Source organism: Rhinolophus sinicus, chromosome 12 (genome assembly GCF_057876585.1).
Source record: "Rhinolophus sinicus isolate RSI-liver-muscle chromosome 12, RSI-T2T, whole genome shotgun sequence".
Classification (NCBI taxonomy): Eukaryota; Metazoa; Chordata; class Mammalia; order Chiroptera; family Rhinolophidae; genus Rhinolophus; species Rhinolophus sinicus.
This window is the reverse complement of record NC_142512.1, coordinates 15,958,160-16,029,336: the sequence shown is the minus strand read 5'-3', so window position 1 is coordinate 16,029,336 and position 71,177 is coordinate 15,958,160. Positions and strand designations below refer to the sequence as shown.

At 51.4% G+C, this 71,177-nt stretch overlaps 1 protein-coding gene across 2 annotated transcripts; it reads right to left on the bottom strand.

The window, feature by feature from the left end:
- Window positions 1-11,796: 11,796 nt before the first annotated feature.
- Window positions 11,797-55,675, bottom strand: WSCD1 (WSC domain sialate O sulfotransferase 1). Of its 2 annotated transcripts, none has more exons than XM_019743841.3 (9): window positions 55,566-55,675; window positions 44,447-45,149; window positions 38,002-38,116; window positions 36,161-36,345; window positions 31,883-32,004; window positions 18,666-18,825; window positions 17,501-17,665; window positions 14,328-14,528; window positions 11,797-12,903 (listed from the first exon to the last, which is right to left on the bottom strand). In XM_019743841.3, the coding sequence occupies exons 2-9, from the start codon at window positions 44,871-44,873 to the stop codon at window positions 12,551-12,553; spliced, it is 1,728 nt and encodes a 575-aa protein (XP_019599400.2). In that variant the 5' UTR covers window positions 44,874-45,149; window positions 55,566-55,675; the 3' UTR covers window positions 11,797-12,550. The 2 variants fall into 2 exon arrangements, with proteins under 2 accessions (XP_019599400.2, XP_019599399.2); XM_019743840.3 differs by lacking the exon at window positions 55,566-55,675 and adding an exon at window positions 54,198-54,472.
- Window positions 55,676-71,177: the final 15,502 nt, after the last annotated feature.

Genomic DNA, 71,177 nt, shown 5'->3' with positions numbered 1-71,177 from the left:
TTGTAGTGCCCCTAATTAGAAAGAGATTGGATGGCCATCAAAAGGCAAATGTGGGCACAAATTGCTCCCGGATTCTGTAGATTGGTGGTCTCTGAGTAATTTTGATTGCTCATTTAATGATAGCATGCACCTCCAAAACATGGATATTTATTTTCATGTATGAATATCTTAAGCATAGGATAAACAAACACAAAATAGAAAATTTAAAGAGATTACATAAAAATCAATGGAGATAAAACTTTGAATAGTTTTTCCTTGTGCCAGTGGGGTGTATGCACACTGTTTTGGAGATTCCTACTAGAGAAAATTGTGCTACCTTCCTAAAAGAATGAAAATAGTGCAGGATTTAGTGGAAAATAGAACGTCGGAAAGGTCTGTGCTTTGTCTGATTACATTTTTGCAAAAACAAATGATGGCCCTCCAAATTCTTGTATCTATATCCATAGACATGGGTGACATAGATATGAAAATAGATATAACTGTAGATACAGACAGACAGGCACGCTTTATGTATTTACAAGAGTATAGAGAATGGGGTGAATGACCAATACCAGGCTGTCTCTCCTGGTCCTAGATCAGGGAGCTGGACTGGAAAGTGGGAAAGGAGGCGGGGGAAGATACAAGACAATACCCAAATGGGAAACTATTCACGATATAACGCTAAATTAAAAAAAAATCTACATATTACATTAGTTCTCATAGGCAAAAAGTAAATGAGCATATGGACAGGAACTAGAAAACAACCCAGACAAATAAAAGTGTACAGTTGATTCAGCGCACATTTTCTGTCTTGAGAATTGAGTTGTCATCTTCACATTATTATGAACAGCTACCATCTCGGTCTCCCCCTGGAGTCTTTACTTGTAGGTTCTTCTTCTCTCAACACAATGATGGCGCTCTTTGGTCTCTGCAGAGGCCTTCTGTGTGCCCATGTCCATGCTCCATGGCCTCCACGTGTCCTCATTTCATACACCAAGCAGACAAGCTGCTGTCTCTCAGGCCCAAGTCCAAGGGACTAAAAGAGAGAAGCTGCTTGTCCCAGCTCAAGGCAAGGGGCCTCAGTGAACTCTGGCCCGGAAGGCAAGGTCATGAGGTCAAACCCACGTCCAGCTCCACTGCGATGCTTGAGTGATGGAGAAGAGGACTGTCTTCCACAGATGCACGGACAGTTAGGGGCAGAGTCGGTTCTGGAGCCTCCCAGGACCCCAGGTCTGGTGAATTCCCCACTCCTCAGAGTTGTTTCCTTCTCTGCATCCATGGACTGGTGGCCTTGGGCAAGATGGGATCAGGGGAGGCAAGAGGTATCAAAATGGGGTGTTTCTGTGGGACAATGGCAGAGTAACGCACCAAGCAGAATGTGGCTTTTTAAAGGAGTGAGAAGAGATGAGGGTGTCTCTAGATTATTTCCATCTGTTGTTCTTCTGCAATCAACAATATTCATTAAACAGTTCACTGTCCAGATCTGAAGGTTTGCTGACATCCTGCTCTTCAAACATTCTCTTTCTGGCCGCATGACTTGGTCTGACCCTGAGCAGTATAACAAATCTCAGCTCACTGAGGGGGGGGGGAGGGGAGGGATGGAAGGAGAGAGGGGGAGGGAGGGAGGGAGGGAGGGAGGGAGGGAGGGAGGGGGAGGGAGGGAGGGAGGGAGGGGGAGGGAGGGAGGGAGGGAGGGAGGGGAGAGAGAGAGAGAGAGAGAGAGAGAGAGAGAGAGAGACCTGGCAGAAGGTCCTGCTGGCACCTGTAGAGCTGTGGTTGGGGTAAGCCCTGCTCAGTGCTCTGAGAGTCAGGAGACCGAACCAGGTCCAGGATACTTCATTGATCAGAACTCGATGGTGTCAGAAACAGTTCCACTGCCCTTGGCTACTGGGCCGTTTGAGGGGAAAATTAAATTATAACCCTAACATCCTTTGAACAGCTAGAAATTTGTCATAGTAATTAAATGCTAATAAGGCGAGGGAGACTAAATGGATAGTTTCCTTAAAGATTACACTCAACCACCCAAGGTCAGGTGGAAATTATAAGTAATATAGTGGTATAGTCAGATCACTCCTGCTGAATAAATGTCACAGCGAAAGGAAGGAGTCATTCAGTTTTCTATATTTGAACATCTCATTAGAGTCTTTGTCATTCAAAGACGTATTGGGTGGCAGGAAGGTGACATTTAAGGTCTCTCACAGAAAGCCAAGCCTTTAATTATCTGATGGAGGTTAATGTGGCTGAGGAACAGGGGAAGCCTCGGCGTCACAGGGAATAATGCAGTATGCTAAAAGCACGTTTCACAGTGAGCCGTGGGGTGAGCCATCCCACCAAGATGTCTTGCCAGACTTTCCCTGCCTGCTGGTTCCATGCCAGACAGAATGTGGGCACCAGAACAGTTCTCCTCGGTATAAAGAAGTGATGGCCATAGTTATAAGGGATGAAACTGCAGGAAACGAACCCCCACCCTCAACAGTAATGCAGGCAGGAGTCCAGCCAGCCCACAGGTCCGCAGAAACATTGCTGAGGGCGCTGAAGGCTGTGACGCAGCTCCATGCAGGGGAGAGGCCAAGTGGAAGCAGCATCGGGGTGGGCTGGGAGGGGCTGGTTCAACTGTAGGAGGTCCTCAGCTGGAGGATGGGAGGCAGCTACGACACTGGCTCCCCGTGACCCCACCTTCTGGTGTGATCCCCTCCCCTGGATGTGGGCTGGACCTAGTGCCTTGCTTCTTACACATATAATACAGGAAAGTGATGGGATATGACTTCTAAGATTAGGTTATAAAAAATGGACTTCTATCTTGCTCACACTCTCTTTAGCTCATCTCACTTTCTCCCTCTGGTGTGACAAGCTGTCATGTTGTGACAAGCTGTCATGTTGTGAGATGCCTTATGGAGAGGCCCACATGGCAAAGAACTGAGGTCCTCAATCCAGCAGTCCGTGAGGAACTGAATCTTGCCAATGACACTGGGCGTGAACTTGGAAGTTGAGTCCCTCACCGTTGAACCTTCAGATGAAATTACAGCCCAGTCAACTTCTTGATTGCAGCCTCATGAGAGTCCTTGAGCCAGGATCCAGTTAAGGCTGTGCCTTTAACTTATGGCAAAGTTTTGGGATGATTTCTTACATGGTGACAGATAACTATTATATTGAGCTTTAGATTCTATGATGCTGCTGGGGTGGGAGGTTCCAGGCTGCCTAGTAGACAGACCCTCCTTACTCTGTCTCTGTATTTCTCACCCTTGCTCCATCCCATGGAAAGAAAAGGTCCAACTGCTCCTAAACCTCAGGAGTGGGGCTGGGCAAGAAACCTTTATTATTTTCTGCCTAAGTCGGAGTGAGGGAGTGGGTCCAGGGAAGACATCCTCCAACCTTCCCTCTCCTTACACTTACCCAAACATCTATCCCTCCTCTATTGTTCTTAAGGGGAAAGGGGGGGGGGGTGTTCTGTGTGAGACCTTGGGACCTAAAATAGAAAGGAGGTTTTTACTTAGAAGAAAAAACCTTTGGCTATAGTAATGATTGTCTTTAGGGAATCAGCGGCAGAACTGGAGGAGGTAGAGAAGCCCTTCTGCCCCAAGGTAAATGAGAAGGGGGCCCATCTGCAGTGGAGGCTGCTGTGTGGAGCACAGGTGGGGCTCACACCATTAGACTGTCTTCTTGAACATCCACGAAGAGGGCTTTGGATGAAAATTCTGCCAATTTGTCTCTTGTTCTTCTCCAAGAGTCAGGAACAGACGGTTGAACAAGAACTTGTAAAGTAGCTCAAAACACGTCTCCAGGGGAATTTGGTGGCTGCCATATTTGTTTTTTTGTTGTTTTTGTTTTTTTGTTTGTTTTTGTTGTTTTACCTGTAGCACTGAACTGTTACAGGTCAACTCAGTCCCCAAGTTTCTTAATAATCAGCTCATTGAAAAATTCAACAAAGTTGTCTTCAGCAATATCCCCTTAACTCACAGATAAGAAAAGCAAGGTATTATTTTTGAGGAAGATGTTATTTTTCTGGAAAACTTTAAAAGCCAGGTGATTCAGGATTTTCATGCATTCCTCTTTCCAGGCTAGTAATATTTCCTGTGCCTCCTATATATCAGGTCCTGTGGTAGGAGCTGAGGTTACAAAGATAAATACAAAACATGATGTGGTCTCTACCTCCACTGGCTTCAAATCTAGTAAAGAAAATATGTAAATATAGCTTTTTAAGTGACTAAAACATGTTAGCAAATTATTTATCAAATTTTTTAAAAAATGAAGAATGGAAGGAATAAACAAAAATTATATTAAGGGTATTTTGTTTTTCCCAGGGCACCATTCATTTTGGGGGAGCCCTGATAAAGATTGGCTTCTCAAATGAAGTTCCATCTGTCATGAATGTGTTTTGGGGTGGTCTGATTAGCAGGTCATTAGTTGAGGTGTCAAACCTTCCAGGATGGTTGACCCCTGTACAATTCTCCTCTCATTTTATGAAGGCACAATCGCCAAAATTTTGATGGAAACCAAAACCATGAAAAAGACAGCAAAATCAACAAATGCAAAACTCACATCCAAGGCAATATAATTAATAGAGCAATCAGTAGAGAACATTTGCATATGTATATTTAATATTCCAGAGAGATATGAAAAGGTTTCATCTGTGAAACAAGTTCTAATCACTTGGAGGTCTCAGTTAGAAAAAAACATAATTGTAGAAATCAACAGGTTGGTTGAACAGAAGAATGTACACATGAAGAGCAAATTATAATTTTTGACTATGAAAGTGAAGAATTCTCCCAGAACCCAGCACAATAGGATTTAGAGGTGGACAGTATGGAAAAAGAGCTGAGATGTGGAAACTGGATTCTTTTTTTTGGTTGGGGGGCGGAAGGGAACAGGACTTTATTGGGGAACAGTATGTATTTTATTGGGGAACAGTGTGTACAGGACTTTTTTCCAAGTCAAGTTGTTGTCCTTTCAATCTGTTGTGGAGGGCGCAGCTCAGCTCCAGGTCCAGTTGCCGTTGTTAGTTGCAGGGGACGCAGCCCACCATCCCTTGCGGGAGTCGAACCAGCAACCTTGTGGTTGAGAACCCGAGCTCCAACCATCTGAGCCATCTGGCACTGGCCCATGTGGGAATCGAATTGGCAGCGTTAGGAGCACGGAGCTCCAACTGCCTGAGCCACGGGGCCGGCCCAGAAACCAGATTCTTGAGTTTCAATGTCAGTGTAAAGGAATGCGAGAATGAAGGATTAGAGAAGGAAAGAGATGGCAATAGTCAACAAATGCAGGCATTGAAAGGCCCACTATGTCCTGAGCAGGATAATGAAAAATGAGTATAGACGTGGCCACTATGCATTAGGGATGTTCCTAATGATTCTGTTAATGTCAAGGCAGTGGATTGGGGACCTAAACTCATTATTATAACATGGATATAGCCTGGTCCTTCTGGATGATTCTTCAAAATATCCACTACATTCAGTGCAATCCAGTGGTCAGCAGTGCTGTATAGACCATAAGGAATGTACTGATTTCTGAATTTCTCCCATACTGGTGTTGTGAGGGACAGACCCAAAGGTGGTCCCCAGTGATCCCCATGTCGTGGCGTTCATGGTCTTATGTCATCATCTACCCTTGAGTGTGGGTGGGATCTGTGATTTGCTTCTGTCTAGACTATGGCAAAGGTGAGGGGATGGCATTCCTGTGATGATGTAATGCATGTCAGACTCTCTAGCTCTGCAGCCAGCCTTGAAGAAGCCGACAGCCTTGTTGTGAACGGCCTATGAGAGGCCCATTCATCAAGAACTCTGGGTGGGCTGGAGGGACAGAGAGCCTCAGTCCTATAACCACAAGTGACAATTGTGCCAACCATCTGAGTGAGCTGGGACATGGACACTTCCCCAGTCAAACCTCCAGATGAGAATGCAGCCTGGTTAACACCTTGATTGCAGCCCAGTAATATCCTGAAGCAGAGGACCCACCGAGGCTATGCCCAAACTCCTGACCTACAGAAGCTGCAGAATGACGAATCCAGGTGATTTTGGTGAACTGTGAGCTCAACGTTTGGTATGTCCCATGTTACAATTTGAATGGCTGAAGGCTGCGTCAAAAGGGAAGTACCTATGCCTGGTACCACTGCTCTGCTCTGCTCTCTCAGGCTTCCTCCCAGACACACTAAGTGTGTGCCCTGCCTTCCAAAGTAGGAACGGATTACTGTCATCTGGGTGTAGTAGCTCTGACTGTGGGAGGAAGAGTTAGCCAAGTGAGTTGACACCAAAGTCAGGTGATAAGGCTCTTGTCACTTGTAATGCTCAGGTAGGCTGGCATGGAACTTACGGGGGCAGTTGTCTGTCAGCAGCTGCAGCTCACACCTGCATGCACACATACTCCTAAACGCATGCACACTGATGGTCTCAGGCCCCCCAAAGATGCTTATCTATTAATATCTTGGGGCAACAGGACCTTTCTGCTGCCTGGCATGTTTGTGACTTGATGAAAACTCTGGGCTTCCATCTTATGGCAGGTTATGGTCCATCTCTAACCTCACTCCCGTGGAAAGGTCTGTATCCTCTGAGCAAGTTTTCGAGTACTGAGGGTGCCTGGTAAGTGGCCCTTAAAATTGATCCCAGGTGCCCATCAAAAAGTATTCTGGCAAAGAATTAGCAGTGAAATTAATGGGGTCGCTTCCAAATGAGCTGAAGGAGTCCACTTGCCTCGCTTCCAGCAATGTCTTAAAGCGTTATAGGGATGCAGTACAGGGGCGACCTGGTGGTTTCATGGAAGGGCTCTCATTCTCGTCCCAGCTCCACCCTCATTCTTATTCCTGCAGCAGGACCTCGTGGGAAACCCTTCCCTGTTCTGAGTCTCATTTTTCTCGTCTGTAAAGGGTTTGAACTTCGGGCAAATATTTTCAGAAAATACATTTCTCTTCCCTCTACATGAAAATCCTCATGTCTACACCGTTGAGACACAAGTGGGACGATGTCTGTGGAACCTGTCAGAACACTATTTACTGTCATGGATCCTCACTGGCCACACCATCAAAGCCATGCCCCTGTCACTGCTGATGTCTGAACCTGAAAAACAAATGTCTCAAGTACTGAAGATGCCCTGGGAAGTTAATTCATTCAGCTCACGCTTATGAGTACAGCATCAACTGGAATTGTTTTCATTTTTGTTTGATATCAAGATTCCTCATTTTATAGAAGCAATTATGCTTATTACTCAGGGTGGATCTGCTCAGATTTCCCATGTCAGAAACCCAGATGTCTGCAAAGTTTTTGCACGGAAGAGTTCTCAGGAGAGGCCCCAAATCTATCTTCAGTCACAAAATGGAGCACTAGAGACAAATATACTCACATTGATTTCCTGGGATCTGGCTTCCTCTACGTATTGCATAGACTCCATCCAGGCATGCGGTATTAGAGTCAGATATTCCAAGGAGAGTTTGAAGGTAGGGGTCACATATAACCCTCTCTTTCCTTCTAATTTCTAGCACCCAGCAGGGTTACATAGGGGAGGATAGAAGAAGGAAACTCTCAGTGGCATCACCCCACCTCTCTGCCAATGGCAGCAATTCTGCTCTGCCCCAAGCTTGCATGTCCCATTCAGCAAAACTAAAGCTGTGTGACTAACTATAGCTAGCCTTCTCAGAAGGCAGTTTAGTGCTCAACAGCTGTTATCAAACATGTCCCTCAAAGGAGGTCCCACCCCCAATTCAAATAGCTTCTCAAAGCATTCCTTCCAAGACTACGTAGTATTATTCTTCATGAAAGGAGTATGGTAAATACAACAGGGTCATACTTTTACAATCATTAAAGATTGATATCCTGGTCCTCTCACCTGTCAAGTGGACATAATAACAAAGCATTGGTTAAGGATTAAATGAGATAACTGACGGTTTGGGCTGGGCAATAAAGAGGAATGATTTTCTAAAGCTACATAGGTGACCTCATTGTGTAGTGACTTAAAAATGCTTCTTGTCCTGGCTGACTGAGTACAGCTTCCTATTGAGCACCTCACACCCAGCCCCATTGCTGTAAAAAAGCAACTTTCTAATCCTGTCGGCTCATCCGGATCTGAGTTTCAGTCTTCATGTACATCAGCCAGAGACAGAGAGTATCAGGAGCTCAGGGCCTTGTAATCCAAGCCCTTTGTGCCCTGCTGTGGGCTCTAAGTAACAAAAACCCAACTCAACCCAACTTAAACAATAAAGGGAATTTATTGGCTCATGTAACAAAACCATCCAGAGGTAGGGCCAATCGCAGGCAAAGCTTGATCCTGTACTTAAACAGTGTCACCAAGGACCTGACTTCTTTCTGTCTCTTGACTCTCCCTTTAGTAGTGTCAGCTTCAGGCTGAGAGTACTTCCCCTCCATGGTCCCCAGATGGCCACCACCAAAATCCAAGATTATCTACTTCCTCTTTTATATCCAGCGGAGTGGATAGAGTCTCTACCAAACATTTCCAGAGAAAGTTTTGAAATTTCCTCTGGCTGCATTGCCTTAGCTCACATGACCATACCTGAACCCATCACTGTAGCCAGAGAGATAGAATGTGTTGTTGGCTTAGTCCGGGTCTTGGGTTCACTCCTGGAAGTAGTGATAACTCAGTTAGATCATAAAATCCCCAAACAGTAATCAGGGGCTGCTGGGAAAGAAAATCGGGGGATGGGCTTTGGGGATGCAACCAACAATATCTACCACATTCCTCATTTTATGGGTGGAAAATTTGAGGCCAGAGAGGGAAAAGGCCTTCCCAAAATCACAGCAGAAAAACCGGGACCACAACCCAGCCCTTTATTCTGCAGACTCTGTATTATTTCCACTCTACTTTTGCTTGTTCAGGCCAACTCGCCTAGTACTGAGTGGTCATTAATGTGGGTTCGGACCAATCAATTTCTCCCTAAACCTGAATGCACTGGAGGTATCACATTTCAAACACATCCAACATGTTTCCAGTCAAAAGAAAACAAACCTATGCCCCAAGAATTCTTGCAGCCACAAAAATCAACCCCAGCACTTCCATCTCCTCTCTTAGGGCCCCCTAAGAACCACGTAGCTCCTGCTACTTTTAAGGGGGAAAATGCATTCTGGTGTGCAAACATTATTGCATATTCATGCATTCAAAATCTAATTTTAGCTGCAAGAGACTTCATCATAAGATACATAATTAAGCTTTCTTCCCAGGGTTTGGAAGCCTGTCTATTCTCTCTCATTTACACATCACTGGCATTATCAGAATGTGTTTTGGCTTCTTAAAATTTTATATTTTCGGCTTTCCAAATTGATCCACAACAGGAGATGAAATCCATGGAAATTACATGTTTTAACACACAGGTTTGTGTAACTCCATAGCCTTGCTTTTGAAGTTGGAATCTGTACAGTTTCGCTGTTCTAATGGTTTTCTGATGCATGTGTCACATTTCTTCCCTAAATGCAGATACACTTTTCCTCCTTGGCTGGTTGGGACAGTATCCTCTTTATGGAGAAGCTGTGAGCTATAGACAAGACCTAACTTGGAAAGAGAAAAAAGGACTTTCCCAAAAGGACAGATGGATCCCCCTTCCTGCATTCTGCTCTCCTGCAGGGGCAGGCCCAGGTGACGGCTGCTGACAGCCGCAGCAGGTAGGGCCTTTCCATCTCCCTGCTCATCCAACATCCGGGAGCAGCTGCCAAGTACCAGGTGCCTTCCCATGGGCACTGATTCAATGCCCACTGGATACACCCAGACCCCTTCATTCTTTTCATTTGCATGCCTGGCTAAGGTGCACAGGAAACTAAAAGGCCACTGGATCAGGCGGCACTCCACCTGGAAAAGGAGGTCTCTAGGTACCTGGCAGCAGGGGATGTACCCGCCCATCTCCCAGGAGAAACGGCCTGTGCTGTTGCTCTCCTGACTCTCAGGGTTGGTGGGGGAAGCTCAGGAGGCCATGCCCCAGCTGGGGTTCTGGTCAGTCCTCCAGCCACCTCTGCCCTGCTCCTCCTCCACGGCTTCTTAGTCTTCTACCTGAAGATTGTCTGGGTGGCTAGGGACTGAGGGCCACAGCCAGGGAGCCAATCTCTGGTGGCAGCCAGCTTCCATCATCTCCATGGGTTGGTGCTGCTGTCTCCCTTGAGACCCTAGGTTTGCTCTGGAATGCAGGTGTCCCCTGGCCCCCTTCCAAGGCAGTGTGGAAACTCCTCGTGGGTCTCAACTATTCCTACAGCTGAGGAGACACAGCCTCATTGGAGGCCTTCACAGACTTGACCTTGGAGCCACGCTGAGCCAATGCACGTTTATAAAGACCCTGGTGTTTCCAGCTCTGAGCTGAGCCAGGTGATGCTTTGAGAGGGTCTAGAACAGCCTCAGCATCAGTGTGGGTTTGGGGGAACCTCAGGAAGGACTTGGAGGCCACCAGGAGCGCAGCTGCTCAAGCCCACTTATTGGCAAAACTGAACACCGGGGAGGCTTCCCTCTGAGGAAGGGCAGTTCCACTGGGACCTCTAGCCCTGCCTTCCCTCAGTGGGGGATGGCTCTCAGCTCCCCATTGCCAGCCAGGGAACAGAGGTCAGGGCGTCCCTATAGCCGGATTTCCTAAACCCCTCACCCGTTTTCTCCTTGTGAGGGAGCTTGGATCAGACTAAGGGGAGGTCAGACAAAGGGGCCCTGCTGGGATTACCCCAGGCCTGGAGCTCAGGGGTTACCTGAGGTCAGGCCCACCCATCTTCCTCCCCCTCACAAAGCTTGGTGTGCAACTGAGGTCTCCGTAACCCTCCCTATGTCTTGGCCGCCCTGGGCCATGCTCCCTGGTCCATTCCCACTTCTAGACCTGAGCCCCCAGGTCTCCATATGACATGCAGCAAAGGGTGAACCAGGAAGGTAATTAACATCAGCGCCTCTGCCCCTCCCAGGCTGGGCACTGAGTCGATGTAAGGACAGAGTCCTTTTCTGTGTCCCCACCTTTGTCCTCACCCACCCACTCCCTTCCTCTTGCTACACAGACCGGAAGAGACACACACACATGCTCCACACTCCATTCACCTGTTTTGTCAAACACACCAGGGTTTTCCAAGCCTCTGAGCCTTTGCACATGCTGTTCCCTTTGGCTTCACTATCCTTTCCCTCTGCTTTGCTGGGCTATTCCTACAGATTCCTCAAGACCAGGTAAAAGCCGGAAGGCCCAGGCACACGGGCTCACCACTGTGGGCCGGCACAGCACACATGCTCCTGTTTCTGGGTTTCTCGCTCCTATCTGTGACCACCCACCCTCGGCTGGCTTCACTAGAGCTGGGGGTGGGGGAAGGGGGCCTTCCGTATATAGGACTTCTCCTTCTTCTGGAGGCCACACAGCAGGAGTCAGCAGCTGTGAGTGCCCTGCCCTTCTTGTTCAGGAAACGGATGAACAAGTGGGACAGATGACAGCCCCGCAGAAACAGAGACAGAGGGTATGACAGAGAGGCCCAGGGACAGGAAGTGGTGGGGTGAACAACAGAGAGGGCTCGGCCACCGCCACCTGGGGTCAGGCAGAAGCTGCAGCCATTGCCGTTGGTCCAAGGGAGGAGTTGAGGGGCCATGTAGCTCCCCTTCCTCGTGACCCGAGGGTGGGACCCCATGGAGAGCAGGAGCTTGTCAAGGTAAGTAGGACAACCAGTTGCAGTGAGCCCCAAGACCTGTCCTTCCTGGGTTTCCCAACGTCCCCCACACAGCCCTTCCTGCTGACGTATGGGACCCTCGGGTCTAGGACTCCCTGTGACCCAGCTCCCTCCCTGCCCCACTGGGCCCTTGCCCTCACACCCTGTATCTGAGGCACGGCATGAATGCCCAGCTTTCCCGGGACAGTTGGAGGAAGCAGCCAGGCAGGGAGGCTCCACTCCAAAAAGCATTCATGTTAGAAGGGGTGCCAGGGGGTGAACAGAACTTTCGGTGGGTCCTGAGGTTGGTGTGTGTTTTAGGGGCGCTCCACTCTGCCCACAGTGCGGCCCGCCCATCCTCAGAGAAGGGGAGGCAGGGCTGCAGAGCTCATGGCGCCCGGTTGTCACACCACACACATTTATGGGATGTCAGACAGGTGGTCAGGGCCGCATGGCCCACAGCGACAGGGCAGAACCCACCTCCATGCCCAGAGCAGGAAGGCCGCCCCGCCAGTATCCTGCAGTCAAGGGCCCTGGCCAGTAAGTCCATGGCTGGGGCTGGAAACAGGGAGCCCAGGCCCTTTGAGAGCCCTGGTGCATGTGTGTGTCTGTGTGTGACAGACAGACAGACAGACGGACAGCCTCTGGGAACGCATAACCTGGGATCTGTGTGTGACGGTGTTTGCAAGTCTGAGTGTCCAGCACACCCTGCGTGGTGGCTTAGGCGTGAAGTGGTGTGTCTAAGTGTCTGGCTAGGAGTGTGCGTCCATTTGTGTCTGTCCTGTGACATCATGTCTGCCTGGGTGGACTAAGTAAGGGCTTGTGTCAGGTCTCCCTGCACGTGTGGGAGGCAGCACCTGGGCAGCCCTCCCTGCTGGCAGCACCGGAAGCCTTGTGTCCCAGGGAGGCTGCCACCTCGTGTCCCAGCAGGTGCTACCCCGGGGGTGGGGGGCAGGCTCTCGGTGGTGCAGGCAGAGCAGCCGGGCCTATCATCTGGGCACGTACTCCCTGGGCAGCCCCGCCCAGTTGTGGTCACGCAGGGCCTTGTCCACCGTCCGGATGTAGCCATTGATCAAGTCCTTCATCTCCGGGGTGAAGGGCTCGGGGTCATGAGGGCGCCCGCCACGCCGCCGGAAGCTGCCTTCCTTGTTGTTCTCCACGCAGAGCAGCCGCTCCTCGCTCACCGACACGTTGAGAAAGGCCACCATCTCCCGCAGCGTGGGCACCAGGCTGTGCCGCAGCTCCTCATAGTGCACGACCAGCAGCCGCTTGCCGTACTTGAGCCAGTCCAGCACGTGCGAGGACCACCACGACGAGTAGCTGTTGACGAAGTCCGGCCACTCTGTGAGGGGAGAGAAGGGGCGCCCTGTCAGCGCCCGGCCTGGCAGGGCTGCTGGCCCTTCTGGATGTCTGGGAAACGGCCAGGATTTCCCATTGCCCACTGCCCAGGGCCAACCTGCCCAATCCCCCGCGGAGGAAGACCCTCTTGGTGACCTCGTGTGACTTCAGGCCAGGCACTGAAGAGACCTAAGCCAGCCAGAGATGTGAGCTTGAGTCTGCCTGCCCCCAGCCGTTACCTGGCAAACACACCACCTTAAGACAAATGTGGAGTGCGTGTACCAAGAACTGCTCCTCTTTCGTGTGCTGTGAATTCCTCGACCTTAGGTAGGGACAGCACCTGGCTAGGGAGAGCTGGGGCTGGGCCGCAAGGCATGATACAATGGTATTAAAGACAGGTGGGAAACCGAGGCAGGACATCTGTCAAGATGACCCTCATTCACCTTCATACGGTCTCTGGCAACTATGCACATCTGCTGTGGGTGACGAGGGCTGAACAGTGTGTGGGGGCAGCCGCTGGGTCTGCCGGTGAGAGGAAGACACTGTGCAGGCCCGACTCCTGTCCCGGCCCCTCCGGTAAAGCTAAGTGAGTGTGGTGCCTGATACATGCTCATTGTCTGATAAGTGTGATGCCAGTTTAGTTTGTGGCACAGCTGGGCAGTAGGGCATACAACGAAGGCATGGACGAGGCAGCTGAAAACGTCTGCAGATGACCTGCTTCATGAGATTTATTTTCTAGCAAATTAAGTAATCAGGGGTTTTCTTGGGGGAGGGGAAGGGAGCGTGCAAATGTCAAGAATCATTCCAACAAAAACAGTTTCCGTAACTAGGCTATTAATCTACCTCAATGCTTTGGGCAGCATCTGCTTTCTCTCATCTTCACCACGACCCTATGAGATAGGGACCGCCTTGTTTTCCAGATAAGAAAACCGAGGCTCAGAAGACAAGGCATGCCATTTGCCTGGGGTTACTGGGCTGGGAAGAGGCCGAGGAGGGGTCAGAGCTCAGCTGGCCTGCATCCTAAAGGGCAGTCAGCAAGGGGGACAGGGATGGCTGGGAGTGGGGAGGCTGGTCTAGTGGAGGGTGATGGGGGAAGGGGAGGACAGGGGCAGCCTCAGCTGATCGCAGGAGACAGGAGCACAGCCTGCCAGGCTTACAGCCTCACATCTCATCATGCCATCCACCCTTCTGGACAGTTTTATTTCTGATGGCTTCATTTTATATCATTCACCACCCTGGACTTGTATCTCTGTAATTCATTTCCCAAAGGCTAGACTATGCTTGTCTTGAGGGTGGAGACCATGACCCCTTTCCCTGGGCCCCGATGCACTGCCCAGTGCCTGGCACACAGTAGGACTTCAGGAAGGACGTGTCAGCAGACCGAGTCCATGAATCAGGTTGCCCCCTGACTGCTGACTCCCTCTGTACCTTTGCTCTTCCAGTTGCGGTCAGCGGCATAGCCCAGGTGCCCAGCACACTTCCTGTTGAATTCGGCCACCAGGGACCTGTATGGGTTCCGGATGAGCAGAATGGCTGAGTCAAACATCTCAATCTCCCGCCTGCCACTCTCATGGGTCTTCACACAGATGGTGCGCCGGCTCCGCCAGTGGTCCTTCTCGCCCTTAAACCCTGCCCGGGACAAAGGAGAGGGCCACTTTGGAGGCAGGCATAGAGGAGCCCCCACTGCCACGGCCGCGGACGGGTCTGAATGCTAACCCGCATCCCTGAGGGAAAGCTGACAACAGGGGCATAAGAGAGGCCTGTGGATGGCATAGCAGGGGGCACTGGGAGGGCCTATGGATGGTTGACAGGAGCGGCCTCCAAACGAGTGACCCTACCCAAGAGAAAGTGAGAGCAGGAGGTGTCAGAGAGTAGGGAAAGATGGCGTCTCTACAAGAGAACGGAGATAAGGCACCTCCTGCAGAACCCCAGGAGTAAGGAGGCAAAGGCCCTGATCTCACCCGGTCTCTAGACATTGAAGACGCATACACTGGGGCATTTTCTTGGCAATTTCACACGAACATCACAAATACCCCTGTGAGTCAACTATAGCTACAGGCATAGCTAGATGAAGCGACTGAGGCTCAGAGTGGGTGTGTGACTTGCCCAAGATCACATAGCACCATGGCAACAGAGTCAGGGCTCTCGCCACATGGCCGTGTGTGTCCCTATGAGGACACAGTGGAGGTAGGATCTCCATCATCAGGCTCAAGGCTGTAAGCAGCTGTTGTCCCTCCCTCTGACTTTATGCCTTGGTCCTATAACAGGGCCCCAGCCTTGCATCTATGGGGATTCTCCACCTGGGGCCCTAGAACGGGTCTGGCCAAAGTCTTATCCACAGTGTTGGAGCTAAACCCTGCGAAACCCAGGGACCAGTTTCTATGAACAGAGCCTTGCTCCCATTGGCCCACCTTTCCAGGCGGGGGCCCTGCCTTCTTCCTGGGCCTCTTGGGCCACATTGGGGACTACAGTCCAAAGGATTTCTGGCTGAGAAGGCCAGATTCTACCAATCCTTACACAGTCACATATTTATCAACAGTGATGATTGTGTGCTCATTCTGGGTTGGACTTTTTATGTCAGGGTTCCAGAACTCAGACCCTGTCTTTACGCTTATAGTCTAGTAGGGAAATAGCCCAAGTATACTACAGAGCATAGGAACTTACGGGAACAAGGAGTAGGGGGCACTGGCTAGAGGGTGTAGTAGGATATCACCGAAGGCTTCCTGGAAAGATGTCCCCTGAACCTAATCTCCTGCAGGCCCGTGCCAGCCAGCTCTGGGGACATGCTCCATTAATGTGCGTGAGCTTATCTTGGGCTCTTCAAAACATAAACGAGGCCCCTCACCCCTCTTTCATGAATGGCTGGGAAGCATTGGTATCTACAAATGCCTGGAAATGTGCAAGTCTTCTTTGAATCTGGACGTCTGGGTTCACTTGCTGAAACTCAACACGTTTCAAACTCATCTCTGCATGGCCAAACACCAAAACTCTTTGCTTTGATTCATTCTGTCCAATAGCTGGGAGTTTCCAGGAAAGGAGGAGTCACACCATGGGATGAAGAAACGTGAGATCCAATCTTTGACACCCTGAAACTCAGGGCGACTGTCATACAGCCTCAGCCTATTTCACCAGCAGCCACTTTTCTGTGTAACTTCGGCCACATTCACCCATGACAGGTTTGGCGTATTGGCATTGGAGCTGCATTGCGAATTTCACACCTGCGTGCCTCATGGCTCTGTAAGTGCACTGAGGCCAGTGGCTACATCTAACCAGCCCTGTAAGGCTCAAAGATGCACTGGGATCTCTAAAGCCATTTTGAGGCAGTGTCAATCCAACCCTCGTAGATGGCTATTTGAGCCACTGGGCCACTTAGCCATTTGTAGACCAAAACGCCCAGCTGTGTGATAAGGTAAAGGGCTTCTAGATGACCAACGGAGGTAAATGGAGTCTGAGCACAGTGGTGGTTTCTCAGGGGACTAGGCCACAGTGGGCGGGACCATGTGCTTCCTCTGGCCACTTTACCTGTAGGTGCCTACAATGCTCCAGACTCTCAAGGACAATGGGGCTGGGTTATATAGACAATCTTGGCTTTTTCCCAACCAGACCAAGATGGCTGTGGGTGATTCCAGAACTCACTGCCAACCTCTGAAATTTTCCGTTTTCTCTAGGATGTTACTGATAGTAACTTCTTTTCCTAAACCAAATGCTAGTTAAGAAACCCAGAGAAACTGCTGTAGCACTTGACAACAGAGAAATATACCGGGGGTGCCAAAAAAATACATACAAGTGGCCACTTTGGTCAGCGTTGCTCAAGCAGTGGTTCGCCGTAATCAGAAGTGTCTGGACGCTGATGGTAAAACTTATAGCACCTCTTGTAATTGCAGAAGTCAAACGTGACTTCTATTCGTCTTTTGCTATCGGTATATATTGAGTATTACAATTTTAATAGATTTTTCCTTTCTTAAAATGCGTATATATATTTTTGGCACTCTCTGTATTACACCAAATTTAGATCCCACTTGACTTGTCTGAGGTTCTTAGTTCCTAAACAGTGCACAGGCTCGAGCCATTTAAGTTCATTTACTTGGCATAACGAGGTCTCTTATTTCTACAAGGGCGAGATAAAAAAAAAAATCACAAAACTTTTGAAGATTTTTGGATCTATTTCTTTAAAAATAGCACTTTGATAAGCGACCCCTTGCTTAAAGAAAAAAAAAAGGAATGAGTAGATGAAGTCGGTCTCACCTAATTATCGAGGGTTCTGAAAATTAAGAAAAATTCAAGAACAGTTTCTAGAGAGGGAATCCAAGCTCCTAAGCTTTCCCTTTGAATCCAGCACAAACCTCACAAATTCTCACTCCAAGTGTGGCCCTAGGGCTGGCTGCTCAGCACCACCTAGGAGCTTGTTAGAAATGGCAATTCCTAATCCCCACCTCAGAGCAAATGAATCAGACTCTCAGGGGGTTTAGCCCAGGAATCTGTTGAATTTAACAAGCCCTCTGGGAGATTCAAGCGTGAGAGGCTGCTCCATTGCTCCGAGGAAAGTCTGGCCACGGGAGGTGCCTCCCCCCCCGCCCCCCCCCCTTGCAGCCTTCACTTACCTTTGTTGTACAGAGTTCCATCAAAGTAGTAGCTCCCCGTATAGAAGCCGGTGGCGTGCTCAATGAGGTGTCGCGCCCAGGTGTTCCCGGCTCCGGGGAAGCTCGACAAAGCCACAAACACTTTGGATTTGGTGGGCAGGAACCTCCTGTCTGTGCACCGAGTGTCTGAAAGTCCAGAAGTAGTCTCAGGGTCACTCACCCTCACCGTGACTCAGACTCGCCGCTGTACCCCTTAGACAGGAACTATTGATCCAAGACTCCCACTTAATAGAAGGGAAAACTGAGGCCCCAAAAGGGGAAGGGGCTTACTACCTGCACTGTGGCCGCACAGCTCTGTGGCTGGTCAGAGAAAGCCCCGATGACAACGAGGCCCCAAAGACCCGTGCCAAGAGTGGGGTGCGATTCGGCACCCTGCCAACCCGCAGCCCCCACTTTGTTTCCATGGCCACAGCCAAACCCCACTCCCAGCACAGCACAGGTAACTCCAGATTCTGCAGAGAAGGTGGCAGGGGGGTCGTGGCTGGGACAACCGATGCCACACACCCCGGTACAGCCAACACCGAACCAGGGCTGGACTAATTTCAGGCCAGTAACCTCTGCCTCCTCTTCCTTCCCCCTAGGGCGGCAAGGAGCACATGGAATCATCAGGTGAAAACCCCAAAGTTCCTGGGCTGTGTTGGGTCATGGTAGGTGCTCCGTAAAGGTGCTCACATGAGGAAGATGCCAGCGCTTGGGCACAGCCCAGGATCCTTACTGGGCCCAGGTCCTGGACTGGCTTGGGGGGGGGGGCCCTATGGCCACTGAGCTCAAATGCCACCCAATGCCACCACCTTGGAATTGCTCTCTCTCTGGGCCCTGCCTCTCTGCTCTTGCTTTCTTCCTCAAACCACCTTCATCTCCAGAGAGACGCAGATAAAGGTCAGGTGCTCTCCACAGTGAGCCCTGCATCCTGAGGTCAGTCTCCAGGGATGGCCGAGGCCTCCCCCTTCCCATTATCCCAAGAAGGGACCACCCACCACAATGCCAGGGTTTTTACCCAGATGCCCTTCCCACCTGAGCCAGCCATGGCTGGCATCTCCAAAGCCCCAGAGCAAAAGCCACAACAAGTGGCAGGCACAGGGAGGAGGGGCCTGCACGCTCTGTCCAGCTCTGGCCCGGGGCTCACCTTGCATGGGCGTCTGGTAGACCTTGCAGTACTCCGCCAGCCTCTGTGCCTCCGGGTCCTGGCCACACAGCGAGCTGTCCACAGCATCCTGCAGGCTGAACTGGGGGGTGGGGTACGCACAGTAGCACTCCCAGCCCCTGAGGACGGCCAAGGGGAACTCCTGCCAGGCAAGGAAAGGAAGAGAAGCACCTGAGGTGAGTGCAAGGGCCACGCCTCCAGCAGCTCAGGTGCTGGGATGAGCAGAGGATGTGCTGCCTCTGCAGGGGATCAACAGGGATGCCCATCCATCCTTCCCGTGTCGGGTTCTGTGCCCAACCCAAGGAGACAAAGCTCAGTGAGACGTGACTGCTGCCCTCCAGTAGCTCACAGCTGGCTGGTGACAAGTCAACAGTCACAGCACAGTGAGAGCAGTGCTATGACAGGGGTGAGCCAAGGGTGGAAGGCCGGGAGCGGGGTCTGGAACTGAACTTTCCAGACGTCTAGGAGGTTGTTAGGAGAGCTGGGGTGGGACTAATTTCCCACAGGCCCTCCAGATGGTGGCAGCTGCAGGAGCAAACGTGCGCACGGGTCAGAAAGGCACAGAGAGCCCACCCAGGGCAGCTTGGGGCTCAACGTGTCAGACTGCGAGCCTCAAGTGACGTCTGGGAGTCACACTGGCCCTCCCTGGAAAGAGACCCAACCCAAGCCATATATTCGAAGTCCACTGCAGGATGGAGTTCAGTGCCAAGGGCAGATTCCCACACAATCATCTCTACAAGACGGGAGGTAGATGAGAACAGACATCCATCTACCACGGTACCCGCCCAATGGGGGCTTCCTGAGAATGCAGGGACCTTGCGAGGGACCGCTCCTGGGCTCTCTTACACGGTTTCTTTTTCCCGCTGGGGAGGCTGCACCATATGGTGGACAGAGCTGGGGCACTGGTATCTGGAAGGCCTGGGTGTGAATTCGGGGTCACAGGCTGGGTAACCTTGGGCATCATGCAGAGCCTCTCTGAATGTCACCATTGAACACAGGTAATAAGATCCACCTTGTATGCTTGTTACAAGAATTAGATGAGAAGGATCCTAACCGCCCAGTGCTGGGCCCGGCGCATGGTGGGGGCTGTCACAGAGGAGCGGGCCATCCTCGGCCGCCTTACCCTCTGGGCATCAGCCACACTGGCTTAAGAATTCCTCCACACGCCTCGGCACACAGGAGAGATGAGCCTCTTGGAGGACGGAGAGAGGAGAGGAGTATAGGAGTGTGTGCAGGAGGGAGGCCGTGGGTGGAGAAAACTCCTCACTGCCAAGGGGAAACACTGCACAAACCTCTTTATTCTTTGCCCACAGCGAAATCTCATAAATAAATAAATAAATAAATAAATAAATAAATAAATATCAAAAAAAAAGAAAATCAATGGCATTTTCTGAGTGTGGCTTGGCAAAGAGAGAATCTCTGGAAAGACAACAGAGGTGGTGTCCCAGTCAAGGGAGGGTGATGCAGAGCCTGGGGGAGGGGGAGCCTTTAGGAGGGCGGGAAGGAGATGCTGCTGGATGCTGCCCCCGGGTAGGGCTGTTCTTGTAAGCACAGGCTGGAGTCTCTCCTACATGCCCAGCAGCCTCATGAAAGCCTCCCTGCCTCCCTCGTCCTTCTTCAAGGCTGATGGGCAGCTTTGCCTCTGCCAGGACTTTACCAGGGTTCAGGCCCACGTCACTCTCACAGAGCTGAGCTGCCACGTGGGGACAGGAGGGAGGATGCTTGCACTACTGACACAGTACACACACCTACACACACACACACACACAATGTTGCTGCACTCTGCTTCTAGAGCTCAGAGCTCCCTTTGCATTGGAAAGACTTAAATATTCTAAGGGGCATAAGCAAGTCGCTTCTCCTTTTGGAACCTTAGTTTTTCCATCTGTAAAATGGACACATTCCATGAGCCAGCCTGCCTGGAACAGTCAGAGGATCTCGCTTCTCTGCAGCCCTCTCACTAGCTTCCCCTGGTCCAGCCTGAGGGCAGTGTCACAAGGACATCCATCCCCACGCCTTTTGTGGGAGAGGTTGGAGATGGGGATGGAGGATGCAGATGGGCAGTCACTCTGGGTGTCTATGGACTTTGTCAGAGCGACCAGGGAGGAAGCACCATGTAGTAGGTAAAGCACTAGGTTTACGATCCCAAAGACCTGGACTCAAGTTGCAGTGTCATATTTCAATATCTGTGTGACCTTGGGGAAGTAACTGCCCTCTCCGAGCCTCAATTTTCTCATCTGTAACATGGCAGTAATAATATCCACCCCACAGAGTGTTGGGAGAATAAAGGGAGGCGAATGCATAAGACGGACTCAGCCAGTGCCTAGCACATAGTAGGTGCTCCCCTATTCTTAATTGTATTAGAGGTGGGCCCCGGACCACCCTCTTGAAACTCAGAGTACCCAGAGTTTGTTTCCTAAAATTCCTCACTTTGGCTCCCCCTCCAAGGCCCCAAAAGCTCAGGATCAAACAAAGATCAGAAAACCCTCCCCCAGTTAGCACTTGTCTTGATCCTACACATTAAGAAAATAATTGCTTTGAAGAGTCAGTGGCCTCAATAGGGCTCTGATCCTGGAACCAGCCCCTGCCCGCCCCCCCCCCCCCCCCCCGCATCCCCCAGCCACAGCTGCCCTCAATGTCAGCTGCAGTGATGATCCAGCACTAATAGCCAGGGCCACCATCACAGTGCAGAGCTGAGGCGACTAGACATGGGAGTGAGAAGACAAAGGCTGACAAACCCCATCAGTTTGTCTGGCTAGACTCCACCCACCTGGGGCCCCCAGGCCATTTCTCAACAGAGGGCAAAATCTGTGTTCTGACCCTCAATCAGAACACCACTGGCTTTCTGGAAGCAAGCTCTGCTGATGTGAGTTGGCGAAAAGCCATCCCAGGAATCGCAACCTCCGGCCTTTACCATCACCATCCACCCTTTCCCACAAAGCCCTCATCCCACCTCATCCCAGATCAACACCTTCTTCACAGCAAGCACTGGCAACAAACAGCCTGGGCACCCAGGGTGGCAACAGGGAGAGACCGTGGCATTCTAGCTGTTCACACAGGCTGTCATGGACTGAGCTGTATCCTCCAAATTTCATATGCTGAAATCCTTAACCCCTGTACCTCTGCATGTGACTGCATTTGGAGACAGGGTCTTTAAAGAGGTAATTAAGTTAAGAGGGGGCCATTCGGGTGGACCCCAATCTAATCTGATTGGTGTCGTTATTAGAAGAAAGGATTAGAACACAGACACGCACAGACTAATGGGCGATCACGTGAAGACTGGGGGAGAAGGTGGCCATATTCAAGCCAAAGAGACAGACCTCAGAAGAAACCAAACCTGTCAACACCTTGACCTTGAACTTCTGGCCTCCAGAACTGTAAGAAAACTAATTTGTGTTAAGCTCCCCAGCAGTCTGTAGTACTTGGTCACAGCAGCCCTCGTAAACTAATCCACTAGCTTTCTTACTGGTTCTTGGCCAGTGTAGTCACATATCCACCGCAGGGCCTTTGCACTTGCTGTTGTCTGTGCCTGGAATGTTCTTCCCCCAGACACCCACAAGGCTTTTTCCCTCCCTTTGTTCAAGTCACCTTCTCCGTGAGCCCTTCTCTGGCTACCCCATTTCAAGTTGTAGCACCCTTGCCACCGTCACTGATACACCTTATTCCCATGTCGTGCTTTCTAATTTTGTTTCACTGAGGTGTGACTTACCGTGATGAAATGCTCTGGTCCTAAGTGTACCGTTCAGTCAGTCTTGATGAATGCAAATCAAGATACACAGCATTTCCCTCACACCAGCGTTTCCTCCATCCCTCCCTAGCAGCCCTTCCTCCCTCAAAGCAACTGCTATTCTGACTTCTATCACCACAGATTCGTGTGTCTATTCTAGAATGTCCTGTAAATAGAATCATCCACTGCCTATTTCTGTGTGTCTGCTTTCTTTCATTCAGAAACAAATTTGCTAAATCCACCCATGTTTCATCTGTCACTGGACTGTTCCTTTTTATTGCTGAGTATGATTCCACGCGTGGATGGACCAATTTATTGATTCATCCACTTGATGGACACCTGGGCTGTTTCCGGTTTTCACTTATTACAAAGAAAGCTGCTATGAACATTCTTGTACAAGATTTTCAGTTGATAAATAGTTTCATTTCTCATGGGTAAATACCTAAGCTCCTGCTTTATTTTTCTCCATATAACTTGTCACCATTCAGCATACGACCTGTTTTATCTCCTGACGTGTTTATCGTCTCCCTCTATGAGAATGTAAGCGGGGATTTCTGTATGTCTAGTGAGTTTTGTTGCACTCTCTAGAAATCGGTGGATACTTAATGAATGTTTGATGGACAAACCAATGAATAAATGAATGAATGACTGACTGAATGTCCTTTGCAGATCCCAACTCCCCCCAGAGTTGGTGGTAATGGACTAGGGCATGAGTCCTCTGTTGGTCATTTTTACCCTGGGCATGAGGGAGGGGAAGAAAGCTGCTGCATCTGAGCGAAACCTCCCCAACATCAGGGACCCCAGGGGGCTCTGCTGTCCTGGGATTCCTGTTCAGAGGAGATTTCACCAACATGGTGGGTCTGCTCGAGGAAGCTGGCTCTGTCTCCCTCCCCGGCGGTAGCAGCGCCGCTGACTCAATGCCCCATAGTCAGTCCTACATTCCAGGGCTGGGGCCCGGCTGCCCCTACCAGCGACCCGAACCTTTTTGCTTCTCTGAGTGGATTAAACCATCAAGTTTCCGGGTGTTTGCAGAGCGACAGGAGAGCTGCAGACAATAATGTAGTTTTATTTACAACATAACCGCTTCAGCAACATGACTGCATTCTGAAAACACAGAACAACTTTCAGCCCCTTGGGGATTTCTAGGACATGATTTCCATAAAAATTAAATATTGATGAATCTTATCTCTCTGCCAACTTCCCTGCTCCCCCTCCCCCACCCGAAGCTTCAGTGAGAGAGAGAAAGAGGAGAAAATGATTAGAAAAAGCAAGGCAGGAAAAAGAAGCAAGAACACAGATGTGGGATTATTTCAATCAAATAAATGAGGGGTTAAAGAGGGAGCCGGCACAGCCTCTCGGAGGGCAGGGTGGACACACACCCTAATCCTGACACGTCCTCTCCAGCCTGAGTCCGGGAGGGGCTCCGGCTAGGCTGGGGCCAGGCCCACAGTGTGACTGGGGATCCCCCCTGGAGCCAGGCTGTGGTACAGCCAGGGCTGGGCTCTCCGGGTGGCGGGATCCACATGCAAAGGCTTGGTCACGGCCAACAGGTCAAGGAGTGGGCATTCCACCAGGCAAGGGGCAAGGCCCCAAGAAGGACCCCTTCAACCAACTGGCCCATCTGGGTCTCTTCTCCTCCATCTTCATTCCTCTTTGAGCACTTTTCTCAGGATCTCCAGGCTTACATAGAGTTGTAGAAATTTCAGAGATCAGAACTTCAGGTTTCAGAAGGGGAAACTGAGGCTCGGAGGCAGGCAGTGAGCAGCCCGAGACCTCAGCGCTTCAGGGGCAGTGGGAACAGAAGATAGCCTCTTAGGGCTTTGCCACACCCCACGCTCAACTCCTTGGAGGCAAACACACAAACGTGATAGAGTTTTGATGAAACCTGCAAACTAGCAAGGAGGTCGCTTTGACCAGTCTTTACCTTCTGGGCCATTCCCATCACTCCAGACAGAGGCAGGTCTGACATTCAAGACACAAAAAGGAATGGAAATGCCCACAAAGGTGAGTGCGGGGAGGCTTTCGGGGAAATGTCAGGTTGAATGAAAATCCATCTGCCCACACTGTGACTGAACGCCTGTTTCCTCCGACCTGATGGCCCTGGGGTCTGACCGCAGAGTGGGGGGCTGTGTGGTTTGGGGAGGCAGCTACGGGGAGGTGGAACCAGACCAAGGCTTGGAGGAACCAGACAGGCTTCGTAGTGTCAACAAGCTACTGAGCATCTTTGAGCCTTGGTTTTATCACCTGTAAAAGGAGCACAGCTTAATGACTATAGGCTTTGGGGTCAGCAGGTATGAGATGAAGTTAAGATGGATGGAATCTTGATTTCCGCATCTGTACAGGAGGTTTGAGGATGGAATGAAATACTCGTGAGGTGCCCGTCAGAGAGGAGACGCTCAGCAACTTGGTTGGTTCCAGTCCAGGGGAGACTAAGTGCATGTCTAGGGTGGGGTCAGAGGCTTCTCCATGGGAGAGGCTGACTTACAGCCCCCTTGCACGTGTGCAGCCTCAAAGGTGCGGCCTCAAGATTGTGTGGAACAAATGTTAGTCTCCAGGGGCCTCGATGGGATGTCCCCTTGTACGATGGCGCTCTGTAGACTTTGAGCCCCCAGACAGCAGACCCACTAACTCTGCTCCACACAACACCCTCCCTGTCAAATCAAAGCCAAACAGATATTGGAAAGAAGAGTCCAGTAAACACCGCATGGTTCAGAACCACCAAACCCTCGGGATCCGAAGGTGCCTGCATTTCCGCCAACCTGGGAAAGGACCAGCCGCTCATCTTAGGCAGTTTCTCAAACATCCCAAGCACAGCAAAGGAACCAGGGGAAGCTGAATAATAACAATCATCACCATCGTCTGGAATACTCACTACTCAAGAGTGCCCAATCAGAGAACTCTGTCACGTCCACAAACTCACCGAGTCCAGCTAACCGTCTGGCGAGGCAGCTCTGCCAACCCCTGCGAGGAGGACACTAGGCTGTGTAACTTGGCCAGGGTCACAAAACGACCAAGTGGCCGAGTAGGGCTATGCACCCAGGTCACTGTGGCTCGAAAGCCACCCACCTTCCTACCGTCTTCAGAATGATGAGGCTACACGACTCACTTCCTAAAGGGTACCAGAAGTCTTAAAAGTGCACCCAGGAGATGTACATGTCCTTTGCCCCAGCAATTCCATATCTGATACTATAACCCAAGGAAATAATCATGCACGTGCTCAAAGGTTTACCTACAAGGTTTACCTACGTGCCTGGCAGTATTGTTCAAAATAGCAAAAAACAGAACAAAAAACAGCCTAACTGTCCAACAGTGGAGGATTAAATGCCTTGTAGCCATGAAGGGCATAGCAGGGGAAGAGAAAAGTTCATGACATATTAAATGAGAAAAGGGAACAATGGAAGGAAAGATTCAATTTATTAAAAACAGATAACACACATACACACACACACACACACACCCCTAGAATAAACGACCAAATGGGTGCAAAATGTTATCACCAGTTGTTGTTTTCTGATGTGGCAAAGTTACTGTTGAGGTTTCATTTTATTTTTACATTTCCAAATGTTCAAAAATTTCTAAAATAAATCCTGTGTAAACTCCCCCTCACCCCAAAGAAAACAATCAACGTTCTTTAAAGACACCCACAGTATAACGCTGACAGGTTTACTACAGAATTTTTATAAGAGATCCAAAGTCACACCTTGTCAGTTACCTATTGGAACGACTAGAGAGCATTTTGGCAAAAGGAAAAATTCTTACTATCAAGGTAGCAATTCACAAAACCCAGACTGTCACAGACCCATCCCTGGCAGAGATGTGCAATCGCGTGCCCCAGGGAGCCCACGAGTCCACCAGGAGAGACTGGGTCCAATGGGAATCCCGGTGGGTTTAGCCAGGGCGGCTGCCCAGCAGAGAGAAAGCAGGCTCTCCATTAGCGCCTACCTTTCCATTTCACAGGCGGCTGGGTCAGTGCCACCGTCAAATGGCCAAAGAAAAAACCCTGGAAGCAATGTCAGTGGGAAAACATCCAGGAGATTAATATTCCATATGAAGAAGAAAAGAGGGCAAGAAAGATAATACCTCTCTGCCTCTTTGTCCTGTTTCTCCCATTCCTTTCTCAGTACAACCTCCAGCAGTGGCTGGCAGAACAAACCTCAGATCACAAGGCGTAATAGCTGGAGAAGCTTCGCGCGTTAGTGACCTATTTGCAGATGGTGTTAGCTCTCACTCACCAGCCCCACAGTGGGAATGAATGCACACGCCCACAGATGGTCTATCTGCTGACGAACAAATACCGGGCTTCGAAATGAGTTATCCCAGATCTGAACTGGTAGCCATGCAAATATCTAAGCTCCCCGTCCTGAGTCTCACCTCTGCCCAAATGAAGGAGGTGGTAGGATCTTGAATACTGAGAGTGAGCAGGTTTGCTTCCATCTCCAGCACAATCACAGAAAATTAGACAAGATCATTTTACTGTGTTTAAAAACACATTACACTGGTCAAGTCCCTCTCGCTGGCAGAGTCGGATCATTAAGATGCTGATAGGCCCCAAAACGTTCTTTTTCTGTCAAACTACACTCTTGGACCTCCCCGAATCCATTTCAACTAACTAGCAAAAAACAATAGAGATTTTTATCTGGGGCTACAAATAAACCCCCAGATGGTGCTCTAAATTGGGGCACTGCAAGGAGGGCTCCCCCTCTTTTCCTGTTTCCAAGCCCCACCTCTCCCATCTGCTGCTCCTGGCCCCACTGGCCAGCCCGCCCTAATTAAGCCCCGAGCCCCCTCCCCCAGAAATTTGCTCTGCCCCATTTCACATTCTGTTGTGAGCATTTTCCATCATAAAAGTCTTTGAAAACATTTTCAATGGCTGTATTATAGTCCACTGTTCGGCCGTGGCTTAGCGTAACCATCCCCACATCATAGAACATCTAAGCTTGTCTTTCAGCCAAATTAGGATGAGATGAAGCTGCCATTGGGATAGCCCTGCAGGCTTGGCGCTACTGGCTTTTCCAGCAAGGAAGTGCCTGGCACTTCAGAAAGGAGTGTATCGCCAGACATCCCTGAATTCACCCCTCTCACCCACGCTCAACATCCACGAGAGGACAGAGAAAACCACTCCTGCAAATAGGTCGCTGGTCACTGCAGGCCTGGCTCAGCTAAACTTCCACCGGATCTCACATCCAGCAGACCTCACCTCCAGAGGCAGACTTGACTTCTCCATCCTCACCAAATAGTTGGAAAAGACAATTGGTCACCAGGAGGCAGACCCACGGAGAACGGGGGCCACGCCTGGGCATTGCTGAGCCAACACATTCAAGCCGGCCCTCTAGGCCAGAGGCAACAATTTTGTCCTGAAGGGGACATATGGCCTTGTTTGGAGACAGTCTGGGTTGTCACGACTGAGGAGGGACAAGCTGTTGGCGTGTTGCGGGCAGAGGGTAGGAATGCTGCAAAATACCCTACAATGCACAGACAGGTCCTAAAACAATGTGACCTGAGCTGAAATGTCAAGTCGTAATACTGAGAAACCCTGCTCTAGAGTGAAATCAGAGTCGCCACAAAGAGTACCCCACCCCCAAAACTGCAGAGCTGAAAGCTGACGGGGACCGTCTAGAAGGTTTCAGTCCAAGTGACACCAATACCCAGAGGGAGAGATGAGGGAGAAGGGGGATGGACAGCTGGGGAGACAAAGGCTCACCCTGTTGGGTAGATGATGGTTTGCCTTGAATGGGTGGCAGCTGGGCCATCGTCCTGGGCCTACCTGGAATCTCTAACTACACAGGTCACAGGCCGATGTCTGTTGCAGCTTTGCCAAGGCACCTCTGAGGGTGGCCCTGAGGACTGCTGCTTCCCAAAGGGATCCCCAGAGAACACCTCCACCCGCCTCCACAGCATTCTACCTATAGCTGTGAAGTGCCATGCCGGGAATACCACCTCCTTCTAGCCTCTTACCCACTGAAAAACGTCTGGACTTTGAAGCAGGTGTCCAAGGCCCGTTGCAATTTGTCGCTACCCCACCTTCCACCCTACACCTGGAGCCCTCCACTCCGGACAAGCTGGGCTGCTGTGCACCACCTCCCACCCTCAGCAGTTGCCCAGGCTTGTGACACACTCCTCACACCCCTCGTCTACCTGTTGACACTGCCCCAGATCCTTCAGCTCCACCCTTTTCCAAGCTGCAGTCTTCCTGCCTAAGCCTGCCTCCAAGGCTCCCTCATTCCCACCCGGCACTGACCTTACTCTCCCTGTGTCAGCGTCCCCTGGCTTCCCGTCTTAGCCCCTCTCCAGCGGTCAATCTCATGAGTAGGGGCCAGGTCTCCCCCATCTCTAGGCTCTGTTGGCAACCCCCTGCCCCCTAAGTGTCAGCCTATGTGTGTCCTGCCAAGACACAGCTTTCAACGTGGAAGCTGGAAATAATGACTGTTCCTCACAGCTGCAAACTTTTGAGCCTCTAAACAATGGGACCTGAGGAAATACCTACCCTTCCGGCCCCCACCGACAGTACAGTACGGGGGAGGCTGGGCGCAGACGAGCCCTGAGTGCAAAGGCCACTTCAGAGAACTCTGGACGCCTTTTCCTCCCTGTTCTGACCCGAACAATTCACAGCACTAGCGAGAGCTGAACATGCAACTTGTCCTTGAAACGCACAATGACGGGAGGTTACTAAAGGTACAAGGTCACTAAAGGGCAAAATGGCACGAGACCAAGAGCCTGCAGGTATCTTTGGCACATGCTCCAATGCAAAACTGCAGCAATGTGGATTTATGCCAGTAATGAAGAAGGGCTGAAGACAGAAGTTGAAGACTTTTAAATCTTTTGAGTTGTGTCTATAACCACAAGGCAGAATTCTCTGGGCCCTTGTGGGCTGCCCAAGAGGAAGCACCCCCAGAATACCGGGCTATCTACCTAGGATGCTGCTTTGAAGTCACCGTCCCCAAAACAAGAGTCACAGGTTGCCTCGCTTCCCTCTCATGCATCGCTGGTGGGGTGTAAAATGAACATAACCGTGGCCAAGGGCAACGTGGCAAAGTTCACCAACACAAGGACAGGGACACACAGCCTGTGACCCAGCATCTCTTAGGAATTTTATCTCCCAGATCCACTGAAACAAAACGACCCACTCATAAGGAGAGTCATTGCAGCTTGTTTGTAAAAGCAAAAGACGGGAAGCAAGCTAAATGTGGAAGAGCAGGGGATTGGTTAAATAAATGATAGGACGGCCGTGCAATGGAATCAAAGACTGAGAAAGCGCTTGCCGTGCCAATATGGAGCAACGTCTAAGACAGATTGTTGAGGAAAAAGAGTCCGGTGCAGGGTAGGGTGGGTAGCTCAGGACCACCTGTGGGTTTGTACAGGAATAATGACTTGGAAAGGAACAACTGCTTGAATATTCATAGAAATTTCGCTGACAGTAGACACAGGAAGTCAGGCCCATCGGCTGCCTCCAAAGGCAGGACAGACACTAGGTGGGTGAGACGCTGGGGTGAGAGGAAGACTCTCCCCTCTGCACCTTTCGATGTCTTTTCACTGTGTTCCATGCAAGCATAGAACCTGTTAGAAAATAATTTAAACCCCTGAAGACACGCAGCGGTGATGCTGCCTGTTTCTTGTCTTGCCCTCTTGTTTCTTCACTCCCATCTCTTCCTGGCCGCATTCGCCCACCTGTCCCCTCCCCACCAATGTCACATGGAGGGAGGGAGCAGCACAAAAAGCACAAGGGTGTGGTGTCAGGAGTGGCCGGTGTGTGTACCTGCACTGACTCCTGTATTTAGCAGGGAGCAGAGGGCCTCCCGCAGGGAGCGCTGGGAGGAGTAAAGCAGATCACGGGCGGGCAGGCCCCTCGCACACATCCGGCTCACAGGAGGACACCTCCCCGGCTGCTGACCATGGAGGCCTGCCTTCACCCTGGTCTGGCCCGGCTGAGTTCCTCTGATTCCAGTGGGGACTCTCCAGGGACCTGCTCTGAACCGCAGGTGTGAAGGCAGCCCTGGAGAGTGGCTTGTCCCTTTGCATGTACCAGCAGGTGTCCCTGCTGTCGCTGGAGGTGCTCGGCTCCCACGAAGGGGAGAGGGGAAGAAGGGTCCCCAGACCAGATATCTGCAAGTCAACAAACTGTGCTTGGTTCACTGCCCTGTGCCACGTGATTGCCTGACGCCCAGCACGTCTTTGGCAGTGGCTCCGGAAATCCTGGACAGACCAGACAGCCACTTCAGAGGCCGCACATGTGCAAGAGGAAAATGCACCCAAAAGGCTGTGTCTCCATCCACCTCTGAGGGAAGCATCTCAACAGGGCTCAGAACATAGAAGCAGACGGAGGGCAGCTCCCAGGGAGGGTGGGGGCACCGCGGAGGGCAGGCTCCTTTATGTCCAACCACATCTGCCTCCTTTACTGAGGCCCACTTCCTGTGCCCCAAACCACCTGCAGGCTATGGAGCTACACTGAGTTCAAATCCTGATTCCCTCGCCCCCTTCCTGGTTGTGTGACCTCAGGCACCATGCTCAAGTTCTCTCTGCCTCAGTTTCCTCACCTGCAATATGCAGGTAATCACAGCACCTATCCCGTAGGGTTATTAGATGGATTAAATGGACTGACACATGTAAAGGGTTTGGAACAGTAGCTGGCACAAAATAAATGGTCATGTTAGCTACTGTTGACAACTACCATTGTCATCATCACGAACGCCCTCCTCTCTCCTGCCCCATTCTGTTACACTGCCAGGTATCACGGGCCCATCAAGACTACTGAACCCCAGCACATCGGAGCAACCCAAACCCCAGCCTATTGCCACCAAGGGCCATTTCTAGGGCTGCAGCATCCAGACCAACGTGGCAGCTGCTGGAGCCCAGCCCCAGACCTCAGTGCTCTGGGGACAGCCTGGTCTCACCAGCCTCGTTCCATAGCCTTCTCCCTGGTCCTGCCTTTTGCAAGGCCCATATGGCCTGGACCAAATTCTCCCGCCCCCGAGCTAATAGGGGTGCAGAGACAGTGGCCCTTGGTATCTAGCCCAGCTCTTGCACAGTCACGCTCCTTTCCTCAGCCCAAGCAGAGCCGAAGGTACATACATGGGACTATGGCCCCTGGAGTCAAGTTCACGGCCCAACACTGTCATACCAACAACAGAAAATCCATCAGCTCTCCCCAAGTCCCGAGCCAGCATCTTCTTGCTTCCAAATCAAGTCAATTTAACATCTGACACTTGCGCCAGGAGCTCACATTGGGAAAGGCATGATCCTTTCAGATTTCACAACCTTTGCTGACAATTCCCCACCCAGCCTCGGATCATCAGCCGTAGCAACGGGCTCCCTGCGGGCACCCTTGGTGATGTCGGCTGCACCGCCTGCCGCCCTCCCACCCAGGCTCTGAGAGTGGATGGACATCTGCAGCCCAGCCTGGGCACCTGCCCCCTCTCTGAGACCACCACACACATTACACTGTTAAAAGGCAAGGCTGTGGAATTATCATTGGTCTTACTTTCTGGGAACAAAATCCTGAGCATGTCTCCACTGTCACATTGGCCTGTACCAGGGAGTCGGGGAAGGCGTGTGTGATGTTCTCCGGCAGTCGGAAGCACCCTCGGTACGTGACAGTCCTCCCTGGAGGGAAAAATGGATTTCCAGTGAGAAATGGTGCCCACAGAGGTTGGGGCCTGTCACAAGGGAAAATGGTGGCTTTAGATCCTGAAACAGGTGTCACTATTCTCAGGTAGGGCACATTTCAAATCAGAGAGAGAAACCACCCTAGACAGGGTGCAGTCAAGCCAAGATCCTGAGAGAAACCAGGCACAGCACCCTGGTCACCTCGGGTCGTTGACAAGGGGCCACTTGGCTGAAACTGCTTAATTCAGGTCTCACTTCTCCCACCAGCTCTTCGGAGAGGGGTCCACTCACCTATCCAACCTACCGTCCTTCTTTCAACAAATCTGGATTGTGCATCCGTTATGTGCCAGATTCTGCACTAGGTGACCTGAAGAGGGTGATATTCTGGAAAGTTCTATGTCCTCCCGCCCATGTGCAGAAAGATTTGGAAATCTGAAATCCTGCCACATTCTCTCTCACTAGGCAGTCAAGTCACACCACTGTTCCGCTTTCTCCCTGATTTTGAACTCCCACCAAATCCCAGGAATCCTCCTCAAGCCCATGTTACAAACGCAGCCTCTTGCCACATTGTTCTCCAGACCATCTGGTGGAGAGGTCCAGCTCCCTAGATGGCTGCCTTCGTGCTTCCTTCAAACAAACCTTCTGGAATCTTGCAGTACCAACTGCTCATACTTCTTCCAGACTCAGAGTTTCTCTAAATGGCATCCTGATTCTCAGCCCATGCTCCTTTGGACACCAGATCTCCTGGGGCTCAGCATCTCTCCCTGCTCTCTGCCTGCCACAGCTCTTGGCCAGCAGCAGAAACCCTCTCACCAGCCAGCAGCAGAAACCCTCTCACCAGCCAGCACCATGGCGGGAGGGTTCTCTTCATGCAAAACTGCAAAGCAGCACCAAACCCTGGGTCTGGAAGCCCATCTGACTGACCACAGCACCAGTGGTCTGGACATTAGGGCACAAATCTATTAGGACACAGATGAAGGAAAGCAGCTGGGTGCCAGGTAAATAGTCTAGGCAGTGTTGTAACAGCCTGGGGTCAAGTCCTGGACTGCCGGTGACTTCTTCTGAAACTTGGGTGTGCCACAGACTCAGAGACTTTCTGTGTCCTCACCTATGCAATGCCCGGCAGCTAGTTGTTTTGAGGAGCAACCCATGTGCCAGCCCCTAATGGGGCTGCGTCTCCCACAACCACCTTCCCGCCCTGGCTTTTGGTGCAAGGGCCTGGGTGATGGATTGTTGGTGCTGGGCTCACAGAACTCCTTCCTATCCTGTGGCATGACTGGGCCCCAAAAGAACCAAACAGCTAAATGACCTGGGCTGTGGGCCTCAAGACAGCTGCACTGGGGTGGGACAGACACTGGAGAAACTGGCTCCAGGGCACGTGACTGGGAGGGTGAGTGGCACAGGCAGGGCACCAGGTGAGCCAGATGACCAGTGTCTCAGCAAGTCCCGTGCTGCAGGGAGGTACAAAACAGATCTCCTGGAGGAGGCTGCACCTGGTTCACCCCTGTGCTCCCCACACCCAACCCTGACCCTGACTCACAGTAGGTACCCAAGGAGTGCTGAGTGGATGAATGCAATGAGTATGACAGGGCACGTGAGGGCACAGCACACACCGCCGATTGGTCAGCAATGCATGAGCTGCTGGAGACGGCAGCACCAGCTGCCTCTAGATGTCCCTGAGCGACTTTTGGGGGAGAGGCTACCATCTAGGGCAGTCTGTCCAGACCCTTCTCCATTGCTTCCCAGGTGACAGCCCAAGGGCCACTTAGTGCAGAAGGACACCTCCACGATGAAGCCATTGACAAACTGCTCTGTTCCTGCCTCTGATCCCAACCCAGGGAGCGCGTTCACGGCTCTCATTCCTTGTGAGTGTTCTTAATTAGTGAGAAGCTGAAATTTAAGATGAGTGGTCACTTGGTCACCTCTTGACAGAGATCCTGTCGGCTCGCCCACTTGAGAAGGGAGCAGGCAGGCAAAGGTCAATAGCACGGGCTCCACAGCCTGCCCAATGGGGCAGCTATTACAGTTTTCAACAGTAACCATGACATCAGGTCCAGCCAACTCAAGATCTGAGGCTGGCTGGAGTGACTGGGCCATCGGACCCTTAACCAATGGCAATCTGAAGCAAAACAATTATCTCTAGGAGTCCGTGGCTGAGCAGGCAGGAGGGGCTGGCAGGGCAGCCCAGAACCCACACAGTATAGATCTGGTTCTGCTGGGGGCAGGGGGGCAAAGGTTGTTTGAACTCAGGGAAATCAAGATCCAAGAAGCCACGTAGAGCCGTGTGGTCCTCAGGAAGCCCGTCTGGGTGCCCAGGCGACAGTGCAGGACTCGGGTCCAGGACAGGGCATGGCACACAAGTGTCAATGCCTGCCTGTTGAGTTAATGGTCTCATTCGGGAATCCACAGAGTTATGTTATCAGGGTCACTACCTCTGTCCCCGTGGCCCCGTCGTAGCCCTTGTTCCCAAGTACATCCTATCTGAATACAAGAAGCACCTAAGCAGCCTGTTGGCCGGGTTTGAGCACTGAACCACTCTCCCCATCATGCTGACCCCACCGACAGTGGCCAGGGTTGTCTTTTAAGCTCACCATAGTTCTCACAGCTGGCCTTCTGTGCTGCTTGGGAAACTCATTCCTTGCTAGGAGAGCTAACCCAGACACAGCCTCTGCTTCTGACCTGACACGTTTTTCCCCGTTCTTGAACTAATCCATCAGCTCTCCCGGAGCCCTGCTTCTAGGAGGTCCACAGCCAGAGGCAGTCGTGTCTATGGACACTGGGCTGTGCCTCCATCATCCACTGCCCCACCCTTGCCAGTGGTGGGGGGCGGTCTTCCGTGCTCTGACTTCTTCCCCACCCCAGACCCTCCCAGTCATGGAAAGGACGGCCTAGCCATCCATATGGCCGTGCAAATCAGCACAACCGTATTTATTTTATAAAGGAAACTTTATAATTAGATTAAGTGGATCTGGGCTTATCATCTTACAATGAGGACAAATCTGAGTTTCGGGCGGCATTTAACGGGGCCCCCTCCGTTGTTAACTCTGTTTGATAGCACTTTCTGTTGAAATTCTTCAGGGTTCAATTTTGCTGTCTGAAGCCTCAGATGACCCTCCCTTATGGCTGATTACTTCCTCCTGACTTGTATATTTGAATTGTAAGCTCATCTTCAGTGAGAATTTATCTATGGGAACTCTTTACACTTGAGTGGGTGGCATAGCTCTCAAGGGGTTTTGTATTTGCTTCTGCCAGCACCTCCAGATGGCCCAGAGCCAGTTTTTATGTTTTCAGGATCACGCAGGTTGTATAAATTTGAACCTCAAAACTCATGTAAATGCAGGCTTGCAATTGTAAATTCTTAGGAAGATTTTTTTTTTTTTTTTTTTTTTAACCTGAAGTTCAGGTCAAAACACCTAAAACAAAACACTGTCTCCCTGAGCTGGTAGGTGGTATTTTTCTAATCTAAATTTTATTGATTTATACTTGGGTGAAATTGAATCTCACTTTTTGCAGAGGTTTCAATCTAATTCCCTATCCTGACTGGCTCTAGGCCTCCTTCTCTGTCTTACGTGGACACTAAAACCTCAGCCTGTGGCCACCTAGACCCAGAGCTGCGTAACCTCTTTTTGAACTTTTATTTCACCACTGTGATGTTTAGTTCCCCCTGCATTTCTGTAGCCCGGGATTTCCTTACTTTCTTGCTAGTTCAGCTATGCATTTAAAATAATGTTTGTTCCATTTCATCCTGCATTTGTAGGTGTTTTATAGCTAGGAAACTTTCAAGTTTTCTGGTATACCCCATTGCCAGACATCTACGTCTACCTCTGCACTTTACCAAATAGACTGGAACCCAGGGAGGGAAAGTGAGCTGCCTGAGGCCACACAGCATATTTGAGACATACCTAGGCCTAGGCCCCAGTCTTCCTCATCAGTTTCTCTCCTGTAGGGGACAAGGAAAGATGTGCCTCAGTTATGAACTCAAGCAACCTTTGGCAGACCCTAACCCCACTCCCCACTGCAACGAGCCTGTCATGGAAGGTAGTAAGGACGGGAGGGCACAGGTTTTGCCCTAACTAGTTTGGACCAGGAGCTGCAGGCGGGGGGCAGTTGGAGAGCAGGGGACAAACAGCTTAGGAGAGGCTGGTACACTCACGCTTCCTGGAGCCTGGCTGCAGCTCCGCCACCCGGTACACAGAGAGCCGGCCAACACCCCCGCACACGGAGCCCTTCTCGCCCTTGCACTCATGGTTACACTCCTCCAGCCCGACGCTCACCGCTGGGAGCCGGTTCCCACAGTAGCACTCTGCCCCGGCCTCCAAGCCGGCGTAGACGTAGGACCTGCAGAGAGAGTGGGGCCTGGGGTAAGTCCCACCCTTGGCCCAGAGCTAAGGCTGGGGTCCTAACAGCACTGAGGTCTGGATCAAGGAATGACAGCTGCGTGTGGGGCCAACATGAGGGCTGGGTTTGAAGCTGAGCTTAGGTCTGAGTGAAGAGCCAGGGCCACAGCCATCAGCATGCAGCTGGCCCTAGGGGTCAGTCTCAGCCAGACTTAAGGGTCAGCTGCCTAGGTTTAGGGAGGAGTCACTCCTCTGTGATACGTTAATTGAATCAGCCCGATTGGTCCCTCTTGTCAGCCCTGAGTTTTGTCCCCTTAGGTGCCGTCCATGGTAACAGGTTATAACAGGTCTCAGGCAGTGGGTGATGGGAATTGGTTCTCGGTATGGGAGGGAAGGAGCCCTAATTGGTGGCATTTGCCAATTTTTGTGGTGTAAATACACCCACTCTAGACAGTTTCAAGCTATGAATGATTTAGTAATGAAATGACAACTTTTCTAAAAATGTAACTGTTTCCCCACGTGAGCCAGCATGAGCTGGCTCCAGCACACCACTGGTGCAGACTGCCCCCCACACGTTACAAACAGGCCCTGCTGCACGCCCCTCTCCCTCAAAGACTGTTCTTTACCCACCTTTACCCAGCTGTAATGCTGCAGGTCAAGATTACAAATGGAACCCACATCTTATCACACAGGATTTGAACTATGGAAAGAGGCCAACATTTTCAAACTCCCCTCTCAGAGGACCTGGGTATAAAAACCCAGATGGAAAACCCACACACAAGCTTCTAACCCTTGTCTGGCCCCTTGCTAGCTGTGCAACCCTGAACACCACTTACCATCTCTGAGTCTCAGGTTTCTTAACTGTTAGGAGAATAAAATGAGATTGTGTCAGTCTCGGTTTTAGCTTTATATAGACTGTAAAGCGCACCTGAGTAGGCACCCTGTCCTTTCCTTCTCTGGCCTCAGTTCCTCTGTCTATAAAATGGGCATAATTTGTTGTTACCTAGCAGAACGTGACGATTTGTATGACACAAGAAATGTGAAAGAATCTAGTATGATAGAAATAAATCAGGGTACCATCTGCTGATTCTGTTTTACCCATCTGCTGTGTGTGAGGACGCGCGTGCGCGCACACACACACACACACACAGTGAGTTGTGAGTGTCTTGATGGTAGAGACCATTCCCTGGCATTTGACTAGTGTGTGCTAACTACTGGGTGAGCTGGTAGTATCAGAAAAAGCAAATCCTGTTATAAACACAAGATAGAAATAAACTTTTCCTACAGAGCTGGAAAGGTCCTCAGAGAAAGCTGGGTTAAATCCCTTTATTCTATTTTAAACATAGAACATACATAAGCCTAGAATATATGTAAACTGAGGCCCAGGGAAGGAAAAGGACTCAGAGCTACATCACAGGGTAAGTTCCTGGCACGGCTGGATTAGAACCCTGGTCTCCTGACACCAGGCCCAGGGCTCTTTCCACACTCCGCTGCCATCTCATCAATAAACTTTCCTTCTGGACATCTGGGACCTGATCACTTGAGCTCTAATTAATTTTACTCTGACAGCCAACTGGCAGCCAAAGTATCCCCTCCTTCTGGAGACTGTCTCTTGACCTTATTGCCAGTGGAGTGGACGGTCCAGGGCCCCACTTACCGCTCACCGCATGCATCCTGACAGTGGGAGATGGTCATCTTTCTCAAGTCAAAAAACACAGCCCCCTTCAGAGTTCTCTCCTGGCCATCATCACTGAAGCATCCAACATACGTGCCTAGAGGCAGGGAGCACAGCAGAGACTCAGAGGTCCCGGACAGAGGAACGGATCCCAATCAGGGGCCCACCCCTTGGCAACGCCAAGGCAATCCCCAGCCCTTCCTGGCCAAGGGTACCTCTCAGAGAAGCCCAGGGGACGAGGCTGCAGGCCAACCTTTCCAGTCCCTTCCCAGACACTTGCATCTTGTTCTCTCCCTGTCCCTTTTCTTAGTAAAGGCCCACTGTACCCCCAGACAAGCTGCCAGGAGTCTGGTGTTAGTCTGGATACCACTTTCTTCCACCGACCCCAACTCAGCAAGTCTGGCTGGTTTAATGACCTCCCCTGGACCCTCTTCCTCTCCATCTTCCTAGGTTCGGAGAGGCAAGTTCTGTCATCTCCTTGTGACCCAGAGGGAAGAAATTAATTGTGGAAACGCTGATCTTAGCTAATACAAAGATCTTGCAAACAGAAAGGGGTATTAAAAAAAAAAATCTGCCATTCCAGGAGAGAGCAAGTCCCCATCACTGGAGGTGTGCAAGCAGCGTCTATTAGCGTATAAAAGAGCTATCTGATGTGGGACTCAGTAGGACCAAGGGACTGCTGAGCCCTCACCAGTACAGGCATCTCTGGCACGTGCCTGGAAGTGGGCACTGGGGGACGTGTCTCCACGAAGCACTGGGGGTGCTGATCCAACCATGCATGTCAGTAGGAGGCAGCAACAGCCCTGCTGTCACCCTGAGAGAAGGCGGTGTCTCCCAAAGATGCACAGACAACACAAGCACAAAGCGAGTGCACTAGGCATGTACATGTCCTGGGCATCACAGCGTTTTGAAGGAACGGCACATTGGGAGTGTGCAAACACACCATCACTCGGTCCTTAGCTGCGATGCACACCTGCCATAGCTGTGCTGAGATCTGGATCGGGGACCCGTGACAAAGACATTGCACAGCTCCCCTAGCAGTCTGCACTCGGCTCCGGGATGTCTGAAATGGCACCTGTGCAGCACACTGAAGCCTTCGGAAATTAGATTGTTTCTGGGAAGTAACACACCCAAGGATTCCCCAAAGCCTGCCAGCTCCCCGATGGCTTTGTGGTAGAGTGACCGTACCTCCTCGTCCACCAGTCTGGGAGCTCCCTGCGGGGGGGTGGGGGGGGTGGGGGGTGAAAGTAGTTTCTATTCCTGACAAGGACTTGGCCAAAGCAGGAGCTCAGGTTGGGAGAAGCGGGTCTGCCAGCCTTCATTCCTGGGGCCCAAATGGGGGCGGGAGTCTGTCTGTGAATGCCACACTTAATTCCGCCTCTGACCTTGGCTAAATCACTTCAACATTATGTGCTCGGTTTCAATTGCCAAACAGATACATGCCCACCGCCCCTGCCTCGCCCAGCCCCATCGCGTTGCTCCTGTCTCATGTTTGCACGTGTCCCCGCTCCCTTCCTCATGTCCACTCTTTGCTTCCTACCTGTCCTTGATGGCTTATAATCCTGACCATCCAGCCCACTACAGCCTCTTTTCTCTGGATTCTTGTATTTTGTGTCGGAAAAACTTGTCACCCGAATCCTATCATTAACTGTTACTGTAAGAAATGTTTTATACCTGTTGGTCCTGGCTCTGCAACATGACTTACGGCTTGTTAAGGGCAGTGGCCACACCTTCACCTTAGCCGGTCAGGTGCAATGTCAACATCTACACCTACTGGTCAACAGACTCTAAAAACCATACTGATATCCTCTGAGGGTGCAAGAGTAGGATCAGAGAGCCCAGAGGCAAGATGGGGAAGGTCCTCCCGACAACACCGATGTGTGATTGCCATGGCCCAGGTTTAAGAACCGCAACACACAGGAAGGTGACCCAGATGGCAGATGACTGGACTCTCTGCCATGCCAGGAATGGCTGAAGGATCTGGAGACCTCAGACTAGAGAGCACCGGGGCTCCAGAGGAAGCAACAGTCACCTTCTTTAGTGTCTAACAAAGAGTCTTGCCCCCTTCCAGGCAATGAACCACTTGAGAGTCCATCAGGCAGGACACAGTGTCTGTCCACAGGCACACACTACACCCCTCCATTCAGGACCCCCAGGTCCCCCAGCCCTGCAAGCTTCTCTCTCTCTTTATGTAAAGTCTCAGGACTCCCAAGACCAGAATGGGCCACTACAGCAAGCTTTCAGCCAGGTCAGCGAGTATAAATTGCTCTCCTTAGCCTACCTACTTAGTAAAAGTCACATTTCAGAAATTTCTCATGTGTTGCTCAGCGAAGAAGAAATTCTATTACAGCTTTCAATTAAACAACCAAAACACAAGCTCAGGGGTTGTTAAACATTTGTCACTGTTGGTGGGAAATTAACATAAAGGTTATAAAGGTTCCTGGGCTCAAGACCCCTGAAAACTGAGACTGGCATGTACACATTTCTGGGGGAAGTGGGGGTGACCAGCCTTTGGGAATGGGTTTACTTAGATTCAAATCCACCACTATCTGGCTGTGTGACTTGGCACGTGCAGCCTTCCCCGAACCGCCGAGCCTCAGCTTTTCCATCTGTAAAATGGGGCTATGCTCCCATGGAATTCATGAGGTGGTAGTGAGAATTCCATGAGATAACACACAGAAAGTGTCTAATGTAAGGCATGGCACATAGTACATGCTCAGTCATGATTGTTTTTATTGTTAATATATCCTTATCAATAATAAACATTTTAAAATTACTTTACTTTCCTGGAACTCAAATTCTTCACCATTAAAATGGTGATAGCACCACGTACATAAAAGGCTGTTTGAAATTAAATGAGATAGCAAATGTACATTTACACAGAACAATGCTTGGCACATAACAGAATGTTCAAACGAGTAACAGCTATTGTTATTCTGATCTCACACTCTACTAACCTGGGGCCTGGTGTGAGGATGGATCAGTAAATATTAGCTGAATAATTAACCATTAATAAAGGAGAGGAAGAAATGGTTTTAAGCTGTCAGGCTTGGGTTCTTCAGAAAACGATGCGTGGCTAACCAGTTAGCAGCTGGCCATTTGTTGGAACTGACCAGCCTGGAGGGGAAGCTCACGGCTGGCTGGCCCCATCTCAGTTTGCAGCCAGGGCCAGAGACACAGATGGCCCACCTCTCTGTTTGTGAGGAGGAGGTGAGCCCTTTCTTCTGGAAAAATTAACGAATGGCTTTTCTAACTCCCTGAGAGGCGAGAATGTACAGAAAGAAAAGGACTTCCGAGGGATACGCTGGGACACATTCAGAGGCGGATTTATTACTTTCGGCTGAAATGGAGGCAATGCATTATTGTCTGTGACTCCACATCTGTTCATTTGCACATCAAAATGGACATGCTGCGAGGCTATTAATGATGGCTTTGGAGATATTGGAATGTCTTTGGAAATTACTATCAATAAAAAACAAACTGGCTATGGAGAAGTTACTATTTTTCCCCTAGTAAACTTACTGACATTTTATTCCATTATGGATGTTGTCCAAGGTATAATGAAATGCTCAGTGATTGATGGAGCCTCCCTGCAGCTTCCGCGGCTTGCAGGATCCCCTTTCAGGAGGATGGCGGGCTGCCCGCGCCGCAAAGAGACGCCCTCTTTGTCTGCAGCCCCAGCAGCTGTCCCGAGGGCTGGATTGTAGGTTACTCTCCACCAGTGAGGCCTGCCGGGCTGTGCAGGGCCCCAAGAGGGAAAGGGGGCTCCCAGAGGATTTTCAGGTCAGTGCCCCACCTCTCCTCTCTTTCTCTGAAGATCTCCAGCCATGTGACACCATAGCCTCTCCCAGAGTGCAAATTCTTCCTGAAATCTTGGGTGATATTTAAAATATTGACTAGCCTATGGGGGGGGGGGTACTGACCATTCAGAATTGCCACCATTCGTCACTAGACCTGGATTCTGATGCTCCTGCTGTACCAGGCATTAACCATTCACTTGCTGGGTCATGGAGAGGTTTGGGGGTCAGAGTGGGTCACAGTGGAGGGCAGCCAGAGTGCAGAGGGCAGCCCAAGGTCTCAGGACAGTAACTATTTCAGTATTTTAAGCACCGATAAGACCATACTGGTACGTAACATGTGGCCATCAGTCCGGTTTATCTAACCACCGTCCTTCACCTTCACTGAAGCCCCTTCCATCACTTTTTTAAGTCACCAGAGATGAGTTCAAGTAAAATGGTACCCACTGGTTCTCCTGGACATACATACTCTACACCCTAGGGCTCTCATTAGGTCACCCTGAGCCCTCTGCTTGGCTGGCCAGTCACCCTGAAGTCAGGTTATAAAGAGCGAGTCACTTCTGTCTAAAGAGCCCAAAGTCCTTTGCACCGTGCCTCAGTTGTGCTGTGCGGTAATCACTTGGGTGCACCTCGGATTCTGCCACCAGACTGAGATCCTCAATTGTACAGTGAACAGCACTCGTGGAGACTCAGACTTGGATCCTCAGTAAGTATGGATTGAGAGAAATAAAGAAAAGCATCGAGGCTCATGTGCCCAAGATCACAGAGCCAATAATTGGCAACACCAAGAGAAGAACGCAGGTCCTGTTTTCAAAACTTGTTCTCTTTCGATGGCTTCTTCTTAAGAAATCCATGTTGACCATATCAGTCATTTACACTTTAGTCTAAATGAGTTGCACAGAGGTCCAGGTTCTGGGCGTGTGGAAGAGCGTTTACAGAAATCATACCTGTATAAAAAGAGCTGCAGAATCAGTTCCTCCTATCTCCCTCATTTCTTCCATGAAAGCCTTGCTGTGGAATCCCATAGCGAGGGCTCTGACCTAGATGATTTTAGAAGAAACTTCCTTCCATGCGGACAAGAATGCACAGTCCTCTAGAGTACCTTTTACTTGGCTACTAGGGTCATCTGCCTAGAGAGAGAGAGAAGCTTGGGCTCCTTTCTCCAGAACCTTCTCATTATCCTCAGAATACAGACAAATTCCTAGGCCTGGCCCTCGTTTCCTTCCCTGACTGAGGCCCGAGACAAGACTTAAGCCAGGATCTGTCTGAACCCAAAGCCCAAGCTCTAAGATGAGCTTCTTGCCACATCTCTTTTGATATCCTGCCACTGAGTGCTCTCTCTGGGCTCCAACCACACTTTTTACAGTTAAGAGAGCAACTCGCCCTGTGATTTAGGCCACAGGACCAAAAGGGTGGTGACAGGGATGCTGAGATGCTTACTGAGCTCGGGCACTACCCAACAACTTCCCGGGTGCTCATCTCACGCAGGCTCTGCTACTGGGCCCTGCACAGAGTCTGTATAACTCAATGAAAGGAGCCCCAACCGGGAGCCAGGCTGTCTGCATGTTGGAATCTCAGCAGTGTGACTACGGTGGGTCTGGTCGGTGGCCCACCCGTGTCCCCCAGGCTTCACTGCTTCCAGGCTGCACCCTGAGAGGCACGTTCCACCCTCGCTCTGAGTTCCCCCTGCTCCATAACATACCTTTCATTGGCTGCCTTCTCTTCCCCGTCTCACTTCCTATTCCCTGCCAGTGTTACTGGGATCGTAGCCCCAATACACCACGTGCACATGAACCCCAGGTTCAGGGTTTGCTTCTAGGAACCCAAACCAAGAGAATAACTTTGGGAATTTACTTAACTTCTCTGTGCCTTAGTTTCTTCATCTGTAAAATTGGAATATAATCATAGTGCCTGTAAATAGCACAGTTATAGCTACATGGTAAACGCCATCTGAGTTAGCTATTTTTATCAAATAATAATAGCTGCCAGTTACTGAATGCCAAATAATATACTCCGGGTTCCTCATCTTAGGTGTGCATCAGAATCGCCTGGAGAGTGTGGCTGCACAGACTGCAGCCTTTTCCCCAGAGTTCAGGATTCAGTCGACTAGCCCAGGAGAACCTGGGAATGTGCGCTTGTAACAAGCTCCCCGGATGTGCGAGGCTGCTGGTCTAGGATCCTGCTTTGCAAGCCACTGCTCTGTATCATCCCATTTAATCCTCACAATAACCCTTGGGTAGGTATCCCTATTTCCATTTCAGAGAGACTCGGAGAAATTTAACGACACGTCCAAGGTCACCCAACAAGTTTGTGGCCCAGCCAAGGTTTAAGACCAGGACAGGCTGAACCCAAAGCCTAAGCTCTAGGTGACCTGCTCACGCATTCTGGCTTTGAGCCATATGGACGTCCAGCTGGTGAGTGAGCAAAACTCCAAAGGGCTTCACATCGCAGGCCCTAGCTTTGCCCTGCAGAGCAGGAGGGAAGGAACCACCTGAAGGCCATGGCCCTGCAGTGCCTACTTCTCAGGCTGCAGCAAGGGCCAGAGAAAGGGGCCACTATCCTGGGACCCCAGCAGGGCTTCTGGGAGCAGCTCCCAAATACGCCAGGAGGAACCAAGGCTGAGTACCTACCTCGGCTGCTGGCAGCTGGCCGGGGAGCCTCGGGGCCCAGGGCGGGCGGCCCCTGGGGGTCACCCATGAAGTGGTGGAACCAGCGGCGCCGCAGCTGGCGCAGCTCCGAGTTGCGGCTCCGGAGCCAGCGGGGTCCTGGCCGGGGCCGGGCCAGGGGGCTCCGCAGCACGTCCACATCGAGCAGCAGCTCCGGGCTGACACGGGGGTCCTGCAGGGCTCTGCTATCCAGCAGACCCACGCCCAGTGCCATGGCGGCCACGGGTAAGGCCTGCAGGGGGCCAGCTGCCCGGGGACCCTGCGGCAGGGCCACTCGGGCCCGCTGCAGCAGCAGCAGGCTGCCGGTCATCAAGTAGGCGGCTGTGAGGAAGAACAGCAGGAACTGCGTTCGGCGGAGAAACTTCTGGAGTCGGAAGAAAGGTTTGGCCATGCCCCTGGGCGGCAAGGCTCCTAGCTAGAGCCTGGCGACGGCTCCTAGCACCCGGGCAGGAAGGAGGCCGGGGCCTCCGGAGGCGTCATCTCCACATGCTGGCACCAGCCTGTAGTCCCTGGGGTTACTGTTCCTCCTGCCCCGTTTCCAGCAAGTGCTCAAATGGCACCATCACTTATTTCCAGCCACCGAGCTCTGCAGCTGCAGCTTCTGCCCAAGTGTCACGACCTTTGCCATCCCTGAGCTCTACTGACCCTCATCTCCAGGCTCAGAAATCTGGAAAAGCAGAGAAAGAGCACTTAGATGCAATAGGAGGGTCCACCATTCCCACTGCTCCAGGGTCAGGAGCCCCCACTGCTGGGCTCTATTTACCAAAGGGGCCGGCCGTGTTACAAGAACACTGGACAGAGCTGGGTTCAAATCTCAGCTCTGCTACTGGCCAGCTGTGTGACAGCAGGCAAGTTATTTAACTTCACTGGGCCTCACCTTCCTCAACTATACGATGGGAATAACTCTGTCCCCTGAGCAGCAGTAAAGATCCAATAACAATAGCAGCAGCTGTGTACTGAATCCTTACTATGCGTCAGGCACGCAGCTAAACGCTTTATGCATTATCTCATTTAATCTTCACACCAATCTAGTGAGGTAGATGCTGTAATATCCCATTTGACAGATGGAGAAAGTGAGGTAAAAGGAGGCAAAGAAACTTTCCCAAAGTCACACAGTTGGTAAGCAGAGGAGCCAAGGATTGAATCAGTCTGTATTCAGAGGCTATACTCTGAACTACTACATAGCCCAGCCTGCAATGAAAGACCACCACGTACAAGTGCACCCAGCCCAAGGCAGGTGCACACAGTAGGTGCTCAATACATGCGTGCAATCTGCTGACTCCCAGGGGTGCACTGGGATGACAAGCTGTGCTTTGGAAGTTGCTTCTGCAGAGGTGGGTGGGCTTTAACACAGAAGGTGTGGGGGAGGGGAAGGGCTTGCAAGGTCTCCCCAGGCTCTCTGAAGGCTACGGGTCAAAGGGACAGGACAGCGCTGAGCCTTGCTCCTGCAGCACCTGCAGAAGGAGGCTGTGGCACCTTGTGTAGAGGACAGCCCTCTACGCTGCAGGGCTCCGCTCTCATGCTGAGCTTTGGTTTCCATCGGCGGTGCCTCTGAAGTGTGCAGTTAGGGGTTGGCAGAGGGTTCTGCAGCTGCCTGGAGCTGGGCTGCTGCATGAGGAAGGCTCTCAGCACAAAGACAGGCTTGTCCCAAGAAGAAAGGCTGCGAGGAGCGTGACTAAGCCGCTGCCCGTAACTAACATGGCCCGGGACCCCCGCCAGGCCTGCGCAGCCCCTCAATGGCTGCTCTGTGCGCTGGGGACAGCCGGCTGGGTGTGAGAGGAAAGACAATGTTTGGGCTCTTGTGCCCTGGCATTCCGGAGGTGAAGATCCAGAGGGGCTCAGACCAGCACGACCCTTTCTGATTAAATGCTGAGAGCTGCCCGGTTCTGAGGCCTCTGGGGAGCGCAGGGATCTGGGAGTATGGGGTGACTGGTCTTTTAGGCCAGAGCGGAGGGGGGTGTGGCAGGCTGAGTAACCAGCAAACCAAGGTGGAATTAGACTCTGAGTCAGGAAGCCATTTCAGACAGGCCTCCAGAGCTTTTATTTTCTCTCTGAGCTGGTGGGTGCCAGGCCCTCCCCAGCCAGCCCTGTCAGATTTGTAAAGCCACAGAGACAATCCCCAGAAATCCTGACTGATCTCCCCGACTGCAGCTTTGGCCCCTCTGAGCCCTCCTCCACAGGGCTGCCAGGGTGAGCCTCCTAACACGCAAATCTGATCACAGCACTCCCCTGCTCGAAACCCCTTTCAATAGGTCCAGGTGGCTTTGGGGATAAACCCCAAGCTCCTTAGCATGACACGCAGGCCCCTTCATGAGCCAGCACACCCAGCTCCTCTCCTGCCAGGCCCTTTCCTTTGGCTTTTCCATGATGCCTGTGCGTGTGTGCTTGCACGTGTACGTACACACACACACACACACACACACACACACACACACACCACAAGCACCACAGCACATCAGCTTTGGTGCCTTTACACCACTGCATTTTATGTCTTTCCATCCCTCCTTGCCTGGGGAATGCCTGTGCTTCCTCCCAGGCTCAGCCCAGGTGTCACTTCCTCTTAGTAGCTTTCCCGGACCAGCACCCACACAGCGGTATAGATTCCTGTCTTCCCACAGCCCTCAGCCCGTGCTGACCCCTATCCCAGCATCACATCCCGGGACGATTTTCATCGTCCCTCTATTTGTCGATTGTCATCGCAGGGCTATGACCAACTCAAGGCTACAGGCCAGACCCTACTCATTTTGGTAACTGTGGCCCCAGCGTGAGGCAGGGCCGGGCAGGTGCTCAGCGGTCTTTGCTTCTGAATACCTTTTTCTAAACGAAGGAGGAGATAAATTGATAGGCGTATCCTTAAAACAGAAACCTGTTCCTGTGGGGCCTTAGGGTACTGAGATCTCAAGTCCCACTTACGCAGAGCTGTGGGAGCGTCGCCTGAAACGAGGAAGACAGGGAGCAGTGCATGAGCACGCAGAGAACGCAGCCTCACACAGCCCAGGTCTTTCAGACACAGGGAAGTTAGCAAGGTGCCTGAGCTTCTGCGTTCTCTTCTCTCTGTTGTAATTCCACAAAGAGGGGTTTCTAGATCTGCTCACAAAGGGCTTCTGGTTATAAGACTGGGATTCTATCAGCGAAAAGTCCTATCAATTAGAATATAAGGGGAGAAGGAAGGACTCCTGCTATGGAAAAAAAAGGTTCTGATGAGATAGAGCAGAAATGTGGGCAATGGATTAATAGTTCAGAATTCTGAAGGCAAGATGCGGTGTGGATCCCATATACATTGTATGTACAGCACTGGGACACGGGCTACAAATACGGGTGGGGTACAGGAGGTGGGGCCTTGTCAGGGCTATAATCAGGATTCTACTGATCACACCCAGGTGCCCGAGGCCTTCCCAAGTCCTCTGTGGAGCTCCTCCTTCCCAGAGGGACCGCCCCTGATCTGTGCGGTGGGCCCTGGGCTTGGAGGCAGAGGACAGCCACTTCCAGGCCAGAGCTCAATGACCCAGGCCTCCTATAAAGCCAGCTGCCACCCCAAACTTTTACAATCACAAAGCTGATTCCCAGCCCCAAATACGTGCTGTGAGCTGTGTGCGAGGGAAATGGGGGGGGGGGGGGGGCAGTGGGTTGCCTGGCCAAAGCATTAGGAACTTGTCCCCCTGCCCTGGACTTCCCCAGTTCCCCACTGATATTGTATTTGCCCATCATCTCCCCGCCTCTGCCTTGCCCACCTCTCCTCACGGCTGGTAGCCCCTCCAAGGCACAGATCACATACGATGTATTGCCATGTCCCCAGATCCAAGCACACAGCCAGTGAGGCAGTCACAGTAATTGTCTGTTGAGTGACAGAAACTGAAAGAGGCCTGGGGGTGGGCTGGGTGAGGGGGAGCATCTGTACATGGGCTGACAGCCAAGTCACGAGGTCAGTCACACAGGAGAACTCGCCAACACCTGGGGCGGGTATCTAGCCACTGCATGTCTGCCTGGGCCTGGGAGCCAATCAGCTGTGCCCCCTGTAACCCTCCATTAAACCAAATCCACCTCGGGCACATGATTGCACAGGGTACAGCCTCAGGCTCCTCATCTGTTAAATGGGGGTAAATCGACATTGTTGTAGGGTCGAATCAGGGAATACAACTCCTGTTACGTACAGACTGGCAAATATTGGTTACAAACACAAAGAGGCAAACAAGGAAACGCTGGAAGAGAGGCCTGCAGTGGCTGTGCCCTGGGTGAAACGAGTTACCCTCACCTCCTTTGAGCCCCCCACTCCCCCGGGGCTGGGCCTTGTGTCCCATTCTTACTTGATGCTGGTCCCATGCTAAGATGCCGTTAGCAATTGCCTTATCTTCCCATGCCCCCATTTCTTAAACGCTTGCAGTGTTAATAGGCTAGACTGGGTTGGGTACTTTACCTGCACCATCTCATTCACTCCACACATCCCACCAAGGCGGATGCCCTGATGACCCCCACTTGAGAGTCGAGGTCTCTAAAGCTCTGCATTGCTCAAGGTCACGGACACCAGGGCCAGCACTCAGACCGAGGCCACCTGCTCCAGAGCCCACCCGTGCCCACTAGCCTTCCTGCCCTCTCCCCACAGCGGCTCAGGCTTCGCACAAGGCAAGATTTATTCTTGAAAGGAGTTTCATGTGCCTCCGTCAGCATCTTTTTGAAAACATGCCAGGCCAAAGCTCCCGGAGATGGTGCTATATAGGGTGCCCCCGAGCCAAACCTCCCAGACACTGCCACGCGTGTCGGAAGTGTTCTGGCCTCCTGGGGCCCTCTCCTTCTGGAAGTCTGGATCATTTTCCCCTAAGCCGTGCCTCCCATGTGGCACCTCACTTTTGGAAACCATGCAAAGTGCTTCAGGGGAACAATGGGGGGGGGGCTCCACCCCGCCTGAGGTTCAGGCCTTGTTGAGAGGGCGTGGCCAGGGCTGAGTGGGGAGTCTCAGACTGGACAATGCTGGACACACTCTGCAGGCCTCTGGAGGCTGAAGTGTAACCCCAGAGAAGGGTGGGGCCTGAGGGAGCGAGACCCTGACGTCCCTCTTAGGAATCAGAGGACGAAGGGGCTTCTGGGGTCTCCGGGAGGGGGCTGGGAGGAGTCTAGCCCAAGGTGAGGCTCTTCTGCCACTTTGTTGTCATATGGTCCCCAGGGAGCAGCAGATGCTGAGCAAGAAGGGGCGGGGAGCTGGGCAGACGGCACCTGCCTCTCAGCTACACTGAGGGATACCAGGGACTGAGCAGGTGAGGGGTGGCAGCAGCAGGGACAGGAGAGGAGAAAAGGCAGTCCCAGGGAGGCAGGGGGCTGCAAAAGGAGCTCAGAGCCTGCAGAGGCCTGACCAGTGGCCACTGGTGTGCAGTCACATGACTCTGCCTCACCACCAGCCCCTGGCAAGAGAGGATCAACAGTGGCAGGTGAGGGGAGATGACTCCAGACACCCCCAGAAGCATCTGAGCCACTGTGGCCAGGGCAGTGAGGTCTGCGACCCTCTGGGGATTCAGAGCCATGAGCTCTCAATGGGGTGGGAGCCGTAAAGACAAAGGAACAGGCCCAGCATGCTGCTCTCTAAAACAGGCAGATGGGCACTCAGGGCCCCCGCCTCCAGGACTAGCAGCCAGGGGCGTCTCAGTCTCGGGACCTTGGCAAAGCCACACCAGGGAGACTCCAGGCGGGCTCAGCACTCTGCAGCACCCCTCCCTGCCTTTTCCCACCCACCAATGCCTGCCTCTGCCCCGCTCAGGCTCAGCGCCTGTCATCTGGGTCCTACCAGCCTCCAATAAATAGGCTGGCCCCTCCCAGCAGCCTAAGAAAGTGATTTTTCTAACACAGAGAATGAATGCTGCAGGCTGCCATGGCTCCCCAGGACTCAGTCAGCCAAGTTCAAGCTCCTCAGCCTGGCATTCAGTGACCCTTCTTGGATCAGTCTCCCAGCCCTTCCTTCTATTACTCCTTCCAGAAGGCAATCTCCCAACCACAGTATCCCCTGGCCACCATGAGGTGCTTTGTGCTCTCTCACACATGCGCTTTCCTGCCTGTGCCCCATCTCATGGCTCAGACATGCTTTGTGGCCATCACCAGTGTGACATCAGCTCTAATGCCACTTCCTCCATGATGCCTTCCTGGTCCCTGGAACATAGCCCCTTCCCCAGTGCTAGGCGGCAAGGTTGGATGCTCTACGAACTGCACCTGGGTGATGAACTGTGTCCTGGTCCTGCCTTGAGTCAGAACTCCCCACTGCTCTGCTTATTTCTCCTCCTCGCCTGCGAGCCCCTTGCAGACACAGTCAGCACCTCTGCCCACCTCTGGGTGGAGCACAGGACAGGCACCCAGAAAATCTGTGCCTGCGGGCCACCCTCCAACACTCAGCACCATGCCGCCCTCCCTCATCCTGGTGTCCCACGCCTCCGGGTCTTCGGGGCTCAGAAAGAGAGCAAGGGACCCACTAAATATAAATCTGCTGAGCCCTTGGGTGGGACAAGGTCTGGGAAATGGGAATGGGGTGGGGTGAGGGGGTCCCTGACTTTGAAGAGGGAGGGACTTCAGAACTTTTAACATCAGAACTTAAGTGAAAAGGTCCAAAGTAAGAAAGGTTGCTAAAAGTATAAAACCTAATAGTAAGGTCAAAACTCCATTCAATGCAAGAGAAAGGGGGGAATTCCTCCACCAAACCCACTGCTGAAGTTGATATAAATAAGAATAAATTGTTCTGTGCCACATTAGAGATTGCAAGGTACTTTCACACACTATCAAGTAATTTGAATGAACAGATCAAGAAACGAATATGTGATCTTCCCATAAACTTGTGAAGTCAAAATCATTACTATCCTCATTTTATAGATGCAGAATTTGAGACAGAAACGAGGGCCAACTAACTTGACCAATGACAAAAAGCTATTGCTAGACTTAAGTCAAGTTTTCTGATTCTGAGTTTGTAGTGTCATCTACCGTATTACACGGCCTTCATCTGTTCAACACCAGTGCTGTAGGTTCTTCCAAGTACCATGCCAGGGGCGGGGCCTGCAAAGAAAGACAGGCTACCATCGTGGGGGCTGGTGTTTTCCCTTTTCAGTCTGTAGATGTGGAGCCCAACCCACCTTTCAAACAGCAGATCACAGCTACCTCTGGGCTATCTCTGGGCCACCTCTTCTATAGAACCCTATTATGTTCATTTGTTCCTGTTTCTCCCAGCCAGTGACGCATTCTTGAGTGTTGCCTAGATCCCACTAAGCGATTTGGATAAAGCTGGGCAAGAGAGTGGACTACCCTGCGGAAGTCAGCCTGGCCCTCCTCTGACGCTCTGCCTGCTGTCCTGCAGTCACTGCGACGAGGGACTCATGCTGTGGGAGGGGACCCAAGGCACCTGTGGCATTCCTCATCAGAACCCTTTTGGCCCCCTGATACCAAGACAGCCACTCTCTAGGAGGGGGCTCACATCCCCAAACAGTTTCCAGCAGCAAGAGAAGAGAAGCAAAGTGGAGGGGAGAGGCCTTAACAGCCTCCAATAGATGCACTGCATTTTACAGCTCACAAAATTAATCTAGCCCATTCTCCCCTCCACTTCTCACATCCACACTGGGAGGCAGACGTCCTCCCTCACCACGTTCTCCAAAAGCGGCACACTTCAGATAATTTTGCAGACACTATGTCAACATGGATTATTAAAGCCACAGCGAGGAGGAATTAGAAGACACAGTGTGAAAACGACATTGAGACCCAAGGAGAAGGTAGTGAAAGGCCGCATGCACGCACTCCCTCCCCAGATGAGCAGGGCCTGCCTGGGGCCCAGCTCTGCCCCTGCTGGTGGGTTTGATTATCTTATACGGAAACACTCTGGAGGCCTAAACCCTGAGCGGCCCCAAAGTCTTTGGCCTGGACCTCAGTACAGCTCGAGAGGCAGGGGAGCTGGTCTCACCAAGGCTGACCGGATCTGACCCAGGTGGGAGCAGAAGCCAGGAGCGTCTACAGAGAGAAGCACCCCTTCCCTAAATGCCCTGCTCGGACATGATTCAATCTGGCCTGGAGGCTCTGTGTTGCCTCTTCTGGTGACTCTACAGGGAACCAGCTCTGCTACTCATTCTCCAGGGCTAGGCCTTAGCTCACCCAGCTGGAGGCTCAGGTGTTCAGCCAACCAACTGGTGGCCCAAAATACCCACTTCTGCCTAGTTAGGCAGACAGAAGGAAAGGGATGGTGGTCTGGCCTGTCTACTCCAGACAAGCTGGAGGTCACAGGACAGCACCCCACAGGGCTCCAACGCCCACTGAAACCACCAAATAAGTCAGTCTTCCTTCCAGAGAAGCTGTGGAAATGGCCCTGCTAAGGGTAGGAGGATGCAGCGGGCTCCTTTGGAGAAGGTGAAGCTGCCAGGCTCAGCCCACCAGCCCAGCTACCCTGCTCACTAAGCTTCTTTTAGTGAGCGTGCTTGAGAGACAAACACCCTCCCGCAGACAACGAAGCTGCTGCCCCTCCTCATAGAACCCTTGGGCTCTGGTGACCCATGGATGCACATTCTCCCCAGGACTTCTGAGGGCCAAGCTAAGTGTCTGAGAGGCATACTTGAGAGAACCTCCCTATTGTCCTCTCTCCAGCACCTGCAAGCCTCAGGTAGGGGCTGCCACAGACAGGGCAGGGTGTGCCAGCTTTCCACCTCTTCTGTGCCACTCCCCAACAGCCCTTATTTCCTGTGCCTGATAACCTAGGCAATTCGGAGAAGAAAAGAAAAACCCCCATCCACTGATCCCAACCATGGCACGGCATCCCAACCTGGGACAACTGAAGTGCTTCCATAAACTGAAGCATGCTCCTTCCAGCGACAAGAGGGACCACATGCTATCCACTGTTAGAAAAGTACAGTGGAGTTCCCAGTCTGTCCATCTTGGGAGCAGCTGGGGACCAGGTGAGTGTGGGCAGCAGCTGGATCCCAGGGCAGGGCTGTTGGGGCTGGACCCTTTACATCCAGCCTTCCCACGGCTCAGCGAGGGGACAGAGGTACCCTCTCTGTCCCCACGTCCCCAGGAGCGAGCCAGAACCCAGCAGGCATCATCCGAGGACACAGATGCTCAGGAAAAGCCAACTGCGAGGTTACCCAGAGGCAGGGGACTCCCGGAGGCGTCTCGCTATAACAGAAAAACGCAATTAGCAGCCTCCAGTCCTGAGCTTCCGTCCACACCTGGGAAGATGCAAAGCTCTACTTGGGGTAGATTTCCAGACAAAATACATAACGTTTCTCTTTTGCCTCTGCCTCTGTTCAAGTTCACTAAGAGCCGGAGAAAACCCTCCGCTGACCGGAAGCCTGGCTTGATAGCGGAACGAGAGGGAGCTGCTGCTGGGTAAACGTCTCCTGGTAGGAGAGGCAGTGCGCACCCCAAATCATATTCTCGCCCCCATCTCCAGTACTCGATCCGGGGCTCCCTCCGGGGAAACGGACGGTTTCTCAGGATTCGTGGAGGGGGATGCAGCTTTGGCAACTGCCGCGCGTACCCCGCCCCAGCCCGATCATTCCAGAGCGCTCCCCGCCACGCGCACACACTCACACTCCTTGCCCCGCGAAAGGCGCCCCCCGCCAGTGCGCCCGGAAGCCAGGGCAGGTGCAGCCCCGCCGCGCTCCCGGCCGCGTCTACACAAACTTGTTTGCCTGCAGCCCGCCGGGGAAAACCCTGCCCGCAGCCCGCGCGGAGGTCCCGGCAGAGGAACCTGGGAGGCAGGACTCACCTGCGATTACGGCCGGCCGGGGCGCCCGCCTACCCCGGGCGCCAAGCCCGCAGCCCCGCAGTGCCCGGAGCCGAGCGCCCCTGGCGCCTTCACGCCCCCGGGCGGCCCGCGGCGAGCGGTCCGAGGCGGCCCGGGCACAGGACGCCGCCGCAGGGCTCCCCGGGGCTGCGGACGTCTGGGCTGAGCCGCGGCGGCAGAGCGAGCGGGCGCGGAGCGGGTGCGGAGCGGGCAGCCGGCAGCGGGCGGGCGAGCGGGCGCCGGGCTCTGCACATGCTCACTCGCGCGGCCCGAGGACAGCGGCCGGCCGCCGCCGGGTCCTAGAGGCGCCCGCGCCGCCGCCCGCCCGCCGCCCGCCGCCCGCCGCCCGAGGGAGGGGTCGGGGCTTGCGGAGTGGGGACCCACACCCTGCCCTGGCCCTCCAGACCAGCCCACTGCGTGCAGTCACACGCCGCCGAGCAAGGACGCTGACACCCACTCTCATACACACACACGCACACGCACACGCACAGCCTCACTAGCTGTAATACACACCAGGAGAATGCACTGGTGCTCACACCCAGACACACGTAGACACAAACGTTGGGCATTGACACACAGGGGAGCACGCCACCACACTCACGCAAACACAAACACACAGGGACAGACTCACACTGTCTGATAACAAACACCCTGAATCACTGCATCACAGCCACACTGACACCCACACTCTTGCACACACTGGATTCTGTCCCAGTCACTCAGAAACAACCTGGGACACTGTGACAGGCACACATACACACACTGCCACACAGTTTGTAGCACTCTGATAGCAACACACAAAGTCAAACACACTTGGATTACTGTCCCATGCAGAGCTAGCCACTGACACCCCCATATCCTTATACACACACACTGTCTGAGATGGTCACACATGGTACCACTATCCCACAGATGAAGATGCCGACACTGTCTCCCATGCCTACACACTCAGGGCTCTGCCACCAGCTACTACATTCCCCCGCACCAACACACAGTGACAGACTCATGCCATGATATAGTCTCCCACAGAAGCAGTGTCACCCACCAGAGTCCACTAACAGACTCATAGGGAGTCCTACTGGGCATGGTGCACGGGCATGCTTGCGTGTACACTTGCACACACACACACACACACACACACACACACACACACACACACACTGAGACAGACAAGTGCTGATAAAAGACACACAGGTATACAACCACACTGCTATACACCATCCCCTTCTTTAAATTATAGCTGGATCCAACCCTAAGGATTTCCCCTCCACGCCCCACGCCTACTCAGAAATCCCCAAGCCATAGTGCCACCCCTGCCCAGCCAGGTGCTTCAGTGGACCCCATCCTCACCCCAGGCTGGCTGCGAAGATGCTCCTGGAGGCTGAGGACCAGCAGAGAGGCTGCAGGAACAGGTGGTGGTGGCGTGGCTCTAACACCGTCTTCCTGAAAGGGAGTTTCATGCCTGTGACTCCCACTAGGGGCAGAGCTGCTTGGCAAGGCTCACATGAGCCTTTCAACAGGTGCAGGGTGGCAAGGAGAGGATTAGCCTGGGGACCAGTTGGAGTCCAGCTTTCCGTAGGTCAGTCGAGTGGCACCCAGAGAAGAAAGGGACTTGCTTAAGTTCCCACAGCGATTCAGACTAAGCACCAAAATTAGATCAGCCGACTCCCTCAGGATGAAGGTTGGGAGCTCTGGAGTAAGACACATTCTGTGCTGTCCCCGCATTCCTGGCTTGCAGAAAATCCCCCATTACTCATCCTTTACAGAATGTGAATGTGTGTATTCTCTTATACCAACGACAATAATCTACTGCACATTTTTACAGTGCATTTGGATTTTCAAAGCCCTCAGGACCAGCTGCATAATTTGCAGAGCCCAGTACAGAATGAAAATGTGGACCCCCTTCTTCAAGAATTATTAAGAATTTCAAGAGACAAGAGCAGAACATTAAACCAAGTGTAGAGCCCTTCGAGCACAGGGCCCTGTGATGCCAGTGAAGCTGGTCCTGGCTCTCATGCCCACTGCCTCACTTCAAATTCACAATTGGTGGTGGGTACCTTCACGGGCCCATTTTACAGATGAAGCTCTTAAGGCCCAAAGGTGGATGAATGCCTCAGTTTCACAGCAAGTAGAGCCCAGGGGGACTCAAGACCAGCTCCTTTGGGAAGCCTGGCACTGCCCTGCAGCTGCCACTTGGTACAGAGGATTCAAGCTGAGGAGTCGAAGTGGCTGTCAGCAGGGAGGAGAGTTGTCTCAAGGAAAGAAAAGAAAAGGTTGCAGGACATCTGTGCCATTTCTGTGCCTGATGCCACACTGCGCCTGCTTTGTAAAGCCTTTCAGGGATACAGCACATGGCTTCTTAGTGGAGACAGGTAGGAGCATGTCCTGACTCTGGGGAGAGATGTTGAGAAAAAAGGCATATAAAAGAATCCAGGAAGTAGTCGAGAAGGACTTGGGACAGGAGTATTTCAGTTGGGGTGAGGCCCTGCTCTGTAGCAGTAGTGACAGATAAGAGAGTATGAGGAGGCCACCTGATCTAGGCCTGATAACAGAGTCACTCCCAACCCCAGTCCAACCCTGCCTCTCTAAACAGCTGAGACTATTTGATAGGCATTTGCATATTGTCTCTGTCTATATCCCTGAAGAAATTGTGAGAAGATATCCTAATATCACAGTGTCTTCCGTGGTGGTTCCACAGTGGTGCTGACACATGCCCAGTTACTGCTCAGTTGTGTACTCCCTCCTACCTACCTCCCTGCACGTCTGGAACTAGGGATCAGAATAGTCTGACCCCACTTCAATTCCACCTCTCTGTGTTTGGCTTTTGACTCCACTGCTCCTCTCTTTGTGGCTACCAATGACTGGATCCCAATTATTTACATTGCCCCCTAACTTCATGTCATATGCTGGCTTATCCATCCATCCATCCATCCATCCATCCATCCATCCATCCATCCATCCTTTCACTGATTCACTGAGCAAGGCACCCATAGATTTTGTGTTCAACGCTGGAGACCCTTTGAAAAGAAGAATGAGTCCCCTCAAGGAGTTTCCAATGTGGAGAACTGCACAAGGAAACAACCCAAAGTGATAAGGTACCACGAAGGAGGAGCTTAGCTATATCAGTCGGGGTGCTTGCAGCTTCAAGCACATGGCCACTTGGTCAAATTGTTCATCTATGAGCAAAGAACAAGCAGTGTGATGGCTGTTGGGAAGGCAACAGCTGTGTGTGCCATACATGTGCACGGCGCATTGGAAACCAAAAGATCCGCGACAACAGTTTGGAGGAATTCAGTGAGGGCTTCATGGAGGAGGTGGCATTTTAACTGACTCTTGAAGGAGAAGCAGGCATCGTCTGGGTCACAGGGAGCAGGGGCCATTCCAGACAAGGGAGGTATCCTGTATAAAGGCAGGGAAGCTTGAAACACATTGTATGTTAGGGGAATTGCAGTAACTTGACATAGCTGGTGCAAGGTCAGTGGTAGGTGGAGAGGAGGCTGGACTGTGGCCACCTGGACTGTCATTCAGATCATTGACACCAATGGACATGGCAGGGCTGTAGAGCAAGCCTGTGCCTCCACCACAGCGATCTCCCTCCAGAGGGTGCTCGCTTAGTCATCAGTCTTTGAAAATAGTCATTTAACAAGTTACTAATTGTCAATCCCACATTTCTGCATCGTGTTGTCAAAGGCGGCCTGAGTAGTCATAGGCATCAGGATGACGAGCCCGGGCGGGGATCCTGTCCCCACTCCACTCCTCTCTTGCACTTTGAGCAAGTCACAGTCTCTCTGAGCCTCAACATCTTCATCTGCAAACAGGAGAAAATGCACCCATTATTGGGTTCTTGCAGGAGGATCAAATAAAATGCCTCTTGAGTTTTTAGCAAGCTGTTTGCCACAGAATAAGCACATAACACGTTTTAGTATATACTATATGAACTGTGTTCTCCCAAGGCTTTGCTCTAATTTAGAAATGCCACAGTACAACGCTGTCTTGATTTACCAGGCTGTGGTGCTTTCTTGTCCTTCAAATGCCACCTCCCAAGAAGGGCCTGCCGTGACATCTCAACTAAAGCACCCACCTGGCTGCAGAAAACACATTACCCCATCATCACTTTGTGCATTCATGTTTACTGTCTGTCTTCTCCTCCGTAACCCTCACGGCCCCCACGGCTAGAATTTTAGCCCCCACAAAGCCAAGAAACTTTCTGTCTCATTCTTGGTGTGCAGCAAGAATTCTTAATTCTTGACACATAGACGTGATCCCTAAATATTTATTAAATAATAATTAACTGACTTTTACAAATGCAATGTGCCTAGCATGACATATTTTAATGAACCCAAGCAGGTTCCCAATGGTCACCATGTTTCTTTCCAAGAATTCAGAGACTGCTTCTCCCTGTTAGTGCCCAAGTATCTTATAATAATTGTCCATCAGATTCTACTGACTATCAAGGAGACTCAAGGGAGAGTGTGGATGGCTCCCTGCACTTCGTCCCCTTGCCAGGGGCCTGTGGTAGGATGAGGAAGCAGGTGCCCCAACACCCGGGCACCCTCCTCCTTTGACCAGGTAGCTCTTAGCGGCTGCTCCATCAGTACCCTGACCTGCAGGGCGAGTGGGCTTGCCCATCCTGGAAGAGCCTGCAAAGGTTGCCTTTCGCTCCTGTGGAGCAATGCATCATTGGAAAAGCAATGTTCAGAGACCAAGAACCTTTGACCACATCTCTAAAGGGGGATGAAGGGATGCAGGTCTTTCCTCCTTTGCTTTTTCAGTAGTGCTGTGAATTATTTGTGCCCTCTCCATGCACGCAGACCTGAGGCTGGGTTCAACACTTTGCTGGGCTGCCTATTTACTTGTTTCTCCTGTGAGTGCCGCAGCTACTTAAATATTCCTCTGAAAAGATGCCAGGGATACAGATGGTAATTGTACCTCCTGCTGAGCTGTGCCTGCAGACACTGGGAGGGGTCGAGAAGGGAGGGAGGACAGCAATCTGTACCTGCCTGGAAAGAGAGGAGCCCCTCTGTGGACTGGTCTGCTCTGGGAACAGCTGGACTCCCTAAGCCAGGCCGGAGGTGTTCCAAAAGTTTCAGGAATTCAGAGGCAGCAGAGAGAGCACTGGGCTTAGAGTAAGGAGGAAGCCTGAGATGCTTTCCTGGCCTGACCTGAAGAGGCTGTGTGGCCTCATGCAAAACTTACCTTCCTGGGTCCTGGTTTGCCTTCCTGTAAAATGGGCAGGTTATTTAGTTGATACGGAAGGGCCCTTTTCAAGTGAGACGGGAATAAAGTGAAAGTGCTTTAGGGTCAGTTCTGCTTCTCTAGTTGGGCAAATTAAATCATTTCTCCCAGATGTAGTTTTTTAATGCGCAAAGTGGAGAATGTGTTCAAGGGCACAGTTCTGGAACAGGGTATATATTCAATAAATGATAGCGAGGATGATTCTTCTAACTGGTGGTAGTTATGGTGATAACTAACTGGCCCTGGGGTGGGCTCTGATGCGGCAGGTGCTAGAATAAGTTTGTTGGATTGGGTTTATAATTGCGTTGACCTCGCCACCCCTCCTGCTGGCACGGAGACAGCAACTGGGCAGGGCTGAGGAACAAATAGCACTGAAGGACCCCCACCAAAGTCGGTTGGTTGGGTTTGATTCAGAGCTTATAGGACCAGTCAGCAGCTGGAAGGTGTTGGGCTGCTGGGGTGGCAAGTAGGCCACAGTGCAAAAGGGTAGCAGCGTGGACCCCGTGCTCTGTTCCTCCTGCCCGCCTATGTGCACCAGCGGGCACGCGTACGTGCTTAGCAGAGGAAGCACTTCATCTTTGTTCCATTTCTATGAACTGCCCTGGAAGTCGCTCATCAAAGGCCTTGAACTTCCAAGTAGTCTTCTAAGTGAAGCTGCTGGAACACCTCAAGCTTATAGCGCTGATAAAAGAGGAGGTGGGCGCACTTTAACAAACTTATTTTGTAATATTTTTAGATTTACAGTAAAGTTGCAAAGAGAGCAGAGAGTTCTCGTGTACCCCTCACTCAGGTTTCCCTGTTGGGAGCAGGTCGTATTACCTTCATCAAAGCTGAGAAACTCATACTGACATGTTGCTGTTAACCAAACTTCAGACATTATTTGGATTTCATCAGTTTTCCCATTACTGTCCTCTTTCTGCCCCAGGATCCAATCCAGGGTACCACATTGCATTTAGTTGTCACTGCTCTCCAGTCTCTTCTGCCCTGTGGCACTTCCTCCCTCTTTCCTTACCTTTTGTCACCATGACAGTTTTGAGAAGTACTGGCCAGGTATCTTGTAGAATGTCCAACGGGTTCATTTCAAATAACTAGATGTCTCCGACTAGAGAAGTTTCGGAAGCTGGTGGCATTATGTGACTATTGATGCCATCTTTGCGCATGAGGTCTATTGGCAAAGCTCCATTAAGAGAGACCGAGTCAACGTCCTGAGGAAAGGAGAGAAGGAGAAGCCACCATGGATGAAATTCCAACAGCATAGGGGCTGGCAGATGGCTAGTGGCTGAAATGAAATTCTGGAAAAAACACAATGTCAAGTTGCAAATGTCCTACTGGCCGATTTCCAGAAGCACACCTGGTACACAGGCCTGCTCGTTCCCGGTGCCCCTGTGCATCCCAGGTGTCCCGGACATACAGGAAGCATCACTGGAAAGGGAGAGCTGCTCCCCCCACCCCAGCCTCCGTTCCAGCCCTGCGCCTGCCCTCCACCCTGTACAGAGCCCCTGATTCATCCCCTTATAGCTGGTCACCTCACGTCCCCTGAGTCGGACAGAACACAGGACAATGATGGCAAGGGGCACAATAAATGCTCCATAAGCATCTTTGTCAAGGGCAATTAATCCTTTGCTTGGAAATATTTTTAAGAGAAACATTTTCAGTTGTATCCAATCCCTTGCCTCGCTTCCCCTTTGCAGGGGCTTCTGTTAGCGCACCTTCAGCACAGCTGTGCTGTTCTTCTTTGTGCCTAAAGTGAAGTGGCCTTTTGAGACCATGAGGAAACAAGCCAACCCTCTAAGAGGGACAGAGCACAAAGACAGAAGAAGCCTGGGTTCTCAGTGGCACCCCTGAGCTGCTGTAGCAATGGAGGACCCCTTCTCTTTGGACACAAGTTAGAAAAATAAGATCTATGTATCTAGAAAAAAAATAAATCCTGCTCGCTGATGTGCTTTTAGTTGGTTTCTTTCCTCCAAACTGTGAGCTCCAATACCCAGACAGAATCAGTGAAGTCCTAATAAATGTCTGCTAACCAACTGAGTGGAATACTTTAAAAGTCATGCTTTTATATTTGGAGTCTTCTGCCTTCTGGAAGGTTGGGTGTACAAGCAATTCGATGAGTGGGAGGTGAGTAAAAGAGCTGGGGATTGTGCAGATGAGCATAAGAAATTGTGGACGGATGGGTAGTGGGTCCTAAGTAGGAAGGTTTGGATGTGTAGATGCTAAGCTCCAAGAGAGCAGGGAGCTTGTCTGTCTTCTCACTTACTGCTGTATTCCAGCGCCTAGAAGAGAATCTGACATGCAGTGGAGTCCCAATAAATACATTTGTTGATTGAATTAACAGCTGTTTGGGTTAATAGTTAAGAAGGCAGACGTGTGGGTGGCTGAGTGGATTAGGGGGTAAATAGTCAAATGTATGGGGCATGGGTAGGTGGATTTGTGGGTGAATGGATGGGTGGTGTATTAGTTTTCGGTTGCTGCATAAGAAATGACCACAATCTTTGCAGCCTAAAACAACACCCCTCTATTACCTCACAGTCTCTGTACATCAGAATTCTGGGCACCACTCAGGATCTCATTAAGCTGCAATCAAGCAAGTATCAGCTGTGCTGTGTTCTCACCTGGATGCTCGACTGGGGAAGAGTTTGCTTCCAAGTTTCATCAGTATTGTTGGCAGAATTCATTTCCTTGCAGCTGAACGACTGAGGGCCCCAGATCCTTACAAGCTGTTGGCTGGGGGCCACCTTCAGTTCCTAGAGGTCACCCACAGTTCCCTATAACATGGTTGTTTGCTTCAAGGCCACAGGAGAATCTCCAGGCGGTTAAGACAGAGACTTATGTAACATAACACAATTGCAAGAGTGACATCCCATCACTTTTGCCATATTCCATTGGTTAGAAGTATGCCATAGGATCCACCTGCACTCGGGTTGGAGCAGGGATTACACGTGGGTGGCCTCATTGGGGGCCACCTTAGGATGTGTCTGACACAGGGTTTAAACATCCACACCAGGCTTTGGAAGAAGTGCCAGACCTGACACTGCCAGTTCCACAAAGTCCTGGAACTCACCTGCTGTGGAATCCAGCTCAAGGCAATGGTGTCACCACTTATTCACCTTGGGTACCTACCTCACAGGTGTGAGCAGAATGTATAGGGTTGTCACTATACTCAAAAGGGTGGCAGGGGAATGTCCCTACCCTTCAGCTTGCCTTGGCTTTGAGCCCTAACAGCACTGAGCATCTAGCCTGCCCAGAATGCCTGGGTTCCTCAGCTGAGCATCTGGAATCTACCCTGAGCAGAGTTTTCCTGATGCCCCTAATTGTCATCCAAACCTGATCACGCTCTATCGTGATACCTCTCAGAGTGCATTCACATATTGGTCCATCCACAGGCCAAGTGCTTTCCTGCACCCTCCCTCTAAGCTTTTCCCTGCTCTTCCCTCTCCCATGTCTAAGAGAAAGCTTCACCTGCAAGTCTCCAACTTTATGGAAAATGCCAAGGTGCCCACAGCTTCCCTCTGCCCTCATGTCAGAACGTGTCTGTGTCCTCAGCTCTCCTGTGTCCTCCTCTATCCAAGAAGAATCCCCCCTGCTCTCCAGACCCTGCTCCCTTCCCGTCACCCAACTCACCCATCATTTCCTCTGCCCAACGCTTCTGCCTCAATCACCCCGTCCTCGAATGGCCTCACGTCCTCAAACCTCCTTTACGTGAAAGCCCTCACCCACCCCACCTTGCCCAGGTAACCATCCACCACCCCCTCCAGCCTCACCTCGAACTGCTCTCATTGCCTCCATTTCCTCCACCAACCTCACTGGTCCCTTGCAGTCTGGCCCTCACTCACCTGAAAGAACTCCCCCAAACGTCAGCAACACCCTCCTGATTGCCAAGTCATGGTTACTTTTCCATTCCCACCCTCCCACCCTCTGAATGTACCCGCCCTTCTGCACAACCCTCGAGGCTGTAATATCTTTGCCTCTCTGCCTCTTTGCCTGTCTGTCTCATTCTCACTCTCCTCCACAGGCTTCTCTTCTCCTGCTCACCCCTTAAACAAAGATGCTCCCAAAAGTTCTGTCTTCAGGCCTCTTCTCTGCGCATTCTCCTCTAGACCCTGCTCTGCTGTAGTGTCCACCCTCAGCCCCAGAGCTCTGCCCGACACCTCCCCAGAGAGGACCCGCCAGCCACTGAACACCACTCGTTCCCCACCTGATACCATCTCCTGAGTTTCTTCTACCCCTGGTTTCCCTCCCTTGGGACTTGAACTAAAAATCCGCTTATCAGCTCAGGATTTCCCTCTCTGTCTCGCCCCACCCCACCCCATCTCACTGCTGACCTTCACCTAGTCCACATTCCTAAATCCTGTTTGAATGGCTCTCCTTTGTTCCATCCTGATCACCTTTGTCTGTCCAGACTCACCTGGCAGCCCTGCCTATCTGACCCATCTGACAGCATCTTTACACATTTGATGTTCCTACTGCCTTCAGAGTGAGCTCAAACTCAGGAGCCAGTGTCCAAGGCCCTTCACTGCCTGGCCCATCCTCCTGAGTTCCCTCTTCTGACTTTCCCATGTCGTTTGCTATTTCCCCCAATCAGCCCATGTCCTCCCATCTCTGGAGTTTGCCACTCTCTTCCCTCTGCCTGGCACACCTCTCTCCTCACTATCTGTTACCAAAGACTTCCATCTTTCAGAGCTAGGGACAAAGCCTACTTCCTCCCCCAAATCTTCCCAGATTCTACATCTGAATTTAATCTCCCAACCCCATCAGTGTTCCCACAGTCTTATGCTTGGGATAAAAAAAAGTCAGGATGGGAAAACACAGAGGCCAAAGTAGGAGGAAAAAGGTGTTTTTTGTTTGTGTGTTGGGTGTACGCATGTGTGTACATGTGTGTTAATAGGTGTGGGTGTGGTATAGAACCGTTCAGAGCTTAACTGCCTCCAAAATATTTACCTCACCACCCCTCTGTCCCCCTGCCCCAGCTGAGCATGGCAGGAGACAGGGGTCTTACTTAGGAAGGATCCATGGCTTGGTGGCTCCTATGCTACGAACTTTACATGTGTGGCTTTCTGTAATCCTCCTCACAATCCTATGTAATATGTACTGTTTTAGGTCCATTTCACAGATGAGCAAATTGAAGCTCACAGAAGTTAAGTGACTAAGCAAACATCATACAACTAGAAAGTGTCAAAGCTGGGCTGAAGCTCGGGTCTGTTTGACTTCAAAGGGCCCCATCCTCATGGGCTCTCACCTGGTCACCCATGTCCACCCACCTGTCCATCCCACCCATAGAACACACGGCGAAAGCTGCCACTCCTCTGTCCAAGGCAGCTTCTGGCCTCCTTCCCCTGTACAAGCATCTCACGGCCAACACACACGTGCTTGTCTCCCACCTCAGATTATGAAGGAATTTCATGGAAAGGATGCTCCTGAGTCATTACTGACAGGGGACATAGCCAGTGTCACTGCCAGAGCCCAGGCGATTGGGCTGGAGAGGAAGGCAGGGGGGTCGCAAGGAGGGAGGCAGTAAGGAGTGAGGGAGAGCTGCTACTCTCTGAGAGGTCCTTGAAATGGATCAAGGGGTCCTCTGGGGAAAGAAAAGAGCTTTGGAAGAAAGAAATTCCCACACATGACCTGCCTACACCCCAGTGCCAGATGCCGACATGTGGGCATGTAAGGGTGCCCAGGAGGAAACTACTCTATAACAGGATATACATACCGGTGGAGGAGGGCAAAGTTACTTGGATAAACAAAGTTTTCCTCCATGGTTCTTCTGGTGTCTTCTGCTTCCTTTTTTTGTGTGTGTGTCCCACGGGGAACATAGTGAAGGGAGTGCTAAGAAACAGCAGAGATGCAGTGAATCCAGAAACTCACCAGTCTCTGGCAGCTCCCAGAGGAGAGTGACTGCCACCCACTAACGATGTGACCATGTGTCCTTCACCTGTCACAGCCTCAGTTTCCTCATCAGAAAAACGGAGGTAATGAGAATGACAGGAGACGGGGCCCAAGGGGTCCCCAGGCCTGCGCCTCACATTTTACATGCACGACTTTCTTTCTTTCTTTTCCTTCAGATACGTGATCACAATTTGTACTTATATTTTCATTTGGGTACCAGGTGGGTGAATGTCTGCCTCAGACACTAGACTCTGAAACCCACAGGCAGGGGCCATGCTCAAGTTCATGAACACTGCTTCTCCACAACCATTGAGTGGGGCTCTGGAAAGATGTGTGCAATGAATGGTGTTCAAGCCCCCTCTTGCTTTGTCCCCCACCACCCAGGATTGTGTGTCAGGCAGGGGCACACACCTGGTGTCTGGGACGATGGAGAACTGGAGGACAGTGGGTGAGGGCTGGGAGCTGGTGGGGACCTGGGAATAAGGAGGGTGTCTGTGTAATTTAGATAGGTCCTTCAGACCCAGCTTTCACCAGCTTGGGCAGCTCAGAAGAGCAAGGAATACGTTTTGGAGGAAAAGGAGTAGAGACTGAGGAGGATGCTTCAAAGAAGAAATGGGTTGATGGAGTAGGTGCATGGAGGAGAACATTATTCTAGAACCAGGAGGCGACAGTGCAAGTTGGTCGAGACTGAGGCAGCAAACACGCTTGGAATGCTCAGGAAAGGTGAGAAATTCTCTGGGGTTGGCAAGCAGGTAGGGACACAAGTGCAGCACTGTGTTGGGAAAACCTGAGAAATGGGGCCTTCATCCTGGACAGCTACCAAAACTTTTTCACCAATGGGGGAAACACTGACATGGTCCTGACCACCAGTTCCAGGCCTGCCTGTTACCATGGCAACCAGTCTTGGGGCAAGTACTGAGGGATCTTTTTGTTTCTATATGTATGAGTTTGACCCTCAGAATCTTGGGCTGAGTTTAAGACAAAGAGCTGGAGCCACCTACCCCCTTGAGAGTCCCCAGGTGAGTGAGCAGTTTCAGCACCACCCCAGCAAGCAAAGGCCTGGCTTGTGGGCCCAGGGCCCCTCCTGGCCCCACCCCCTGAGGGATGACAGGGCTCAGCTGTGTGTCAGGCAGTCTGAGCAGCCTCCACCCAGTTCCCACCAAGCTCCCTGGAGCAGGAAAATGGGAAGTGACAGCAAGTTCCCGGAGTCACTAAGTCTCTGTCACCTCGATTTCCAGGCAGATGGAGCTGGCTGCTAGTGACTGTGGCTCTTCAGAGATGCTCTTGCCCCTATAGAAGCCACCTGAGACATGCTGAGGCCTCGTCCCAAGTCACACGTCCACCTCCACCTCCGGGGGCCTGTGCCACCCCTACCCTCCCTCAGCCTCTTTCCTCCCAGATCAGGCTCCGGGACCCCTGTGTCCAGCCATAGCCACAACCTGCCTCCCAGAACCATCCTTTATAAAGACAGATCTGGCTCCTCTCAGCCCCAGACACAGGCACCTCTTTACCCATCATTAGGACCATCTCCTCAAAAGAAATAATCTTCTTCTGTGCTTTTTAAAGACAACCTTGTAAAGGTTTGCTTATAACAACGCCCAACAATTCTGGTGCCAGTCTCCCCGGAATAACTTATTATTCTATTTGCATTCGATTTCTTTGTCTCCTTTTATTTTTACTGACAGATTGCGGAGTTTCAGGCCACCCTGTCATCAACCAAACAGTCCTGCTCTTCGAAACAATCTAGACAGCATCCTGTTTGTTACATGACAGGCTTTGGAAGGACTCTTTTCTGAGGAAAAAATTGGAGAAAAAGAAGCTCACCTTATATGGAGGCATTAACAGTCTCCCAAATTCAGCCCAAGTCACACCCTCTCTATGATCCTTCTAAGGAGGTTCTAACTTCTTAACCAGTCCAGGCCTGATCTAACAAAACTCGCCAAGTTTTGCTATACTTGTCCAAAACGTGACCCTCAGTCCCTGGATTAAATTGTCTGACTCCACCAGGCTGGGTTAGGCACCCCAATCCCAACACAGACGCACACGTACATGAGTGCATGCACACACATGTGAGCCCACACCCATGCACAATGTACACATATACATGCGAACACATATACACACTACAATACATGAGCACACACATACACATATGTGTGAGTACATACATTCATACACGCATGTACCTGGGCACGCTGAAAACACACACATGCTCTTTTGTTGTGTCTGTTTTAATCACGACACTGGCACTTCGTTCTTACCACAGTGTCTCTGGGTCTTCTGTACTGGTCCGTCCCTCCTCCATACTGTCGTCTCCTGGCCCTCAGGCAGAGAGCAGTCCCAGCACCCATGAGAGATTAATGAGTGCACTGAGCAGTCAGGAGGCAGGGCCCTGGTACTGGCTGTGCCACTGCCCTTTTGTGGGACAGTGGACAGGTCCCTGCCCTTCCCTGAGGCTCAGTCTCCTAGTAGGATGATGGGTATAGACTGGCTGGGGTGGGGCCCAGGTGGGAGCAGGCCCCATGCCTGGGGCAGGGATGCTGGGAACCCAGTATGTGACTCCCCACTGCAGCCTATACAGGCGCCCAACCCAGTTTATTTATGATGCTTTTAGCTCCAAGCGGACCCATTTCCGAAACTCCTCTCTGAGACATAAATTATCTCAAGGGGCTGATTTGTATCACTGTGGTTGGACAATGCCTAACCAGAAAGCACTCCCGCCTTTCAGCCAGTTCAATCCAGAAAGAGCTATGGATTTTTTTTTCACCCTAATTGAGCACTTCAGAAAGGGGGGTTGAAAACCTTCAATAGGTTTCATTTTTAGGGAAAGCAATTTTGACTTATTAGGCACGACTGGCTTCAGAAATATGCTCACTAATGACTTCTATTTAAATGTTTTCCTCTAGCTGAGACTTAAAAAAATACTGTCTTAATAGGTTCAACACCCCCTAACTGAATATTTTCCCACCTCGGCCTCTGAACTTTCTTGGCCAGACCGTCTCAAGAAGTCAAGAGGTCCCAAGCAGGCTGTATTAGGAAAACCTCTGTCGGAATTACCTGTAGAAGTGTAGCACTTCTTTGTAGCACTTATAGCAATCGTTATATGTAAAGCACAAACTTTGATGGACTCACTGGCTTCCCAAAATCTTTCACTGGTTCCCCAGTACTTACAGAATTAAAGGCAAACCCTCTAGTCTTGCACAAAAGGCTCACCCTGCCCTCATCTGGGCCCACTGTATCCTCTCTGCTCCCTCTTGAACCCCAGGCAGGAAATGGTGGTGGTTGCCCAAATTCCAGGCCATTTTCATGGGCAAGCGACCTGTGCAGGCACACAGGGCCCAGCATCCAGAAGGGCCTGCTCCTGGTTTAATGCTTGGCCGTTGCTGCCTTGAAAATCTTTATATCTTCTGAACAAAAGGCCCCCACCTTCTCATTTTCCCAAGAGGCCCTGCAAATTATGTAGCCAATCACCATACTCTCCTTCGCCTCTCTACTTTTCCTCGTACGCGATGTTTCCTCTGCACATGGCATCAGCCTTCAGACCGCCCTGGCTGTTGCTTGTCCATGTGACAAACCTTGGGGAGGGGTCAGTGGCAACAGAAGCACTACAGCCCAGGCTGAACAAGGCCAGGGGTCAGGGTGCAAATCCCAGCTCCAAGTTACATGACCTTGAGCAAGCAACTTAACCTCTCCAAGCCTTAGTTTTCCCATCTGAAAAGCGTAATCATCATCCCTACTTCCTAGGTTGCTGCCATGACTTATTTAGAGACAACCACAGAGCACGGAGAAGAGTATCTGGCATAAGTGACTTTTAATGATGTTCATCACTGTTATTATTCCTTTGTGACTGTGATTTAATATTGAACCTCTTACAAAGAATTCCCTAGTGGGTCTGACTCTCCCTAAAGTGAGATGGCCCCTCGTCTGAGCTCCTGCGGCCTCCTCTCTTGTCTGTAGGACAAGATCGTAACTGTCAGTCATAATAGTTGGTGAACACTTTTGTTTCCAAGCGTCAGGAACTCACTCAAACGAGATTAGGCAAAAAGAGGGGCTGGTTCTAAGAATATGGGAGTGTCTCACAGAACCGCAAGGGCAAGAATGTAGCTGGGTCTCAGTAAGCCCTGGAATATAAATTTGGAAAGCCTCTGGAAACACAGGGAGTACATACTGTCCCCCTTTTATTTCTGCTTTTATCTGAGTATTGGCCTCATGCCTCTCTCTTTCCCTCTTTCTGTCTCTCTATATCTCTGTCCCTGTCTCTCAGTATCTATCATCTATCTATCTATCCATCTATCTATCTCCATCCATCCATCCATCCATCCATCCATCCATCCATCCATCCATCCATCTACATCTCTCTGCAGACCAGCGTCTTCCTCAACTTAGCCACAAGGCAGAAAGTATTAACTCATAGCCATGTAACTTTTCCTGATGGTTCTAGCCACTGAAAGGTTGGGCAGTTTCTGATGCAGTTTCAAAGTCTTACAGACAGAGGCCTGATTGGCTCCTCTAGGGTCAGGTGTTTATCACCAGAGCCCAATTTATGGGATGACCTTACACCCAGATTGCCTTAATCCCGCCACACCTGTCTACCACACCTGCCTATCTTTCCCTGACGGGCCATAAAAAGACCCCTAAAGGACAGCACATTTCTCGTTTTTGTCTCCTCCTCCAGTACCCAGTCCAGTGCCTGGAACACAAATTGTTGAATAAAGGCAGGCATGAATAGTGGAGGAGGGGCTTGCATTTCCAACCTGCCACATCATGTAATCTCACAGCTATTCTATTCCCTGCAGGAATCCAGTGCAGGAGCCTGTCCCAGCACCAAACGCTTTCCAGAAGGCAACTCATCTGAAGGGTGCCGGAGAGCCCACCCCCAATCCCTGCACACTCAGGGCTTCCACCAGTTCCCCAGCCTGCACCACCTGTCCTGCTTGTACCCTAGACAAATCAGAGCTCAGCCTTCCTGAATATGCCGTGTGCAGCTTCAGGATTTAAGTTGATTTCTGCAGGAGGGAACCTGCTCACTCAACAAAATCTCCACTCCCAGAAATTATTAAAGGAGTAGAATTAAATTCATGGGGGTCAGAGGTCAAGGAACATTGGAAACAAGGCAATCCCAGCAGAACCTTAGCTAATTGCCAGAGTCGAACATGCTGGAGGAGCAGAAATGCTGCTGAATTATTTACTTGGGTCCTAATATCAAAGTAAATAACAGAGAACCAGCTCCACGGCCGGTGACCCTGTGAGCTCAGTGCACCATTGTGGTAAGGGGGTGTCAGTATGTGTTTCTAAAACTGGCACCCACTGACCCGCGCCAGGTGAGGATGTGAAGGAGAGAAAAGGGTGTGTCTGGTCAGGATTCCCCAGGCTAAGCAAACCCAACATACCAATTGTTGAATTTACAGCTGTCACAAAGTGCTGTATGTAGGCTCCCTCAATCAGTCCAGCTTAATGCTCCTCCTTCAGGGTCCCCATCTCAGAAAACGGCATCAGAAGGGAATGCCTTCTCCCGTAGCCTGGTTTCCATGGGGAAACCTTTTCCAAAACTCCCTCCTGGTCTCTCTTTGTCCCTTCATTGTCTTGGGAGTGAGCTGGCCATAGGGAGTGGGACTGTGCTACTCTGTCCCCACAGGGAGGTAACTTGCCTTGGTCCATCCAACAGATGCAGGGTTATGTTCATCAGCCTGGCTTAATGCAGTGGTGACAGATTTGTGGGCCTCCATTTCTATTCTTTGTTTGTTCAACTTGTTCAAAACCCAGGTGGGGAATTTTATTTAGAGGGTGTCAGAGGACCCCATTTTGGTTACATGCATCAATATTCACCCACCAAAGTCCATATCTGAC

Coding starts and splice junctions, on each gene's coding strand:
- WSCD1 (XM_019743841.3), bottom strand. CDS start 44,873: ATGGCCAAACCTTTCTTCCGACTCCAGAAGTTTCTCCGCCGAACGCAG. Junction 38,117..44,446: donor GCCAGCTGCCAGCAGCCGAG/GTAGGTACTCAG, acceptor CCCTGCCTCTAG/GCACGTATGTTGGATGCTTC. Junction 18,826..31,882: donor CAGGATTTTGTTCCCAGAAA/GTAAGACCAATG, acceptor CTTGCCTGGCAG/GAGTTCCCCTTGGCCGTCCT.